The following is a 72,089-nucleotide window of genomic DNA, read 5'->3' as shown; positions in this document are numbered from 1 at the left end:
CTAATTACGTGGAAGGGATACTATGATAAGACACACAGCTGAACAAATACATTTAAAGTATTTAACTTGTACGCATCAACAGCCCTCAGTGGAGTTTTGTTTCCTAATGACCGTGTTTCATTACATCTGCTCGTGCCAAGTAGACTTGTCTTAATCTTGGCTAAAGCTAACATCTGCTTCAGAGCCGTGGATTTTCCACCCTATAAAGAACTGCGCCGATGAAAAGCATTTTGATTGGAAAGTCTTTGCTCTACAGCTCTAATCTACAGGACCTTGTGTTGTTTGGGTGGGTCATTGGGACCCCCTGAAAGTACAAAAACGTAGTGATGGGCGAAATGTTTCACCAGGCTTGAATTTGCGCCGAATTTCCGCATTTCGCCATTGGTGGATTGTTTCGCGAAACGGATGAAAAAATTTGCCGTGGAAAAATTTGTTGTGCGTCCCAAAATTGTCACCTGCAACAAAAGAATAGCCGCAGGCGACAAAAGAATAGCCACGTTCGACAAAAGAATAGCCACGTTCGACAAAAGAATAGCCGTGGGCGACAAAAGAATAGCTGCGGGCGACAAAAGAATAGCCGTGGGCGACAAAAGAATAGCCGCGGGTGACAAAAGAATAGCCGCGCAACGAAAGAATAGCCACGGGCGACAAAAGAATAACCGTGGGTGACAAAAGAATAGCCGCGGGCGACAAAAGAATAGCCGTGGGCGACAAAAGAATAGCCGCAGGCGACGAAAGAATAGCCGCGCGACAAAAGAATAGCCTCAGGCGACGAAAGAATAGACGGGGGCGACAAAAGAATAGCCGTGGATGACGATTTTTTTTGACGTGCAACATTTTCGTCGTTTCCCGAATTTTCCGCCATTTCGTGAATCTTTTGAAAGATTCGCAAATTTTTCGGCGAAGTGAAACGGGATAATGTTGCAATACAATACAACACAAGAGCAACTAAAACCAAACTGTTACTGGTTCTTTGGGTCGCAAAGTTCATTCCCAAAATACATTTGAGAAAAACTTGAATAAACTTTTGGATCATATATATATATATATATATAGAACATAAGTAGAAGTTGCTGATCTATTGGAATTAGGATTCGGGGGCAAATACAGGGCTAATGAGTGCAGATCAAGGCAAGAGGGTATCAGTCAGGACCTCATACAGTAAGTGGACACTAGGGACAGATATTAGTGAGAGTCTGGGGCTGGGGCACCTAGGCCACGTTCTAGTTTTGTAGAGGGGTTGGGGCATCTAGACCACATTCTAGTCTTAATGAGGCAGCCATATGAAATGGCTCTACAGTTACATAGTTACATAGTTACATAGTTACATAGTTACATAGTTACATAGGGTTGAAAAAAGACCAGTGTCCATCAAGTTCAACCCATCCAAGTAAACCCAGCACACCTAACCCACACCTACCAATCTATACACTCACATACATAAACTATAAATACAACCACTAGTACTAACTGTAGATATTAGTATCACAATAGCCTTGGATATTCTGATTGATCAAGAACTCATCCAGGCCCCTCTTATAGGCATTAACAGAATCTGCCATTACCCCATCACTAGGAAGGGCATTCCCCAACCTCACTGCCCTCACCGTGAAAAACCACCTACGCTGCTTCAAATGGAAGCTCCTTTCCTCTAATCTAAAGGGGGGGCCTCTGGTGCGCTGATTGTTTTTATGGGAAAAAAGAACATCCCCCAACTGCCTATAATCCCCTCTAATGTACTTGTACAGAGTAATCATGTCCCCTCGCAAGCGCCTCTTTTCCAGAGAAAACAACCCCAACCTTGACAGTCTCACCTCATAGCTTAAATCTTCCATCCCCTTTACCAGTTTAGTTGCAGTCTCTGCACTCTCTCCAGCTCATTAATATCCTTCTTAAGGACTGGAGCCCAAAACTGCACTGCATACTCAAGGTGAGGCCTTACCAGGGACCTATAAAGGGGCAAAAATTATGTTCTCATCCCTTGAGTCAATGCCCTTTTTTATACAAGACAGCACTTTATTTGCTTTAGTAGCCACAGAATGACACTGCCTGGAATTAGACAACTTGTTATCAACAAAAACCCCTAGATCCTTCTCCATTAAGGAAACCCCCAACACACTACCATTCAGTAGATAGTTTGCGTTTATATTATTTCTACCAAAGTGCATAACTTTGCACTTGTCAACATTGAACCTCATTTTCCAGTTTGCTGCCCAGTTATCTAATTTTGTCAAATCGCTCTGCAAAGCGGCACATCCTGCATGGAACTTATAGTTTTGCACAATTTTGTGTCATCAGCAAAAATAGAAACAGTACTGTCTATGCCCACCTCCAGGTCATTAATAAACAAGTTAAAAAGCAAAGGACCAAGGACTGACCCCTGCGGTACTCCACTAACCACACTGGTCCAATTAGAAAATGTTCCATTTACAACCACTCTTTGTACTCTATCCTTCAGCCAGTTCTCTATCCAATTACAAATATTATGTTCTAGGCCAATATTCCTTAATTTGATCATTAACCTTCTGTGAGGTACTGTATCAAACGCTTTAGCAAAGTCCAAGTAGATGACATCAACTGCCATTCCAGCATCGAGGTTCCTGCTCACCTCCTCATAAAAGGTGACTAAATTAGTCTGGCAAGATCTGTTACCCATAAAACCATGCTGGCACAAACTAATAGTATTGTGAACTGCAATGTATTCAAGTACCCTATCCCTTATTACCCCTTCCAAAAGTTTTCCTACTACTGATGTCAGACTAACAGGCCTATAGTTTTCAGGCTGAGAACGGGATCCCTTTTTAAATAACGGCACCACATTAGCAATCCGCCAGTCTCTCGGCACCATGCCAGACCTCAATGAATCCTGAAAAATTAAGTGAAGAGGTTTGGCAATCACAGCGCTCAGCTCATTTAATACCCTGGGATGAATCCCATCCGGCCCTGGACCTTTGTTTACCTTTACATGTTCAAGTCTCTTTTGAATTTCCTCCCGAGTGACCCATGCGCCAGTAGCTAAATTACTAGAACTGGGCATATTACAAGGGAAGCCTTCATTATCTGGCTCCTCAGATGTATAGACAGATGAAAAATAAGAGTTCAAAATTTCAGCTTTTTCCCCATTCTCATCAACCAACTTACCCCCCCCCGTGATAATAAAGTTCCCACCCCTTCTTGCTTCATTTTTTTACTATTCACATAATTAAAAAATAATTTAGGATTCTTTTTACTCCTAGCTGCAATATCCCTTTCCATCTCTATTTTAGCTTGCCTGATAGCTTTTTTGCTGCTTTATTTGCTTCCTTGTACCTGATGAAAGTTTCCGCTGTCCCAGCTAACTTGAATGCCCTAAAAGCACGTTTTTTCTTACCAACCTCGACCCTAACACTTTTATTCAGCCATAAAGGTTTTGCTTTGCGATGCCTCTCCTTGCTTACAAGGGGGATATACTGTTGTGTATACCTACAAAGCAATGTTTTAAAGATGTTCCAATTTCCTTCTGTGTCTAACCCCATGAAAAGCCTTTCCCAGTTGACACATTGCAGAGATGCCCTTATACTGGCAAAGTCTGCACGTCTAAAATTGAGTGTTTTAGTTACTCCCTTATAGAGCTGTCTCTGCAGCATTATCTCAAAGGAGACCATGTTGTGATCACTGTTCCCCAAATGCTCACCCACACAAATGTTAGAGATGAGTTCATTATTATTAGATATTACCAGGTCCAAAATAGCGTCATTCCTAGTGGGTTCTTGAACCGCCTGAAATAAAAAGTTGTCATTTAGCATATTTACAAACCTACTAGCTTTTTCTGACTTAGCCACCCCATTACTCCAGTCAATGTCCGGATAATTAAAGTCCCCCATAACAACAACTTGACCTAGTTTTGAAGCCTCCTCCATTTGCAACAATAGCTGGGCCTCATCCCCCTCATCTATACGGGGTGGTTTATAGCATACACCAATGATCATTTTCTTTGTGACCTTCAGCCCTACAGAAATTTCTACCCAAAGAGATTCGACGTTTTCATTGGTAATGTCTTTATTACATGGCTTTAAGTCTGACTTTACGTAAAGACAAACCCCTCCACCCTTTTTAATCTCTCTGTCCCTCCTAAAAAGTGTATAACCATTTAAATTCGCAGCCCAGTCGCATTTATCATCCCACCAGGTCTCAGTGGAACAGGCAACCTCAGATATAGCCAAAATCCTTCCCAATCCAGTATTCCAGTTCAGCTGCCTCCTTCAGGCAGGCTATCGCTCCTGTGCTCCTGTTGTAGCACTAATTACATGTAGACAAAATATAAAATAATGGAGGACACCTGACACTGCAGGGCTTTGCTGCAATTAGTGTTTATTAGTGTGTTCCACTACATGTTTTGGGCAAAGCCCTTTTTCAAATGAACAACATAACATCTGAACAAATAGCATTTAAATGGTTCCAAGACTCAAGTCCAACCTCCCCCTTAGCACCATTGGTACCAAGCAGTCCAAGGGAGGGGTTACTGCTCCAGGGCAGTTAGTAGCCTAATCCCCAAAAAAGTCCAAATTACTTTTTATACATGGCCCAGGAACTACCAAGCAGTTGGTCCTCCACCATAGTGTAGCTTTTAAAAGAAATACATATACCAGGCACAAGCACAATACAAATACTACCCATCAGATATTGTATATCCAAGGCAAATAAATCTTCTCTAGTGATGGGCAAAATGTTTCGGCAGGCGAATTTCCGCATTTCGCCATTGGCGGATTGTTTCGCGGAATTGATGAAAAATTTGCCACCAAAAAATTTGCAGCGTGTCCAAAAAGAATAGCCGCGGGCGACAAAAGAATAGCCACGGGTGACAAAATAATAGCTGGGTGACAAAAGAATAGCTGCGGCCGATAAAATAATTGCCGCGTTTCAAAAGAATAGCTGCGGGCGACAAAATAATTGCCGCGGGACAAAAGAATAGCTGCCGTTTCGCGAATTTTCCGCCGTTTCGTGAATCTTTTGACAGATTCGCGAATTTTTCGGCAAAGCAAGACGGGACAGATTCGCTCATCACTAATCTTCTGAAATATCAGAAGAAGCAGCTGGCCAACTGGTCTGTGTCTGATGTTAATTGAGTATCTGTGGGGTCATTTTATAATGACTGATCAAATTTGCACCTGGGCATTACCCATAGCAACCAATCTTATTAGCCTATTTTTATCGAATTGCAGACTGAGTAATAAAAGCAAATACGGTACCCTAATTGGTTGCCATGGGTTACCACTAAGGTGCAAATTTGCCCAGTCGTTATAAATGATCCCCTTTATCCCCTTAATTTTTGCATAACGGAGACTTGATTTAGTAGAAATTCGGCACAGGAATTGTTGGCTACATCTTTGATATGGGGGGGGGGAAATAAACAAACTTTAAATGTAATTGGTTCCCCGTCTATTTGAAGATTATTGCTAAAGGATTTCCAGGTTACCCATGCGAGGCCTAAATTACTACTGAGCAAGGTCCTTTCACTCCCTTAAGTGTTTATCCATTTCCACCCGACAACATCTATTCCCTTCCAAAATGGGCTTCACTGATTGGCTGCTTCTGACAATAGTCTATATTCTCCTATAGTCGGGTTTAGCACAAGGATATTTATTTAAATTTACCAGCCTTTCTATAGATCATCATGGACTGGTCTGTTGATTATTTTCAATGTATTTAATAATGCGTTTGAGCTATTTTCTGTTTTCTGTGGAATTTAATTATAGCAGTTTATTTGTGCAATTTGTCATGTTTAAACATCTGGGGTAATGCGCCCGTGTAGGAATTAAATAGCATTAAATACAAATGATGACAAACTGATTTTATTGGCCATAGTCATTGTATCCCATTGGGGATGGGCTTCTGGGTTCTTGTACAGAGACAAAGGGAGTATGTAACGTAGAAAATATCTATCTTGGCGTAGTGGATAGTGATGAGCAAATCTGCCCGAAAATGTGATTGAAAAATTTGCGAAACGCATTTGTCGTGCGCGTCTTTTTTTGTCGCCCACGTCGCCGGCATTTTTTTTGACGCGACCGCTGCCTTTTTTGACGCACGCCAAATTTTTCTGCGGCAAATTTTTACCGAAATTTTGCTAAACAATTCGCCAATGGCGAAATGCGGAAATTCACTGCGAATCCATGCCTGGCGAAAAAATTCGCTCATCACTAGTAGTGGAACCTAAAATACTAAGAGGCTGATTTATTCAAATTTACTTTTTTTTCCGTAATATTCAAGTTTTTTGATTTATCAAAGGAAAACATGAGAAGTCAAATGAGAAGATTTGGCAGCTACAAACCGGAGAGCTTCTCTAACAGTCAGTGGGTAGCGGTGAGCAAAATTATTTGCCAGGCGTGGATTCGCAGCGAGTTTCCACGTTTCGCCATTGGTGGATTTATCCGCACCACTGAAAAAATTGCCGTACGACCAAAAACTGGCACCCGAGTCACAACAAATTGTCACACACGTCAGAAAAATGACATGCGTCCAAAAAAATGGACAATGGCTTTGACACGCGCATCACATCACATTATAGAATTTCATTAATCATAGCAACCAAGCCCATGTGAGATTGGGAACCTTGAGAGGTGCTGGGAAGTCCCATAACTTCCTTCTGTTCCTATTGTAGGGGGACCAAGAGGGCAGAAGAGTTCCATTAGTCTCTCGAATCCACATGATAATATGGAGGGGAAGGCACCTGTGTACCCAGGCCAAAAAAGGGGAGTTGGCAGCCCATGGTGGTGGGACAGCGCTAGATATTTCCCCTATGTCTACTCCTGAGCCAAAAACATTTTCTCTTTTTGTCTTGTTATACTTATCATCATCAGGTTTAAAGGGGTTGTTTACCTTTGAGTTAGCATTTAGTATGATGTTGTGACATGCTGAATGCCTGTACACGCAGTTTTGGGGGAATTAGCAATAGTAGGCAGGCATGCAGAGGATCTGGAGCATAGAGACAGGGACACCAAGTCTTCAGGCAAAACTCAGGTTTATTAAGGGCCCATTCTTCCCAACAGAGACATAAAAACAGTTCAGTAAACAGTTCAGGGTTTTGAGATGTCCCTTCTTCAGGGTTCTCACCTTCCAGGGTTATTTCCACGCTCTGGAACACTCAGGCTTCACACTAAGCCTTGCCGAGCCCTCTCAGCACTCATCCATTCGGTCAGCACTCCCTCTGCTTCCTGGCAGTGGCAGGTGGCACCCCTAGCTCCTCTGGGAGTTCCTCACACAGGCAGCCCTCCTGCTCTGTGCCCTGCTCTGAGAGTGACCTTCACTCAATCAGCATTCAATTCCAACTCCCTAAATCACACAACCCCTTTTATTGGCTGCTCACCTGCAGCCTAATCAGGCAGCTCCCTACAGCTGGCCAAATCAAACCTTAAAGGAGATTTACTCTAAAACAGCATTACCTGCTGTAAAACCGGGTATTTTACCTTGGGCCATTTGCATCCCACCTTAAATACTGGTGGAAATACACCAAATAATGACCTTTCCCATTGCATCTCTCACAATGTAGAGAGTGATATTTTAAAGGAGAAGGAAAGACATTTTGGCATTTTACTGCCAATAGATTTGCCACATTAGTGCCACCTAGAACACTATATTTATTCAGCAGAAAGCTTTACCATACCTGAGTAAACAGCCCTAGAAGCTCCCTTTGTTTCTTTAAGATAGCAGCTGCCATTTTAGCTTGATTTTCATAGCTTCCTGCTGCAGCTCTAGCTGTTGTTAGCTCAGATCACACATTCTGATAGGAGGGGGAGTGAGTTCTTATGAATTATTATGGAAGGGGGGAGTGAAGGGAGAGAACTGAGCAGACTCAAGCCCCAAACCTGAAGGAGCCCTAAAGGAGAGGAAGTCTGATACCGAAGAACATGTTTACACAAAATGAGACAAGAAATCCTGTTTCTTTTGATAGAGGACTCAGTGCAGCGTTTCTGTGAGTGCTTATGGCTGTATTTACATAGACCTTTCTGATAAAGCTTACTTAGTTTTTACCTTTCCTTCTCATTTAAGACAATTTGCAACTGGTCTTCATTTTTATCATTTGTATTTTTAATTATTTCCCTTTTTGTTCAAATACTCTCCAGTCTGGAATTTCAGCAGTTATCTGGTTGCTTGGGTTCAAATTACCAGGGAGTGGTGTGAATGAGAGACTGGTATATGAAAAGGAAATAGGCAACAAAAAGTAACAATAACAACAAAATTATAGTCTTGCGGAGCAAAAGTTTCATGGCTGCCGGGGTCAGTGACCCCCTTTTGAAAGTTGAAAAGAGCCAAAAGGAAAACTTTTTTCAAAAATGTAACTTTGAAAAATAAATAATAAAGGCCAAATAAAAAGTTGCTTAGAACTGACCACTCTATAAGATTCTAAAAGGTAACTTATAGTGATGAGTGAATCTGTCCCATTTTGCTTCGCCATAGAATTTGCGAAACGGCTAAAAATTAGCAAAACGCATTTTTGACGCGACTGTGCCCAATTTTGATGTGACCGCGCCTTTTTTGCTGCACCCGCGCCCTTTTTTTGATGTGACTGCGCCCTTTTTGACGTGCAACAAAAAAAAATTCTGTGCGACGAAATTTTTGTGAAACAATTCGCCAATGGCGGAAATTCGCTGCGAATCCATGCCTGGCGAAAACATTCGCTCATCACTAGTAACTTAAAGGTGAACCACCCATTTAATAGGTTAAAAAAGTGACTTGGAAGCCAACCTATATTTTCTACAGAGAAATCTATGAGCAATTGTAAGGATGGCCTTTGCTATTCCATTAACAGCTGGGGTGTTTGCTACAGAAACCCTACTATAGTTTATATAAATACCCTGCTGTGTAGCCCCGGGGGCAGCCATTCCTGCACTGGTACAGCTGGGGTGTTTGCTACAGAAACCCTACTATAGTTTATATAAATACCCCGCTGTGTAGCCCTGGGGGCAGCCATTCCTGCACTGGTACAGCTGGGGTGTTTGCTACAGAAACCCTACTATAGTTTATATAAATACCCTGCTGTGTAGCCCCGGGGGCAGCCATTCCTGCACTGGTACAGCTGGGGTGTTTGCTACAGAAACCCTACTATAGTTTATATAAATACCCCGCTGTGTAGCCCTGGGGGCAGCCATTCCTGCACTGGTACAGCTGGGGTGTTTGCTACAGAAACCCTACTATAGTTTATATAAATACCCTGCTGTGTAGCCCCGGGGGCAGCCATTCCTGCACTGGTACAGCTGGGGTGTTTGCTACAGAAACCCTACTATAGTTTATATAAATACCCCGCTGTGTAGCCCCGGGGGCAGCCGTTCCTGCACTGGTACAGCTGGGGTGTTTGCTACAGAAACCCTACTATAGTTTATATAAATACCCCGCTGTGTAGCCCCGGGGGCAGCCATTCCTGCACTGGTACAGCTGGGGTGTTTGCTACAGAAACCCTACTATAGTTTATATAAATACCCCGCTGTGTAGCCCCGGGGGCAGCCATTCCTGCACTGGTACAGCTGGGGTGTTTGCTACAGAAACCCTACTATAGTTTATATAAATACCCCGCTGTGTAGCCCCGGGGGCAGCCATTCCTGCACTGGTACAGCTGGGGTGTTTGCTACAGAAACCCTACTATAGTTTATATAAATACCCTGCTGTGTAGCCCGGGGGCAGCCATTCCTGCACTGGTACAGCTGGGGTGTTTGCTACAGAAACCCTACTATAGTTTATATAAATACCCCGCTGTGTAGCCCCGGGGGCAGCCATTCCTGCACTGGTACAGCTGGGGTGTTTGCTACAGAAACCCTACTATAGTTTATATAAATACCCCGCTGTGTAGCCCCGGGGGCAGCCATTCCTGCTCTGGTACAGCTGGGGTGTTTGCTACAGAAACCCTACTATAGTTTATATAAATACCCCACTGTGTAGCCCCGGGGGCAGCCATTCCTGCACTGGTACAGCTGGGGTGTTTGCTACAGAAACCCTACTATAGTTTATATAAATACCCTGCTGTGTAGCCCCGGGGGCAGCCATTCCTGCACTGGTACAGCTGGGGTGTTTGCTACAGAAACCCTACTATAGTTTATATAAATACCCTGCTGTGTAGCCCCGGGGGCAGCCATTCCTGCACTGGTACAGCTGGGGTGTTTGCTACAGAAACCCTACTATAGTTTATATAAATACCCTGCTGTGTAGCCCCGGGGGCAGCCATTCCTGCACTGGTACAGCTGGGGTGTTTGCTACAGAAACCCTACTATAGTTTATATAAATACCCTGCTGTGTAGCCCCGGGGGCAGCCATTCCTGCACTGGTACAGCTGGGGTGTTTGCTACAGAAACCCTACTATAGTTTATATAAATACCCCGCTGTGTAGCCCCGGGGGCAGCCATTCCTGCACTGGTACAGCTGGGGTGTTTGCTACAGAAACCCTACTATAGTTTATATAAATACCCCGCTGTGTAGCCCCGGGGGCAGCCATTCCTGCACTGGTACAGCTGGGGTGTTTGCTACAGAAACCCTACTATAGTTTATATAAATAAACCGCTGTGTAGCCCCGGGGGCAGCCATTCCTGCACTGGTACAGCTGGGGTGTTTGCTACAGAAACCCTACTATAGTTTATATAAATACCCCGCTGTGTAGCCCCGGGGGCAGCCATTCCTGCACTGGTACAGCTGGGGTGTTTGCTACAGAAACCCTACTATAGTTTATATAAATACCCCGCTGTGTAGCCCCGGGGGCAGCCATTCCTGCACTGGTACAGCTGGGGTGTTTGCTACAGAAACCCTACTATAGTTTATATAAATACCCCGCTGTGTAGCCCCGGGGGCAGCCATTCCTGGACTGGTACAGCTGGGGTGTTTGCTACAGAAACCCTACTATAGTTTATATAAATACCCCGCTGTGTAGCCCCGGGGGCAGCCATTCCTGCACTGGTACAGCTGGGGTGTTTGCTACAGAAACCCTACTATAGTTTATATAAATACCCCGCTGTGTAGCCCCGGGGGCAGCCATTCCTGCACTGGTACAGCTGGGGTGTTTGCTACAGAAACCCTACTATAGTTTATATAAATACCCCGCTGTGTAGCCCCGGGGGCAGCCATTCCTGGACTGGTACAGCTGGGGTGTTTGCTACAGAAACCCTACTATAGTTTATATAAATACCCTGCTGTGTAGCCCCGGGGGCAGCCATTCCTGCACTGGTACAGCTGGGGTGTTTGCTACAGAAACCCTACTATAGTTTACATAAATACCCCGCTGTGTAGCCCCGGGGGCAGCCATTCCTGCACTGGTACAGCTGGGGTGTTTGCTACAGAAACCCTACTATAGTTTATATAAATACCCCGCTGTGTAGCCCCGGGGGCAGCCATTCCTGCACTGGTACAGCTGGGGTGTTTGCTACAGAAACCCTACTATAGTTTATATAAATACCCCGCTGTGTAGCCCCGGGGGCAGCCATTCCTGCACTGGTACAACTGGGGTGTTTGCTACAGAAACCCACTATAGTTTATATAAATACCCCGCTGTGTAGCCCCGGGGGCAGCCATTCCTGCACCGGTACAGCTGGGGTGTTTGCTACAGAAACCCTACTATAGTTTATATAAATACCCCGCTGTGTAGCCCCGGGGGCAGCCATTCCTGCACTGGTACAGCTGGGGTGTTTGCTACAGAAACCCTACTATAGTTTATATAAATACCCCGCTGTGTAGCCCCGGGGGCAGCCATTCCTGCACTGGTACAGCTGGGGTGTTTGCTACAGAAACCCTACTATAGCTTATATAAATACCCCGCTGTGTAGCCCCGGGGGCATCCATTCCTGCACTGGTACAGCTGGGGTGTTTGCTACAGAAACCCTACTATAGTTTATATAAATACCCCGCTGTGTAGCCATGGGGGCAGCCATTCAAGCTGGAAGGAAGGAGAAAAGGCACAGGTTACATAGCAGATAACAGATAAGACACCATTGTATTCTACAGGGTTTATCTGTTAGCTGCTATATAACCTGTGCCTTTTCTTATTTTGAATGGCTGCCTCCATGGCTACACACCAGGGTTTATATAAACTCTAGTAATGTTTCTGAAGCAAACACAAAACTTTTACCAGTGCAGGGCAGCAGTACATTATAGTTTAATTTCTTTGAAATATATACATTTTTTGGTGGTACTGTTCCTTTAATAGTGAATATCCATTTACTGTAACTACTCATTTGTATTGGGAATAAGTGGTTATTGAGATTAGCAGGCTTGGGTCTGTAGGAATATTAATGCCGAGCAAGTCAATGCAAATGTATAGGGTGAGTATTGGGGGGTTGCCCTGAGCAAGCAGCGGCCTTGTAGCCTCTATAAGTCTGTAATTACATTTACCTACAGAATTCAACGCATCATTCGCCTCCCAAAACACACGTCCAGCCGGGCCCCTAATGCATTCATTGTTATATTAGCTGCCTAGAAAAATGTAATATTGCAAAATAATGAGAAATCTGTACAGCCTCCAGCAATAGAGATAGCTTTCGTTACTAGGTATTCTGGCCTTTTAGGAACATGCCTTCGAGGACACTTTCCAATCAAGCAAATACAATGGCTTGTCTAGTCTTACAAAGAACTGCCAATTAATTTAAAGCTACAGCTAATTTTGTTGTCCAACCAAGTATGCTTTACTGTTGGGACTAAACAAACAAATCTTTCCCCTCGATATGCCTACCTTGGGCGGGCAACATAGGCAGAGGGTGACTTTTTTGTTTGGGGAGGCTAAAGATGGGCCATACACAGACTGACCTAAAGCTAATGTGACTTAGCGGATTCGCTGCTGGTGTAAAAAATGAACCTCCAAACTACCTCTTGTGGTTCCCACTGACTCCCAGGGATACTGTGCAAAAGTGCGGGTGGGAGTGATTTTTTTTACCCTAAAATGCTTAGGATGTAATACATGCACTTCTATGGGGGATTCTCCATCCATTTGTGTTTGTGATCAGTTAGCTTAAATGTGTTGTAGTTTGTTTTATAGAGAGAGGCAGTGGGTACTGACACCTCAGGCACATTATATACAGTCACATGTAGTACAATACAACAACAAATATATAAGAGCACAGTTGGCTTTTTTTCAGGGAGAAATGGTTAATTTAGGACTGCAGCAAGGGGGATAGGGATATTATAGATGCTAGATGACAAAAAGCTGTTTAATTTCAGCTAGTGATTCAGTCTATAGCACATATACAGTATAGTACCTGCGGGATGAAATTTGCAGCAAAAGTTCAGAGTTGGTGAGGTTCTTAGGTATAGTTTACAGCCTGTAGATCCTTCTTATCAGTCTTCATTTCTGCAGTGCCTTCAGTTTGTAATATCTCCCGATACCTGCCTACATCTGTGCCTTGATTGGTCAATTATACTGTCTGTCAAGAGAGCTGTGCTCTGATTGGAGAAGAAGATCCAATCAGACCACAGCTGATTACAACAGAACCAGAGCTTGCAGGAAGGAGAAATGCATGGTTTCCCTGATGTTCAAGGTTCCAGATCAGTGCAGAAACTGAGTTTTTTTTTGTATTTTTTATTTTAAGGTGCCAAGCAGGTTAGGGGAGGCTTAGCCTCGGCCTATGGCAGGTGATATCATGCTAATGGGATTGCAGTCAAGGGGATAGGAAAAGTCTTAAGGATCCAAATCGGCAGCTGAAATCTGTCCGTGTAAGGCTACCTTTACACACTGTCTTTACACTTACACACAAAGCCCCTGTCTGAAAAGCAGACTTCCGATTGGATTGGCCAGTGCTTCAGACTGCAGCACCCAGGCAGGGGAAATGATTAGTTTAACAGTTCTTACTGTTGGCTTAACTAAAAGCTAGCAATGGCAAATGTGTTGTAAGGACATTTTGGAAATCCAAAAGCAAGAAAATCATCCAGTGTCAATAAGTCATCGTAGGATTAAACTAATGTTCTTAAGTTTCCCCAGGGGAATCCCAGTAGATGAAGGCTTATAACGAAGAAGATCAGCCCATTAGAATGTACCAATGAGAGAGATGCTGGAGCCTTTTGCAGAGCAGACACTGATCAGTGTGTGTCCAACATATAACCCCTGTATTGGGAGAGTTTGCATCAGATTAGCTGCAAAAGAGGCTTAGCTCCATAAGAAGCTCAAACAACATTCCATGTGATAAGGGTGAATAGAATCCCCAAGCTGCCCAGTCACCAGTGGTACCAACATTGTATTTTATCATCAACAGACTGGGCAATATTTCCCATAACCGTGAAACATTACCAACGTGCCGAGTTTCTCTAAGGAAACATAACCTTATGGAACTTTACGCTGAAGGCTGACGTCAGTACTAGAGGGTTTGGGGGATAACATTTCAATCATTACATGTTTTCCTTATTTGAGGTTAAGGCCAAAGGTTTGGTGGAATAATATACATACATACATACATACATACATACATACATACATACATAACGAATGTTGTGGGGCTTGGGGACCACTGATCACATTATACAGTGGGCCTATTGAGGATAAGGCAGTAAAAGTTTCCCATTGTTAGAGACTACATGTTTCAGACCACATGGTTCTTTCCTCTGGTGCCATTGCAGGAAGGAAGGACCCATTTGGGCCAAAACATGGAGTGCTATCCATCTCTAACAAAGGAAAAGATCGCACTGATTGGCTCTCTAGTGGATCCTCTGATGTTTCAAGCGGAAGAGATGAACCTACAAAAAAAATCCCAAAACTTCAAGCGTATTAGAAAGACCTATCAAAACTATCAAGACCTATCATTGATAATCAAACAGGCTTGATAGATATCTTCCACATTTTCAGCAATTTTTTTTCCTTTTTGGGCACAAATACTGCACATTATGTTTTGAGGTTCAGTTACAGCCCAAAGCCTTTCTGCTGATTAGTAATTAATTCACTCATAACATGGCAGATGGAGCCAAGATGGGGAGCTCCTGTTCACAACTTTGAAGGCCTGGATCTTTTTTATTGTTAAAAATATGCTGAACCTCTAGGCTGGTGTAGAAAGAGTTCAGTATATAAAAAAGGCTTTTATATTCATATTTCTTTTTAGGTTTTAGTTCTCCTTTAAAGGACAATGAAAGGTTAATATAAATTAAAAGTAAGTCTAAAGGCATTCTTTGTAAGTACTTACTGCATATCTAAATTCCCAGATCCCTGCTTGCTTCTCTGAGATATGGTGCTGGCAGCCTACAGCAGTGTGAAGCCTACAGTGACATCACTGAAATCTCTCTCCCCTTCCTGTAGGTGCCAGCGGCAGCCTTCCTATTCTCTGAGCATGTGTGTAACTTGATCCTGTCTCCTGTTCTGAGCTACACATGCCCACCAGCCAATCAGAAGTGGATCTGGCAGAGGGGAGGGGGGGAGGGGGGGAGGGAATAAAACACATGTGCAGTATGAAGCAAGGAGGGAAAGGAAGGGAGAATACCTTTTTAGAGATGGCTGCCTGTTCTAGAAAATGTGAAGTAAGTGTGACTGAGTAAATATGTGATTAGGTGAACCAAAAGTGTGGCGTTTTTACTAAACAATAGGAGGACTATGGGGCAGTATGCTTTTTATATTTTGACTTGCATTCTCCTTTAATGATAAAGTAATGGAAACACTAAGAAATAATTGTATGGTAATCCTCTTACATGACTTTCTTCTGTAAAGGTGTTTTTCTGTTTGCTGATGTCTCTCTACTGTACTGTTTGGCCACGTCTGAATAGTCGTTCACAACCCTTGGGGGGTGATTTACTAAAATGCTAACATTTCCCATTTTTTTTATTTTTTAAAATTCGAATAAATTCGTTCCCAAAAAATGTCTTAAATTTACTAAAAAGTCTGCATGAGAAAAGTAAAAAAAAAAAAAGTCTAGAAAATCCCAATTTTTCCGCCAAAAAAACAGCATCAATATCCAGAACCTTTAAAGTCTCAAAGCAAAAGAAGGATCCTCAAGGGAAGGATCCATTGACTTCTACAGGATCTCGGCAAGTTTTACCTTGCGATTTGGGATTTTTAGCTAATTGGACGCAGAGTAAATCTAAAATTCTAAAAATTCGAATCGGGAAAAAAAAAATCTAACAGTTAGTAAATGGCCCCCTTGGTATCTTGACCCGTACCAGTAAGGGTACCAGTAAGGGGCTTGAAGAAATCACAGAAAAGACATTAATTTACAGACAATACGTTTAACTTATGAGTTCTGTGTTCAGTGGTTTAGCCATACACTAGGCCAAGGTGGCCAGACTCTATCTGGTCGCGATCGACCGGACCATCGTGGAATGCGGAAGTGCGGTGTGAATGTGTACGTACGCGACGCAGCGTCCATATGCATTCACGCAGCACTTCCCCATCCCCGGCTTGATCGCGGTCCACCAGAAATCCACGGGGGATCGACTGGTGGACCGCGATCGACGTATTGGCCACCCCTGCACTAGGCCTTCTGGGCAATAGTGATTGGCGAAAAAATTTGGCAGGCATGGATTAGCAATGAATGCCCACGTTTCGCCATTGACGGATTTTTCCGCGAAACAGGCGACAAAAAGAATTGTCTCTTATCAAAAGAATTGTCTCTCGCGTCAAAGGAATTGTCACACGCCAAATAAAATTGTCTCTCGCGTCAAAAGAATTTTCGTGCATAAATTTTTTTTGGTGCGCAACATTTTCACCAATTCGAAAAAGTTTTGCCATTTCGTGAATCTTTTGAAAGATTAACAAATTTTTCACCGAAGCGAAATGGGACAGATCCACTCATCACTACTGGCCAATATTCCATTTCATTTCTTGTAAGCTCCATAAGTTTAAATTAATTGTGCACAGAATGGAGTGAGGTGTAGCCCTGAGTCATTACTGATTGGGGCTCTATAACTCTATAGTTTATCTAGTATAAATAAATCTAAAGCAACTGGACTTAAGTAATCATTGAAGACATTTCACTACTCATCCGAGCAGCTTCTTCAGTCCAACTGACTGGTATGGGAAGTCCTCAGCATATATGCTCTTCCACTAATCCAATCACAATGGCACTTTGTAAGCTGCTCGGATGAGTTGTGAAATGTCTTCAATGATTACTTAACAAGTCCAGTTGCTTTAGATTTATTTATACTAGATATACCATGACCTGGATGAATGAAAATCTTCATAGACAACTCTGAACTTGTGTGTACAGAGCCAAGAGCACATCTCATAAAGAACATTGCTTATAAAGGGCCCCTTTATGGAGGAGAATAAAATCAAAAAGTGCTAGCACAAGAGGAAAGTGAGCAGAAATGTACTTTACTAATCCACATATCGAACAAACAGAGCAACAAAACAACAGCCAATCAATGACGCCGCTGAAGCAGAAATAACGACGACGACAACACTCCCGGCAAGGCTGACAAGGAATCCCAGGCCGCCACCCACAATGATCTGAGCCAATTGCACCATGCAGGTAAGGGCCGCGCAGTCGATTCCTTTCCCTCGATTGTCTGACGGTGTCGGTGTCTTCCCATTGGGCTGCGTTTCCTGCTATAAATAAAACAGGGGGAACATTATAGCATTAACATGATAGGGTTTCTACTTAAATAAGTTTTCTGCCTTGAGGGCAGATTTATTATGCTGTGTAAAAAACGGCGAGAAAATATGTCACACATCCCCAGGCTTAGCCATGTTAGAAACAGCATAAAATCGGTGCAATATTTGCACGTTTTTTTTCTTCTGCCGGAACTTGCGTAAAATAATAGCGTAAAATCTGGCGTTTGGACGGCAAACTTCTCCATTTATTTTACACAGCTTTTTACACCGTTTTTTTGGCGAATTTTATTTTACACAGCATAATAGGCCCCCTAGGCTGGGTGTCAGAGAATGGGACAGACAGCAAAAAGGATCAACTAAAAATGGTGAAAAACATATTTAAAATACAATTTTTCCATCAAAGTTGTAAAGGCAAAGGATTTACACAATGACCAATGTCATACCCTATATTTTAAAGCTTTCCAGCAATGGCCTCTTTCAATATCAGAGATTTATGTCTAAATTATATACACAGGCACTTGTGTAGTGAAAATAAGAAATGCCAACATATAATTTTGTCCCAGAAAAATAAACCTTCAAAATACAATGTGTACAAATAGATATTTCCTCGCTCACTGATTACCGTCATTTTTGTTAATGTTCTGGTCTTAAGCGAAAACTTATTTCCCCATCAATATAAAGTACCTAAATTGGCCCATTATTGTGTTTGAGAAAGAACCCACTATGGCTTAAATTATACAATAATTGCAGAAACCGGTCACTTTAGATACGACCATAGTACAGTGTTATCTGTAATTCTTCTGAGATTCAGAGATATATTCTCTCTATAGTCAGAACCTCAAGTGTGTTCAACAGTAAATAATACATGGATACATTTATTTCATGGACTTGTTGTTGCTTTTGCTGCAAACATTCAACAACAACAACATGGTTTCCATTTGTATACTAAAAGAAAGCCAAGATCCTGAGCTTCTGTTATCCAATAAGCTGTGGACAATCCCTCCCCCTCCATGTTTCAGTGAGTAAACCCCACAGCTCCTTGCCACATATACCCAATCACAACACAAATACCAACAAAACACATCAATGACTATGAAGAACATGCTTCACAACACACATGAACACGGCAGTAAACACCTCGAGTTACACATCAACTCAACCACATTCATGCCTTAGATCTGACACTCTAAACACTCTCAAGCTGTCGAGGCTCTGTAGCTTTGGGTTTCTTGGTACCCTGTTCTGAATCCACCAAAGCATATTACTTGCAGTGCATTTGTGTTCTTTAGGGTGGTGGAATTATAGCTTGAACACTCAGAGGGGAAGGTTAGGGCTTTGCATTACAGTATATAGAGCAGGGATCCCCAACCTTTTATACCTGTCAGCCACATTTAAATGGAAAAAGAGTTGGGGAGCAACATAAGCATGGAAAAAGTACCTGGGGGTGCAAATAATTGGCTATTTCATAGCCCCTATGTGGACTGGCAGCCTATAGAAAACTCTGTTTGGCTTTACACTGGCTTTTTATGCAACCAAAAACTTGCCTCCCAACCAGAAATTCAAAAATGAGCACCTAATTTGAGGCCACTGGGAGCAACATCCAAAGGGTTATGGAGCAACATGTTGCCCCCCATGTTGGTTAGGGATCACTGATATAGAGTGAGCAGAAGAGATTGTGCCAGAAGAAGAAAGAACAAAGAACAGTGCTGCTGACCTTGGAGACAGAACATAAATAAAATAGTGATGATGATGAACCAGTGAAGACATCAGGGGAGAAAGGTATGGCTGGAAAAGCAGTTACTGGAAGGCAGCCAGGGATGTTGGGAGAAAAGGGGAGGAATGGCAGACCACATATATAAAGCTCTGATGTGCATTCCACCCTAAAACCCCACCCTAACAGCCCTAAGACCTTTATAAGGGAGTAAATAATTATTTCTCCCATATCTTTTACCCCAAGCATACAGTCCTGCAGACACACTGTGCAATCTTCTCACCATAACTGGTCCATGTGTTTGACTATAAGTCAGCACTTATATATATATATTGTCTATATCGGAAAATATTGTCTGATTATGTAGTGCAAAATGCACAAAGTGCAAAATAACAGACAGAACCCCATACTTTTCACACTACCCTGCACTGGAGGGCAGAGATCTGTCCCCCCCATCACACTGCCTGCATAGGTGCCCTCCCCCCTGGTCCCTAACTTACATGTCATTAACACACAAGTTAGGGAGTGGTGGCAGATGGAAGCTGCAATGAGGCCCTCCACTAACTGCCTGCCCGGCGGCACAGAGACACAGCTGCTTGTTCCTGTTTCAGCACAATAATGCCCCCATGCACAAAGCAAGGTCTGTACAGAATGGGTTTGCTGAGATGGGAGGGGAAGAACTGCACAGAAGCAGTCCTGAACCCAACGTCGGTGCCAAACCTCTACACTTGAATGGGAGCAAATCTCAGCAACAATGTTGTTCATTTAGTGGGAAACTTCCCAGAAGAGTGAAGGGTAAAGGCTGTTACAGCAAAGGAGCAAAGAGATATTGGAGTCCATGCATACTTTTGGCCCTGTAGTGTATTTATATAACTGTACCTGCAAATAGTTCATTTCCAGTTATGTTCTTTGAGATAGAGGCTTTATTTCTCTGTCTATTCTGGTTTAATGCAGTTTCCCCCTATTTCCTATTCCCATATGTAACTTTTTAACTTATGCGCATTTTTGTTCCATATTTACACTGAAGAATCTCTATATATTGAGTTTTTAAAGTTTGCTATATCAATAAAGACACCCATACACAGAGCCCCGGCATTATTCACTTAAGCGAATGGTCATCTCAGATTGATTTATTGTTGTGCTGCTGAAACGGAAAGGCACACTTGGTTGCAATAAATTCATGGATAAAACTCAATATCAGCACTTCAGGAAGCCTAAAAGCATTTTCCTTTCAGCAGGTGTAGCCCTGAACACTTCAATAAATACAAATTTAAAGAGTATTTTATATAGAAAATGAATTTCAACTTTGTCAAAGTGAATACATTCTTACTGTACACAAGAATTAGGAGCTGTGGGATTGAATGTACTGGCACTAAAGGCAGGTCAGTAAATTGCATTCAGCCTGTAGGGATGAAAAAATCAAGTCAGCCTATGCCACCCAAGGTCGTCAAATGAGCTAATCTTTCCCTCAGTATGCCCACCTTGGGTGGGAAACAGTTTGGCACTAGGGCCACATGACTGCATTACAATGAAGGGATACCAGTAGGAGTACCAGGAGCAAGGACTGCATCTCTTAGCCAATGTGGTCCTCAATCCAATGGAAAAATCAAGCGTGTCCGATGTACACCTGTAGAATGTTGGGCCAGATATTGTTCGAGGAAGGCCTGTCAGAGGGCCCTATACATGGGCAGATAATCTGCTTGTTCAGTCTAAAGGACTTGAATCAGCAGCTGAAATCTGCCCCCATGTATGGCCACCTTGAGGGTTAATTTTATCTTTGTCACACACAAATTTACATTGGTTGCCTGGAAACCCAGCTACTGGCACTCAGTAATGCAAGCAGGGAACAAAGCATTAATATCTAGTAAGTCACTCAAGGAAACACAATGTTTCGGGGTCATATCTGGCATGCCACCCAAATATGTTGTGTTTCCTTGAGTGACTTAATAAACATGAGGGACTGGTCATCTGCTTGCACTGCTCCGAGTGCCATTTCCTATTACAAGTATCGGACCCCTTATCCAGAAACCCATTATCCAGAAAGTTCCGAATTACGGAAAGGCCATCTGCCATAGACTCCATTATAAGCAAATAATTCACATTTTTAAAAATGGTTTCCTATTTCTCTCTAATAATAAAACAGTATCTTGTACTTGCTCCCAACTAAGATATAATTATTGGGGGCAGAACAGTCCTATTGGGTTTATTTAATGGTTAAATGATTCCCTTTTCTCTGTAATAATAAAACAGTACCTGTACTTGATCCCAACTAAGATATAATTACCCCTTATTGGGGCAGAACAGCCCTATTGGGTTTATTTAATGGTAAAATGATTCCCTTTTCTCTGTAATAATAAAACAGTACCTGTACTTGATCCCAACTAAGATATAATTACCCCTTATTAGGGCAGAACAGCCCTATTGGGTTTATTTAATGGTAAAATGATTCCCTTTTCTCTGTAATAATAAAACAGTACCTGTACTTGATCCCAACTAAGATATAATTACCCCTTATTGGGGGCAGAACAGCCCTATTGGGTTTATTTAATGGTTAAATGATTCCCTTTTCTCTGTAATAATAAAACAGTACCTGTACTTGATCCCAACTAAGATATAATTACCCCTTATTGTGGCAGAACAGCCCTATTGGGTTTATTTAATGGTTAAATGATTCCCTTTTCTCTGTAATAATAAAACAGTACCTGTACTTGATCCCAACTAAGATATAATTACCCCTTATTGGGGGCAGAACAGCCCTATTGGGTTTATTTCATGGTTAAATGATTCCCTTTTTTCTGTAATAATAAAACAGTACCTGTACTTGATCCCAACTAAGATATAATTACCCCTTATTGGGGGCAGAACAGCCCTATTGGGTTTATTTAATGGTTAAATGATTCATGTTTCTCTGTAATAATAAAACAGTACCTGTACTTGATCCCAACTAAGATATAATTACCCCTTATTGGGGGCAGAACAATCCTATTGGGTTTAATTACTGTTTAAATAATTTTATTAGCAAACTTAAGATAGGGGATCCAAATTACGGAAAGACCCCTTATCCAGAAAACCCCAGTTCCCAGGTATTCAGGATCATGGGTCCCATACCTGTACTGTGTTTCCTATCAGAAGTGATGGGCAGAAATAAAAAGTTATATTTGGGGCATAATCTGTACCCACCAACGTGAAACTCACCTCTTCTTCTCGGTGATACTCGGAAATCAGATTGAAGGGCACAGTGTACAAGGTACTTGACATTACCCCAAAAAGGGAGCAGAGGACTAGGGTGGAGTAAACATTGGGAAACAGCCCAATAAACCCAGTGCCCAATCCAAACAGAAGGTAGCCAAGGAAATATAGGCCTTTCAATCCGATATATGGAAGAAGTGCTTTCTGAATGTCTGTCAGAAGGGAAGAAAAGATTTCCACAACTTAGATTTGGTACTAAACTATCATCCATGTATATAATGTAATATTACTTTTTAAGAAATACATTTCAGCAATTTTTCAAATTTCTTTGGATAAAAAAACCTTGGAATTTGAAGCCAGTGAAGGATTTGGATCCATGAGCAATTTCTACTAGTGATGAGCGAATCTGTCCCGTTTCGCTTCGCTGGAAAATTTGTGAATCTTTCAAAAGATTTGCAAAACGGTGAAAAATTCACAAAACGGCGAAAATGTTGCGTGGCAAAAAAATTGTCGCCTGCGTATTCTTGCGATTATTCTTGGACGCGCAACTATTCTTGGACGCACAACTATTCTTGCGACTATTCTGGGACGCGCGACTATTTTTGCGACTATTCTTGGACGTGCGACTATTCTTGCGACTATTCTTGAACGCGCGACTATTGCGACTATTCTTGAACGCGCAACTATTCTTGAACACGCAACTATTCTTGTGACTATTCTTGAACGTGCAACTATTCTTGCGACTATTCTTGGACGCGCGACTATTTTTGCGACTATTCTTGGACGCGGGACTATTCTTGAACGCGCGACTATTCTTGAACGTGCGACTATTCTTGAACGCACGACTATTCTTGAACGCACGACTATTCTTGAACGCGCAACTATTCTTGAACGCGCAACTATTCTTGCGACTATTCTTGGACGTGCGACAATTCTTTTGACGCCCGCAACGATTCTTGCGACTATTCTTGCAACAATTTTTGAACGTGCGACTATTCTTGCGACAATTTTTTGACTCACGGCGAATTTTTCCGTGGCAAATTTTTTCATCCATTTTTCGAAACAATCCATGCCCGGCGAAACATTTCGTCCATCACTAATTTACACCACTGGGCTTATCAATTTTCGAGTTTGGGAATTAGGGAGTTTTTTTCTAATTCAAATAAACTCACATTTTCAAAAAATTTGAATGCTTTGTTATTTATTAATAAGGAAAACTAATTTGAATAAAAACAACTAAAATACCTTAAAAACTCTAGAATTGAAAATATGGCTTGACTTGCCTTGGACAAATCCTACTGACTTCTTTTAGCTGGTGAATTTTTGAATTACAATTTTTCCAATTTTCACACTTATACCACTGCCAAAAATGTGAGTTTGGAACCATAGATTGAATTTTGGGAGTTTTAACACAAAAAAATTTGAACCCAAACATTGATACATTACCATTTTCAAATCAAACCTCATCAAAGCCAAGGTGGGAGATTTACTTACTAAGGCAGATTTTCCTATTATGGCTATTTTTGCCTTTTTAATAGATTACATTCGAGTTGTACCCGACACAACATGCTGCGTAATTATATATCTTTCAGGAGATTCAGGATACAGTGGGACTAATGTATGAAAGGTACTTACATGAATACAACGCTGAGGAGATTGCATTGATACACATACCCCAGCAGCCTACTTCCACTCCTCTTTCATAGGTTAGATATGCTGTGGAGTTATGTTCTGCATAGGGGTTTCCATGGTATACGATCTGGAGATAATAAAGGACAAAAAAAGCTCAGGAAAACTGGTTATAATTGTCGGTGAGTAATGTCTCATTTCCCTTATGAGACAAAAAGCATATCTGTAGACCAGTGATCCCCAACCAGTGGCTCGAGGGCAACATGTTTCTCCTCAACCCCTTGGATGTTGCTCTCAGTGCCCCCAAACCAGGGAGTTATTTTTGAATTTTTAATCTAGAACCAAAAGGCTCTTCGTGTCGACACAAATAAATTGCTGATTGTCTTATCCATTAAGAATCATTTAATATCCATTGTCATTAATGCCAAATGGTTCCTTAGGCTACTGGCAACTGTACCTCATGCTTTCCATGCTGCTTACAAATGTATATGAAACATTTATATAGGAAACAAGAGGAATACACTTAGGAGAAGTGATCTAGGGGTTTTTGTAGATAACAAGCTATCTAATTCCAGGCAGTGTCATTCTGTGGCTACTAAAGCAAATAAAGTGCTGTCTTGTATAAAAAGGGCAGTGACTCAAAGGATGAGAACATAATTTTGCCCCTTTATAGGTCCCTGGTAAGGCCTCACCTTGAGTATGCGGTGCAGTTTTGGGCTCCAGTCCTTAAGAAGGATATTAATGAGCTGGAGAGAGTGCAGAGACTGCAACTAAACTGGTAAAGGGGATGGAAGGGTTAAACTATGAGGTTAGACTGTCAGGGTTAAGGTTGTTTTCTCTGGAAAAGAGGCGCTTGCGAGGGGACATGATTACTCTGTACAAGTACATTAGAGGGGATTATAGGCAGATAGGGGGGGGGTTCTTTTTTCCCATAAAATCAATCAACGCATCCCCGGCTTCATCTCGGTCCACCAGAAATCCATGCGGGATCGACTGGTGGACCGCGATCAATGAATTAGTCATCCCTGTTATAGAGGAAATGCTAATCAGGGAAAGAATTGCTTATTTCAAAATATATTGTTGGGAATGCCAAAGTTAGTTTGTTGGGCCTCCAAATAATAGATCCCATACCTATATATGTTATTGGCTATATTTACATATATAACTGACTGTGTATCCGTTTACATATCAGTGATCCATTCAAGCTTAGCCACGGACATGATATTTCCCATTTTAAAGCTTGTATATTTAGGACGGGTGCATGATAAAATAGGGCAATGAACACAAAGGAACGCACCATTCATTACTGCCGCACATGATGTAAAGGAATAAGCATTGGGCTTGATGAATGTGTCTCATTCTCCATAGTTGTTGTTGCATGACTTCTGTATCTGTGACTATAAAAAAGATCAGCTGATGTAATATTGACTTACTGTATAGGGCTGGCTAGGGCCTTATGTATGGGGCTGTTATGAAAGTCTCAGGATAAGTGTCTTCTCTAACCTTTCTACCTTTAAAAAAGTTCCTTCAGAAGTGTCTGTTGGGTCCCCTGGTGGTAACTCCATGATGTATGTTCTTATTGGGAGTCCAGGAGGCCCAGTAAGGGTCCCTAGTAGCCCCGGGAACAGGCAGTACCACTGACAGCAGTAGGGCCGACAAGGCAAGTTCTACTGACAAAGACATTATATGGAATATATGGCACAGTTATACTGAGGAGCATTTACCTGGCCCATAAAGTCCGTAAAGAACAACATATTCGAAAGGAAAGCGGTCCATCCAATTAAGTGGCTCAGGCACAGGTAGCGATAATGAGCAGGCATGGTAAAAAGAGCACTGATCAGTGATTTAACCGTCATCCGTTTTTGCACCTGAAACAGAAGCGTCAAAAAGGTACCGTTAAATATGTATATGAAACCATAGCCATTAAAATCATGTATTGTTTTGAACGGTGGTCCCAATTCAGCCGAGAACTAAAAAAATAATTAAATACTGATCTGCTTCATTCATTTTCCGGTCACTACTGGTTTCCCAGGCCCTACTGGAGTTCTGCAGCCCAATGTTCCTGTAGGGACCCATAGGGTTAAGCTCCCTATGGTGTTATCCCTTATTCTTTATCTAATCTGTATTGTTATAGGGCAGAGCCCTCTGATCTCAGGTTACTGTTATTAGGCTGCCCTCTATAGGTTTAGCCCAGGTTGACCACTCCCCTTGGCAGACTATATAGTGTCTTGCACAAGGAAGTGGCTTCCTCTTTTGGCTGCATGCTGTGTTCTGGACAGATCCCAACTGAGCCTGGACCAGAACATAGGCCCAGAAGCCATTTGTACCCTAGGGGACCACCTACCCTAGTGCTAAGTCGGGGACAGGGCCCCGTGAACGAGGTTAAGCCAGCACAGACAGATTTGTTATAGCACCCTCTAGGAGAGGTGATTGTAGTCAGGTTATTTAGTAAGGGCAGTCTATAGCCCCAACCAGGAGTTGTAACAAAGGGTTTAGTCCACCCCGGCTCTGTAGTCGTTCTTTAGGGACCGGTTTTATTAGACGCCAGGTACCAGTGTTAGGAGCTCTCCCCTGGACCACAGTCGGCCGGAACACTCCCTTCTGAAAGGTCTATATCTCAGGTGTCAACTAATCCTCTGTGCATCCTCCAAGTGGGTTATTCTGTGCCTAAAGTGTCACATCTGCTGTACTATCTGTGACATCATACACTGCTGTGTCTGTGAGTATACCCTGCTGCACTATAAAGTTGTGCCTTTGTCCAATAAATTGTACCATAGTTATTAAGCAAGAATCCTCTGGCGTCCATTATTCTCTATTTGCACTACACACCTCAGCTAGTTGTAGTTCAACTACACCCTCAGCTCCATCTAATTCTCCCATATAGCGGAGGCTCACCCCTTTGTATTAAGTGTCGCAATGTAACCCATGCTCCCATTATCACTACTAGCCTGGGTTTGGTAAATTGGGTCAGAAAAGCGTTACATTCCATTATAACTTGCCCAGGATGTTACACTTGTTGTAAGTAGAGTGCTATTCCAACAGTAGGGTTGCCACCTACCCGGTTTTAACCCAAAACTCCCTGCCTGTTTTCTTTTAGATTGACATAACGATGGGCCAATCGCCCCTGATGGCATCAGCCCCACCCCCTGACATCACCTGTCCCACCCCCGCCCAGGTTTCTGAGAATCGGAAGGTGGTAACCCTAGCCAACAGGCAGCACCGGGGATGGTTCCTGGGGACAAGAATGGCCTACACCCCTTGTCACCCAGTCATAAAAAGCTGTATAATAAAAGTCCTTTCAAAATTAAACATGAAACCCCTAATTGTTTTTTTAATTAAATCATCCATACCCGTTATAAATGTATTTAAAAATCTGAGCTGTCAATCATATATTGCCTGCCCCGCCTCTATGCCGCAGGCCCTAAATTGAATTTGCTGTGGGACCCAGTAACATCTGGTTTTGTCATTTTTCCTTAAAGGAGAAGGAAAGGCTAATATAGAGTTAATCTCAAGCTGCAGGCATACCTGCAGTTCTCTCAATAGTGCCCTAATGTCTCCCCATATTTCTCCCATTCAGATGATCAGAAGCCAAACAGGAAGAAAAAACGCTGAGCTGTGTAAAGAAAGTTCCCATAATGCCTCACTCCTGCACTGACACTGAGACCAAGTGAACATGCTCAGTTAGTAAGACTATGGGGCAGATTTATTAAGATTTGAGCGCTCCGAGCGTATTTTCGGGCAATTTTTAAATGCTTGTGCGATTTTTAACGACTCCCGCGCGCCTTTTTCATATGCTTGTGTGACTTTTTCGTACGATTGCACGCAAAAAATCGGAAAGGTTTTCCCACTGTTTACAATTGTTCGGTATGAAAATTTTGGGACTTTCGGTCGCCAATACGATATTATCGTGACTAATACAATTTTCTCGTAAGCATTTTCGCAATATTTGCGATCTTCAGAATTTATCGTATCCAATCCAAATTTTTCCCATTCGGGATTCGAACCCGTGTTTTAATGAATCGGCCCCTATGAGGAAGCTTCCTGCTGATTGGCTCAGATCCACATTCCTAAGGGGGGGAGTGAGTTCTTAGCATTCTTGAGGGAGGGGGGAGCAGGAGAGGGGAGAGAGCAGAAAGCTGCGTGTCTGTGGCACAGGAATTACAGATACAAGAAATCTTTTGACAGAGTGCAGCATTACTGTGAGTGCTTATGGCTGTATTTACATAGACCTTTCTGATAAAGCTTATTTAGTTTTTACCTTTCTTTCTCCTTTAAGATACAAAGGAGGTTTATATCTTCCTATGGCTATTATGTCAGAATACAGGCCACACTGTAACCCATATTGTAGCAGAAATGAAACACCCAGAGGTCTACATTGAAGTAATCAAAGCCGACCTGTTCATATACAGTATGTATTGTTATAAATCCACCAAGTCAGTTACAGTTGGTTGTGCTTGTGGATAATGGCGAGGCGGAGGGAGGCAGTTATTGATTTCCCAGTTGTAACCATCTCCTGCTGGGATTCTACAATGTCCCCGTGCCCCACACAAGCCCACAATGCACTTTTCTATAAATGCAGCCATTCATTCAAACAATCAAGGTGTACAAAGAACAGCAATAGAAAGTCGCTTTTCATTTCCTCAACACATTGAGTAAATAAGAAGTTCTGCGCAACATATTGTCAATAAAACATGAAATTGGAGACAAGTCATTATATAGGAAAAGGGGTAAATGTGCCACGAGTCAGGTGATAATTTTTATTGTAAAACCCAAGACTCTATGGGGGTTATGTAATAAAAGACACTAAGTTTGCCCAGGAGCAGTAACCCATAGCAACCAATCAGCACGTAACATTTACAAGCCACCTGTTTAAAAGCAAACACCTTGTTGATTACTATGGGTTATTGCTTCAGGGCAACTTAGTGCCTTTTATTACATATGGGGGTATAGGTCACAGTAGTAAACAAACTATAGGTATCGGACCCCTTATCTGGAAACCCATTATCCAGAAAGTTCTGAATTACGGAAAGTCCATCTCCCATAGACTCCATTTTAATCAAATAATTCACATTTTTAAACATGATTCCCTTTTCTCTGTAATAATAAAACAATACCTGTACTTGATCCCAACTAAGATATAATTACCCCTTATTGGGGGCAGAACAGCCCTATTGGGTTTATTTAATGGTTAAATGATCCCCTTTTCTCTGTAATAATAAAACAGTACCTGTACTTGATCCCAACTAAGATATAATTACCCCTTATTGGGGGCAGAACAGCCCTATTGGGTTTATTTAATGGTTAAATGATTCCCTTTTCTCTGTAATAATAAAACAGTACCTGTAATTGATCCCAACTAAGATATAATTACCCCTTATTGGGGGTAGAACAGCCCTATTGGGTTTATTTCATGGTTAAATGATTCCCTTTTCTCTGTAATAATAAAACAGTACCTGTACTTGATCCCAACTAAGATATAATTACCCCTCATTGGGGGCAGAACAGTCCTATTGGGTTTATTTAATGGTTAAATGATTCCCTTTTCTCTGTAATAATAAAACAGTACCTGTACTTGATCCCAACTAAGATATAATTACCCCTTATTGGGGGCAGAACAATCCTATTGGGTTTAATTAATGTTTTATTGATTTTTTTGTAGACTTAAGGTATGGAGATCCAAATTACGGAAAGACCCCTTATCCGGAATACCCTTGGTCCCGAGCATTCTGGATAATGGATCCTATACCTGTACTTGATCCCAACTAAGCTGCATGAATCCATATTGATGGCAAAACAATCCTATTGGGTTTATTTCATGTTTAAATGTTGTTTTACAGACTTAAGGTATGGTGATCCATATTACAGAAAGATCCCTTATCCAGAAAACCCCAGGTCCTGAGCATTCTGGATAACAGGTCCCATACCTGTACATCCCATTGCTGTAGCTATAATAAGTGTTTGTATTTAGCTTATCATTTTTGTGCTTTAGCAATTCTGACTGAATCCTGACTATTATATTTTTCTGCCATTTTGCAGCAAACAGAGAACAATTACTCTCCTTATTGAGCCTAAATAATGTGTTTTACGGTTATTGCCGAGCAACTTGCAGCAATTCTCTTGAGTAGAAAGTGCAGGCATTTTATACAGGATGGAGCCTCTCAGCTGGGCAATGTTATTTTTGGTTCTATAAACACATCCATGATTGGAGGGAAAGATATATAAGTGCACAAAATGCTTGCAGGGGCCATTAGAGTAAAAGCAACATTTTACTCCATTACCAACACTGGGAGTGGGGCTGGCGTACACCCTGCTATTATACACACACATCTAGGGATCGTGCCATGGAAATGTAGAGCAATTTGCCTCTATATTCTTCCTTATCAAACAACATACTGTATATAGTGAATTTAAATCACATTTATTTCAGTCCCTGGGAAGTTTAATGGTGCACCCTAAGTGCATTATCGCGACACCAGAGAAGCCCCATATTACTGTATCTTAGAAACCAAAGTGAGTTGGTACTACTTATGGGTAAGTCCCTGGATTATAAGATTGAATTTCTGGCCTGATATCTCTTGTGTTATCCAGGTTTTAGAAGGGGCTGTTCGGTTAAATAGCCCCTGCCTGGTTTCTGCAAGGTAAACATCCCCCCAAAGTAACTGGTTCATCCACAAATGTCACTTGTCTACCACCACCACTGTTTAAAATAACCCATAGCAAAGCTGATTACTAGGTCTGGGCATACTCTGCCTTTTTATTACATTATACAGGGATCTCCAACCTTTCTTACTCGTGAGCCACAGTCAAATGTAAAAAGACTTGGGGAGCAACACAAGCGCCATAAAAGTTCAAGGAGGAGCCAAATAAGGGCTAAGATTGGCTATTAGGGGCCTCTATGCACACTATCAGCTTACAGGGGGCTTTATTTGGTAGGAAATCTTGTTTTTATTCAACCAAAACTTGCCCCCAAGTCAGGAATTCAAAAATAACTCCCTGGTTTGGGGGCACTGAGAGCAACATCCAAGGGGTTGGGGAGCAACATGTTGCCCCCAGGCCACTGGTTGGTGATCACTGCATTATACCATAGGGTTAATTGACAACCACAGGTGCAATTTCAAGCACAATATTGTTTTTACCCAAAATGCATCATTCCTCCCTCATGATTTCACCGTAATATTAGTTTGCCAATGCACTTTGATGTGAATTGGATACAAAACACACTGAAAATCTGATGTGTGCACCCTAATGCTTTGGTGAAATGGCCCCGTGGCCATTATATAGCTGCACTGTACATTCCATTTGGCTGGTATAACATTTAAAGGGGTTCGTAGCCACAGTTGCTCTATACATTGCTGAGTAAAGCAGTTATAGAGTTATACACTGTGCCGCCTCCATAATTGCACCTATTATTATACATTTCCCGTGCATTTTCTAAACATACAGCTGTTAGAATGTTCCTAATTTTGTTTTGCTTCCCCTAATAATGAGTTTACTATAACATATATTAGTTCCCTGTCTATCCAATAATACTTGCCGCTAGGAGCCATGAAACCTCCATGGAAATGTTCCTGATGAGTAAAGTGCCTTTGCATTATTAGGTTTAGGCACAATAAATAACATTCAGTTCAGCATTACACGACAATAGAACAACTTCATCTGAACGGAACCCACAGTTTAGCAGAACAGAAATCCAATGAATGTGAAACATAAAAACCGTGAATTATAAAGATCCCTTTCACCTGATGTGCAATTATGGCAGCTGCCAAATATATGTATATATTGTATCCCCTACTGTGAACAGTGCTTGCAGCCAGAACATTCCATTGTTTCCCATTTTTAGCAGCTCGTTCAGAAATGTGAAGAACATTCAAGTAGTTTCTTCTCGTTTCTTTGAGGGGGTGGGGGTAAAATGTCATTTCTATTCAAATAAAGTATAAGGCAGGAAAACCTTTACCTAGGGCTACATTATGATTAAGTCTCCTATTTTGCAGCCTTCGGCTACTTCTATAAATTCACAGACAAATGAGGCCACCAGTTAAGTAACTTGAATGCTCACAGTGCCTGCTCAGGGGAACCCCTACCCTTCATGGGCCACTTGTACCTGTCTGATGCCGCTAGTTTGTGGGGGGTAGCAAAATTAAGGGTAGGAGAGAGGCTGGGTTGGAGGACTACTAAACTCTAGCCAGGAGCCCCCAACCTTTTATTCGTGTGAGCCACATTCAAATGGAAAAAGTTTTAGGGAGCAACACAAGCATCCCAATAGATCAGGGGGTTGTCAAATAAGCTATGATTGGCTATTTGGTAGCCCTTATGTGGAAGGGCAGCCTACAGGAGGCTCTGTTTGGCAGTACACTAGGTTTTTATGCAACCAAAACTTGCCTCCAAGCCAGGAATTCAATAATAAGCAGCTGCTTTGAGGCCACTGGGCGCCTACAAGAGGCCCTGTTTGGCATTATACTTGGTTTTTATGCTACCAAAAATTACCAGAAAGTCAAAAATGATCACTTGCTATAAGGCCACTGTGAGCAACATCCAAGGGGTTTGGGAGCAACATGTTGCCCCAGAGCCACTGGTTGGGGATCATTGCTCTAGGCCAGGGATTCCCAACCTTTTTTTTTTACTCGTGAGCCACAGTCAACTGTAAAAAGACTTGGAGAGCAACACAAGCCCCATAAAAGTTCATGGAGGTGCCAAATAAGGGCTAAGATTGGCTATTAGGGCCTCTATGCACACTATCAGCTTACAGGGGCTTTATTTGGTAGGAAATCTTGTTTTTATTCAACCAAAACTTGCCACCAAGTCAGGAATTCAAAAATAACTACCTGGTTTGGGGGCACTGAGAGCAACATCCAAGGGGTTGGGGAGCAACATGTTGCCCCCGAGCCACTGGTTGGGGATCACTGCTCTAGGCCCTGTCCCCCTACCACCCACTGGGTAGCCACACTCTTCTTACCATGCCATACAACAGAAGGCATATTTATTGTAGCAGTGATGTTGGCTTACACACTATAATGAATATGCCCCTAGGGGTCACTTACAAACACAAGTGCAGTGTGCAAAGTTCAGCCACAAATCTTCATGTTTTACCCATAATGCAGCTTTTGAACCATAATTGAAGTTTAAACGTGACCACCCTCTGAACTGTTTTCAGCTCAGTTGCAGAAAATTCACCAAAACATATACAATTGCCGTCATGTTTTGATGCAGATCATGAGTTAGTTGTATTTTCAGAATGGGGGGGGGGGTGTTGCATTACTTCCTGAGCGTCCATTTAATACATTTAATATGGTGTTTGCATCCAACTGGGCACAAGTCTAGTTTGACACAACTGTTGTGGGGACCCTGGAGCTAGTGTCAGGGCCAGAGTGATGGTAGCTCCAGGGCTTCCCTCTCCATCAGGGAGAAAGTGAAGCAAGGTGCTTGTGTCCATACAGGCCCCTGTAATTACATGGCAGCCAATGTGCCCACCTTCTGATGAAGGATTCACAACTTCAACTATTAATGTTGGGGAACCCTTGAGCTCCAGTATTCCCACCTGTGGGCCTATGGGTTGTGCCAATAGCGCACCAGACTTGCTGCCAGTAAATAGGATGCAAACGCCATTGACACAAACCACACTCTGAAAACCCTAGGCGCATCTTGCAGTGCTATCTGCTGTCATACTACTGGTTTATGTTACACTTTATGATTTATAGAAACCATCACTTCCCTGCAGAACTAGAGCTATCTTTCAGAATGACAGTTTTTCCTATCTCAGTCCATAGCAGAGCATATTTTTCTACTCATAACCTTTCAAACATCATCGCTGGTTCCGTTTCCGATTTATTCTTCTATGACAGTGCTGTCCAACTTCTGCGGTGCCGAGGGCCGGAATTTCTCTAGCATACATGGTGGAGGGCCGCTAATGGAAGCCAGTTTTGGCCACTCCCCTTTTTTAACCACACCCATTTTATCACAATGGTGGTAGTGCAGCAAAAACCCAAATGCTTGGTCCTCACTGCGGGGATATCAACAGTTATTCATATATGAAAGAATTATATTATGTAATATTAAGACACACCCTTAAATCCATATGCCTCCTTCTCCCCTGTGGATAGCACAGCAACCCCCAGCAACATAACTACACACCTTAGGGACCATTTAATGGCTATTTCCAACTACTAACAAACTCCCAGAACAAACCCCTGCCAGGTTCACCTCTCACAGTCAGCTTAGGGCAGGTAGAGTATGGCACACACAGGCAGCATAGGGCAGGCAGAGTATGGCACACACAGGCAGCACTCTGCCTCCCTTATGCTGCCTATGTGTGCCATACTCTACCTGCCCTATGCTGACTGTGTGTTCCATACCTTCCCTGCCCTATACTGCCTATGTGCCATACTTTGCCTCCCCTATGGTGCCTGTGTGTGCCATACTCTATCTGCCCTATGCTGCCCGTGTGTGCCATACTCTGCCTGCCATATGCTGCCTGTGTGTTCCATACTTTCCCTGCCTTATCCTGCCTATGTGCCATACTTTGCCTCCCCTATGCTTTCTATGTGTGCCATATACACAGGCAGCATAGTCCAGGCACTACATACAATGTCTGAGGTGTGAACAGTTGAACAATGTGGGTGATTACAGTTTGAGCCTCAGGTGTGAACACTGCAGGGGGTGAACAATGCAGAAACTAAAAGGTGTGAAAAACACAGGGGATTACATGTTTAAACAATACAGAGGGATTACAGGCTGAATCTGAGGTGAGAACCATGCAGGGGGCCAGTTAATCCCAGTACTGATACCATTTAAAGCTTACACAAAGGTAAGCCATCAAAGCAGCTAGACAGGTGGGGGGCCACACCCGCGGGCCGCCAGTTGGACAGCACTGTTCTATGATATATAGCTATTTTTAAAGCAGAATGAGAAAGAATGCAATCTGATTATAGCCTTTCGGCTGTTCTACATTATATTCATGTATGTATGGAACTATGGAAATCCAGACATAACCCACAGCACTCGAACATTATTTATTTCCCATTCTTGGCTTATACTGTAGCTATAGGGTCATGGTGGGTGCAGGAGTATATTTTATATTCTATAGCAAATAATGATCCATCCTTATATGTGATTCACCATCTGACATACTTTGCCCCCGTATAGTAATTGGTTGGAGAATCGCTCCATGGACAATACACTATGGGGCCGATTCATTAAAACACGATTTTGAATCCCGAATGGGAAAAATTCGTATTGGATATGAAAATTTCTGAAGATCGCGACTTTTTCGTCGCCGTCACGACTTTTTCGTATTGAACAATTGTAAACGGCGGAAAAACCTTTCCGACTTTGATCTTTCTGTGCATGATTTTGGAAGCCTCCCATTGGACTCAATGGCACTCTGCAGCTCCAACCCGGCCCAAGGAAAGCCTCCCATAGGGCTCAATGGCACTCTGCAGCTCCAACCCGGCCCAAGGAAAGTCTCCCATAGGGCTCAATGGCACTCTGCAGCTCCAACCCGGCCCAAGGAAAGTCTCCCATAGGGCTCAATGGCACTCTGCAGCTCTAACCCGGCCCAAGGAAAGCCTCCCATAGGGCTCAATGGCACTCTGCAGATCCAACCCGGCCCAAGGAAAGTCACAATACCGAAGCTTGAATGAATCCAAAACTTTCATACTCAATGAAATTGTCGCAAAAATAACAATCATTAAGAAAAAAACGCATTCGGAACGTTCGTGGATTGATAAATCTCCCCCTCTGTCAAGGCATTTGTTTCTCTTGTGTTAGTGATGAAATTCAAACCAGAACAAGTGTCAACAAGTGAATTTGCCCCTTTGTAACCAAAGCCACTGCGCTGGCAAGAACAACGGATCTACTTCATGCTGGGTAAGGATTTACAGAATCCCGTTTGCTACCAAAGAATCTTACTCGGTTACAAGTGGACCTTACCCCCGCCCCTATAACAATAAAGGATCATATCCATTGTGGTGCCCCAAGTCCAAGGATTTAATTCTTTGATAACTTTTCCAGGACTTGTCAGTTGAATAAGGACACCATCTTCCTGTACTGGTTATCTGTACTGGAGTCTGACTCCTCAATCTCCACTTTGTTGTTCTCTAATTCAGAAGAGGTTGATGCTTCATTTACTGCATTATCACCTCCATATCTGTAACCTTCAGTGGCTGCTTCATGGAGCCCTTCTTATTACTGCATGCTGCTTTATGTTCAACCCTCTGGCCACCTGTCCATAGAGATATATATCTGTCTTTAATGCCTCCAAAAAAAGCTAACATCACACAGTGATTAAAGTTCTCTTCTCTGCATGCAACTGCTTGTATGGGAATTGTGCTGCCTATAACAAGCAGATGGTGCCATCAAGAGAGAATGGCTTGGGAACCCTCAGTTTGTCATTCCCAAGTGATACTAGAATTACGGCATCTCTTATATGAAGCGTGTTTCTCGTGCAGATTAATAGATTTTGGGAAGGCCAATTAGCTGTTGCAGTACTTGCTGAGGGGGGCACTGGTTATTACTGCAGTAGTTATTTGTGCAGTGTGGTACAGATTAGAGGAGAATACAAAAAATGAGACAAACAGAACCAGCTACAAAGGCACATAAGTTCAGAGGACTACCTATGAGTCTGCCCTGGAGTAGTGGTAGGGGGACTCGGCTTAGGGTGAGATATGGGTAGAATTACTTGCTTTCCTAGATACACATAGGATTTAAAAGTCATTTATGGTGCAGATCTTCTTGGAAGCACAGCTGAATACACCTTGTTATGGAATAAGGGTGCCCCTAACAAATATCTAAAACCTTAGGTTGGACTTCCAACTTAAAAAGTCCAAAAACCACCAGTAGTAGCAGTACCAGTAGTAGCATGCTTTATAGGAATGATTTCCATATGAGGTGGGCACAGTGTTGGATTGCGATGGCAGGAGCCCACCAGCAAACCCTGAACCATGAGCCCACTCTGAAACTTTTATTCCTCCTCTCCTTCCTCAAACTCTTTATTATCCTAGTCTCTTTTCTCTACATACTATACTCTATTCTTCCATCTACCAAGCTTCCATGTTCCCATACAGAAATAGGGAATGACCATGAAATAGTTAAAACAAGAGGGCCCACTGACACCTGAGCCCACTGGGAGTTTTCCTGGTATCCTGGTGGGCCAGTCTGACACTGGGTGGCCATTAGACATATTGGAACTGCTTTTTTCACCAGAATTGTTTTTCCTTTATATTGATTCCCCCAAGAAATGTTATTTTCTGCCTATTGCCTCTTCCTATTCTTTTTTGAGGGTCCAACCCCACTCATTTGAATTGCATGATGTGCTTGTCTTAAACATCCATATCGGTGATCTATTCTGAAAATAAAAATTTAATATAAGCTTCATTTCACTAAAATATGAAACTTTCTGAATGTAATAAATTAAAAAATTGTATCATTTAGGAAATAAAGAAGTTACTCTTGCCTACCCCCCTCTGAGAAATCTGTCTCTCTTTATTTTCATTTCATGCAGGAGATGGAGTCAGATTTTGACAGTAAGTAGTGTTGAGCTAAATTTTTCGGCAGGCAGGGATTCGCTGGGAATTTCTGCATTTCGCCACTGGCAGATTTTTGGGTCTCGCGGATTTTTCCGTGTTTTGCAAAAAATCAGTTTCACTGCAACTTTAAGTCTTTTTCAGTTCAAGCCCCCCTCTTAAAGTTGCAACTTTTGCTCACTGCCCTCTGGAGGGTCCAACCTTTGCACAAGGCCCCGTTAGCTCATTAAATGGTTACAGATATAGGCAAATAGAAGTGATTGAAAGTGACTGAGCCAGAGCTCCAAGAACGTTTCAGATAGCAAGTACATATTTACCCAAATCTCATGTTTAACCCCCAGATCTCATTGACAAGGCTTTCAGGTGTGTCAAAGAGAGAAACTTGCCATTCTTCAGGCTGAGCCCCTCTTCTGTCAATGTTTCAAAATCACAGATGGGGGACCACTATCCTTGAGACTGGGGAGGGACTCTGAGTTTGTAAAGGTTAGCCAATATTTGGTCGGTGTAAGCTACAATTTGTTGATCTTGGATTATACACTATATAATCTCAGTTTATACACCCTATGTGCAGTAACCCTTACAATAAAAAGTAAAGAGGAGGAATTACAGACATATTAGTTGTGTGTTGTGCACTTTATCATGTACATTTTTATTGTTAAAGTTTAACACCTCTTTTTTCTTCAGGGTATATATTTGTACTTCCATTTTGACATTTTTCATTATAATATAATAACCAACAATTGCTTTTTTTACCACTTTCAGCAAAGCCGGACACAATACCCTGCAATCAAGAACTGAAACAGCAAGAGTTTCCTTATTGTTCCCAAAGCATAAAGCATCGGTTCAATGCCGACATGCCTTTCTTGTGCTGTGAGATAGCGGCTCTCTGTATCAGCTGAACAATACGTTCATTCCAGAAATTCCTTTTTATTGTTATTGAATAGCGCCTTGGGCTGCCTTTGCGCTTATAATTCACATACACATAAAGGGGGATCTAGGTGTATACCCCCATTGCATATAGAAGTAGTCAACATGAAAAGGGGTCAATAGCCTGTAGTTCACAATTTTTAAATATATATTATGTATATTCAAATTTTCACATAGAAAAGAACAAGGGCATCTCCTTTTGAGGGAGGAACAGAACCTTCATTTGAAGCAGTGTCGGGGGTTCCTTACAGTGAGGGCAGTGAGGGGGTTGGGGAATGCCCTGCTGGGGGATGTTGGGTAGGGGGTTCCTTACGGTGAGGGCAGTGAGGGGGTTGGGGAATGCCCTGCTGGGGGATGTTGGGTAGGGGGTTCCTCACGGTGAGGGGGTTGGGGAATGCCCTGCCGGGGGATGTTGGGTAGGGGGTTCCTCACGGTGAGGGCAGTGAGGTTGGGGAATGCCCTGCCGGGGGATGTTGGGTAAGGGGTTCCTCACGGTGAGGGCAGTGAGGTTGGGGAATGCCCTGCCGGGGGATGTTGGGTAGGGGGTTCCTCACGGTGAGGGCAGTGAGGTTGGGGAATGCCCTGCCGGGGGATGTTGGGTAAGGGGTTCCTCACGGTGAGGGCAGTGAGGTTGGGGAATGCCCTGCCGGGGGATGTTGGGTAGGGGGTTCCTCACGGTGAGGGCAGTGAGGTTGGGGAATGCCCTTCTGGGGGATGTTGGGTAGGGGGTTCCTCACGGTGAGGGCAGTGAGGGGGTTGGGGAATGCCCTGCTGGGGGATGTTGGGTAGGGGGTTCCTCACGGTGAGGGCAGTGAGGGGGTTGGGGAATGCCCCGCTGGGGGATGTTGGGTAGGTGGCTCCTCACGGTGAGGGCAGTGAGGGGGTTGGGGAATGCCCTGCTGGGGGATGTTGGGTAGGGGGTCTCACGGTGAGGGCAGTGAGGTTGGGGAATGCCCTTCCTAGTGATGGGGTAATGGCAGATTCTGTTAATGCCTATAAGAGGGGCCTGGATGAGTTCTTGATCAGAATATCCAAAGTTATTGTGATCCCAAGATCATTAGTATAGTTTAGGTGTGTGTATATATAGGTGTGTATATGTGTGTGTGTGTCTATACACTGGGGATCATTTGGAAGGGGTTGAACTTGATGGACTATTGTCTTGTTTTCAACCCATATTAGGTAGTCTTGCAAGATTAGTAATGCTTTTTCTGTCCATAAAGCAGTCATGTACAAGACTGCCTATTAGAATACTGTTCACTGTTCGATACCTAAGACTTATTTACCCATACAGACTTCGACCTTAAAGCTTCTTTTTAATTTATTCATTGAATTACATGCAAGTTGAAATCCATAAAATTAGCGAATTGTTTGCCAAGCCTCCAGCAAGATTCCTCTTTAGAAAAGGTTGTGTTACATGATGTTAGCACTTCATACACTGGGCCAGTTTAATAAAAGCTTCCAGGCATTATATCACATTTATAATAACTATGTTTACATGTTGGTGATATCTATTAATGCAGATGTCCACTTGATGAACCCCGGAAGGCATTACAACCTACTGTACTTATTAAGCACTGTCTTATTTATGGAGGCAGAAGACAAATTACTGCACATACTCAAGTAAAAGCCTAGTTTTTCAGTACCCAAAATGTGCTGAAAGTCGCCCTCGGCTTATACTCGAGTCGGGTGCCATGGGTCCCTCCAGACTAGCACCCTCTGTCCTTTGTGTGTAAATTAGGCCACCCGCAACCAGACCCTCCAGTGGCCTGCTCCCAAATTCATCTTCATCTACCATCCTCACCTGTCCCATTCTGCACTAGACATTGCACTTTATATTCTATATAAACTATATATAGTTTTGAAAGATTTTAACTTGTTTTTTAGCTTGGTTGCTGATTGAGCTAAGGGGGTAGAACTCTTAAGGTATCATTGTTGATACCATATTGTTTTTGTTGACTCTCTTCTCCACTTACAGAGCTAGTTTACTGTTTTTCTTTGAAATAAATATTTAAAATCTTATACCCCACTGATGCCTCAATAAATGTCATTTTATTGGTATTTATTTTGATTATTGAAACTTAGAAGTAGCTGCTGCATTTCCCTCCCTAGGCTTATACTCGAGTCAACAGTTTTTCCAATTTTCTTAGGTAAAATTTGGTACCTCGGCTTATATTTGGATCGGCTTATACTCGAGTATATACGGTAGTACACTACCATCAACCATCACTAGAAGAGCAGAGGGCTACCTAGACTTCTGAAAGAATGGCTGTACAAGTGAAATAGTATAGTGGTGAGAGATAGGGAAATTATTTATGTTCCTCTTACAGTATGTATATATATATGTATAAACCTATTAAGTGTCTTTTTCAGTGTAAATAATCCCAATTTAGCCAGACTATTTATAAGTAAGATCCTCTATTGCCTTTATTAGCATTATTTGTCTGTTCTAGAAACCAGGCAATTTTTGAAAGAAGATCAAATGCGTATGTACTTGCCTGGTATTTCATATTTAAGTGTTTTCTAAAGGCTTTACAGCAAGTCATGATGTGTTTTTGTAGGGGGTTAACAGCCCATATGGCTTTAAATACCTACAGTCTTAGTTACTAGACAGAAGGGCCTGTATCAACGTTAGTTCATTTGCATTTGTATACATTGTCCGAGGAGTATGGTGATGGGGGGGCTTTGTCCTTCCTCTTTGGCTTCCAGCCGCAGAACAGGGTGGATGTCTGCTGGGAGCCTGGTACTTGAAAACAGGGACCCCATGAATGAGGTTTAGTCAAGAAAGTATAGTTTCTGTAATAGCACTTTCTAGGAAAGTGAGGCAGACAGAATTAGTTAGCAAGAGCAGCCTGTGCTCCAACAAGGATTGATAGCTGGAGGTTGTTCGCCTCTTGGGCAAGACTGGCCTGTAGCGTAGGTACCATAATACTGATTAGGGATATAGGTTATGTGTATTCCCTGATCCAATGTGAGGGATCCAGGTCATTTTACAGAGGTCCTGAGGAAATGAAACACTGATTAATTAAACCTTAAGCTGGCCACACACCAGCTGTTCAGGGCTGAACGGTCAGATATGGAGGTAGAAACAATAGGATTTCCACCTCCTTCTGCTGATGCAGCCCTGAACATAGATTTTGCTTGGGCACCTGCAATGGCGCCCAATCAAAGTCTTCTAACCCGCCCGATCAGCGAGTCGACCGACATCAGCAGCCTCCTGCGATATCGGTCGCCTCGTCGACTTGCCATACACGCATCGAATAACATATGAAACGAGGTTTCGTATGATATTTTCGGTCCGTGTATGGCCAGCTTTAGTCTTAAACTAGTCTTAATGCTATTGCCCAATAAGAGGTAATTGCTGATTGGCTGCTGTAGATTACAATGCTCCAGTAATGAACTTCTGCTTTGTGAATTCCTATTAAAGTGCTACTGATCTGAGCCAGGGGTCCCCCCTTACTGGGTTCCATTCCCCTCTCCCCAACTGCAGCAACACAACCCAAACACCAGAGTTAGTGGCTCAAGAAAAGCTGATCACTGATGTCCACTGTTAGCCTCTAGCCAGTGATCAAATACATGAGCAATAACTATACATTGAGGGATAGATTTTATATAGATCCATAAGGATTCTCCGCACTGACCTACTTTGCGATATACCAAAACTCTCCTGCTAGTCAGCCATACAAATCCACACACTCCAACTCAAATTGCATGCAGGGAAAGATAACTGAATCAATTATTTTTACACGCTGGAATATTACTGCTTGGTAAAAATGGCCGAGTGATAATATATCAGGCCCTTATTTTGGCAGTACAGTCAATATCTGATGATTTGAAGGGCTTGCCCCTCTGTTCCTCCCTAGTGCCCAATCATTGAGTTCTCTTAATTGCCTTATAGAAGATTGCAGTGAACCATAAGAAAAAAATAGACTACTACCTGCTCTTCTCGGTCATTTGGGTTATTTTCTTCCACCTGAGATAATGATCTTGAGGTCTTCCTGTTTTTTAAAATTCCATTTTGAGCTTTATCGATTGACCCATAAGCACCGAGATGGTCATGTTTCAGCAGCATCTGTGTTTCTTGTTTCTCATCTTCGAGGGGGATTTCAGGAATACTGCACAAATGCACCGCAAGGAAAATGAGGAAGACTGAAGAGGCAAAGAAGAACATGACCTGGAATTCAGATCCCATTATCCTTCCAAGGAAAGTTGAACCCCAGTCCATAGCACCAGTCAGATACCCCAGAGCTCCTCCGAGACCTGCAGGGCACAAAAGTTATGGGTTAGAATTTAGAAGACCTTCTTTAAAGGAAGACAAGTAAAAAACCAAAACATTTCATGATATCGGAATGGTGAGTCACTTTTGCCTATTGCTTGTCGTATAATAAAGTGTGTTACCAGTATTTTTGCATATGTGCATATATAAGTGAGCAAGTATGGCAAAGTGTGCAATGGTGAGCTTTTTGTTAGACCATATCCTATTGGCATTTGTTCCCAAAAACCTATGGAAAGATGCAGAGATATTAATGCCACATCAGTCTTTTATCAACCAAGCTGCCCTGACTTTGGGTCATATGATATCTCAGAGTTCAGGTCATCTTGAGCCACCTAAGAATTAAGACTTCTTCATCATTAGCCTAATAATAGATATTCACAGGTGTCTGTTAAGATAATGGTTGGACTACTTATCTCTTATAGCTACCCGACCATTAACAGTTGAGGTGAGCATACACTGGCCAATACTCTTCAGTATCTGGCCAGTCACCAAAGGGATTATACACAGTATTATTTACTATATAACTTTCTGTTCATTTGGGCCAAGAGAAAGAACCTGAACAGCATATAACTTGCCTTCATAGCTTTATCTGCCAAAGCACCATGTATTGGGTGGCATAGCAGCTGCAATGTTTAAAGATGTCAGTTCAATGAACCAACCAATATCTATGATATAACAATATTGGTTGAAATTGTCCACCCAGGTTTAGAATATAAATTAACTGTGGCTTTCTGGGATATGTTAATGTATCTGGGATAATTCTAGCTATATCTGTAGATAACCACTAATTGGATAAATAGTAAAAATGATTCTGCACAGAGGCTAACAGCAAAAGGTGACCTTCCAAAAGTAAGAAACGAAGAAGTACATATGAAGTACGTAGGTTCACTGCCCTTCTTTATTTTGAGAACTCCATCAAAGGAACATGCAGTCTCTGCTTCATGGAATGTACTTGAATGGAATCTAAACACAATCTTCATGTCTTGATCTCAGCTGCTTCACTTGAGGAAAAAATATTTGATATCTTGCAGTTTGTTGTCTCTGTTTAACTGCCTGTAGCTACATTTACGAGGACCCATCTTTTCTTCTTCTTCTATGCTTACCAGATGAGACTTGAAGAGTTTTTTTTTCACTTTTGCCAGTAAATTGTTGCTCAATATTTATTGCCCTGCATCACATTTTTACTATTTAACTCAATAGGAACCATTTACTAATTCCAAGAACAAAAGTGCAAAATTGTGCAGCATAAATCGTGCTAGCTGATATGACTGACTGAAATATATAATTAAAAGAGTCATAAAATATGGCAACAAAATATAAATACTGTATATAAGCTATATAATAACCATAATATTTTCTAAGAGGACTCCTGGTGTCAATAAGGTTTACATTTTCTGAACAACCTTAAGCCCTTTGGTGCTTTTTGATTTATATTAGCAATAGTATTCAATGCAATGAACAGAATAGGACAAGGGGAGAGTAAGGGAAGCTGCAGGGAGGAGAGGGAGATAGTCGGGGAAGCTGAGGAAAGAAGGAAAGAGTGCATGATGGTGCTACAAGGAGAGGACAAGGGCAGGGATTTTGGAGAAGTCACACAGAGGAGGGCAGACTGGACAGAGATGAGGGGAGGAAGGAGGTAAGGGCATAGGGGTGAGAAAAAACGATTGGCACAACCCTGCATTTTGAATAAAAAGGGTAAAATCTACACATCAAATATCAAAGCTAATTTATTTCTCTGTCCTGGCACGGCCATGCCCCTTTAAGATTATAAAAGACATAAACCAAGCAGAAAATAAAAAATGAGTGTACTTACCTTATTATAAGTGCTTTCTCTTTAGTACGGCTCAATAAAATGTGCAGCATGCTGGGTAGCAATGTCATTTCAGGCTGTTTAGCCCTTCACCAGGTCCATGTCTATGACATTTTAAGCGGAACCCTAATGAAAAGTCGGATGGCCTGTAACATCACCATACCCAGCATGTTGCACCTTTAGAAGTAATAAAGAGAAGTCACTGATGGCTAAGTACACTCATTTTAGTTTCTGCCCGGTTCATGAATTTTTGAGGGCAAGCTCTACCTCTTTACTTAACATCTATCAGTGCCATTTCACTTGGATGCAGTGGAATAAATTGGGGGGTTTAGAGCATAGGATCAAAAACTCATTGTGTTACTACAAAGTGAATAATCTTGTCAGGGCTGACATAGGTCTTGCTGTTTCATTGAAGCCTTTCCTTTGTGGATAAGGGTGCCTTTTATCTTGGTGATACAAACACAGCAAGGGAATTCTTTTAACAATTAATAGTTCTGCTATCCGTGTGATCAAAGGCTGCAACCTTCTGACCATGATCATATGATCCCTGAAGCCCTTTAACTTAAATACCTGTCATACCAAACCCAGCAGTGGATCTTATACATATCCTTCTGCTAGATTAGTTGATTAGGAGAAGCTGGGAGTAGAGGCTGAAAAGCTTATTTAGTATATATATAAAGCTGGCACGTTCAGATTTTAATCTTCTTCCGATGAATGTTTGTATATTGGTTGTACATTTAAATGCAATGATCTAAACTTAACATTCAGCCTGAAATTGTAGGATAAAGCCCTAAAAATACAAATGGGAGGACGTTTTGAACATGAAATAGTTGGCAGACACCAATCATATGAAAGTGACTTCCATTGTAGGTCCCCCAAGGATATTGCCAGATACACAATACATGGGCAGATTTTATCGTTATGCGACCGAAATTTTCTTGTCCTATGGACTAAACGATCGATCCCCATGGTAAGAAAGTTATCGGGGCGATAATTCTTAGCCCACACACGGTTCCTGTGCAGCAACAGCACCAAAATTACATGTGCTTAGCTATGTGTGGGCCATGTATATATCCATGTTGTACAGAACTTGTACCCAGAGCAGGCGTTAAGCACAATGCTGCCTTGCACAAAAGTAGGCATAGCTCACATACAGCTAAGAACGCTTAGGTGCAGTTGCTCTGTGTATTGTTTTTCAACCTACGGTGGGCGATATCGGGAGAATCCAGGATAATTATAACAACGGGCATAGGAAAAGTCGGTCCGGGGACCGTATCAACGAGCCGATGCGGTCCCCGATCCGACTAGATTTTCTAACCTGCCCGATCGAGATCTGCCCGATTTCAGGCCAGATATCGGTCGGACAGGCCCGTCGGTAGCGCCCATACATGGGCCGATTAGCTGCCGAATCGGTCTAAGGGACTGATATCGGCAGCTAGAATCAGCCCGTGTATGGGGACCTTAAGACAAGGTGTGAGGGGTTCTTTGATGTTTTTCCTTTGAATGGCTTTAGATTTTAACAGCTATTTTCAAGGTCCTCTGTCGTACACGATCAGAACAATGTTTCCCTTGTTCTTACTTTTATCCATAATATCCATTTCAGTGGGTCATTGTGAAGACGCACAAGAATTACCTTTGTGTCATTTGTACTGCAGGTCTACTGTATGGGGCGTATTTATTGTTTGTAAGCCAACACCTCCAGTGATGTTCCCAATAGCAAGCAATCAGTTAGGGAAAAGAAGCTCTGATCTGATTGGTTGCTATGGGCAAGATCATCGTTGATGTTGGCTCACACAATATAATAAATAAGCCCCTATATATATTGCTACCTGAGGAGGTCACACATGTGTCCTTCACTGCCTACATATTATACAACATCTTTAGCACTTATGGTTTGGTAATTTATAATCGACTGAATGAAAAAATGATGGACTCAATCCTCAATCCATCACCATTTCAAGAAGAAAAAAACATGAGCAACCAATAGCTGTAATCTGCAACTCATTCAAGTGCAACATATCCAGATGTTACAAAGTCTGTCCAATTTGTACTAACACTTGCATTACTATGCTTCTTGTAGGTTGCTAAACCAGGCTTAGTCAACCAGCATGCCACCATATGGGCCACCGGTTGCCTGTGCCTACTGAATCTCCTTTCATTTATATGCTTTATCCTCTCTGTAGAACATTCCCAAACATGCAGGCACTTCATACATATTTGATAATAATAAATGAGATGCATTTTTTTTCATTCATAACAAATCAAAACGTTCTTCTGCCCATGGACACTATAGACCACATAATCTGAATATGAATCAAGCAGTGCCTGAGCCATGCCTAATTGGTAACCTTGCCTGAAGTCACTGAAACATTACAATAAAATTATAAATGACAAGCTTAATGTATGCTCGATTTGTTAGGCCTATGAATTACGATGAGTGCAGTATAAGAAGATGAGATTAAGAAAACAGTGTATTACACAAAATAGATACATTTTAAAGTGTTCAGCAGAAAAGCAGAATAAATCAGCCTTGAGAACAAAATATATACACATATAGATTATATATAAACTCTTGATTTAATCCCTGATGAAATTGGTCAGATTAGTCCAGGAGGTAAAGTAGATAACGACTAAATACAGATTTAGATTTTGTTAGAAGAAAATATTGACAAGAATAATGAGAATATCAAGATATAGTACATTTTTGCTAACAATATTGGAAGTGCTGGGATACTGGCATTACCTTAATTTTCTGTTTTCCCTGTTTGTTTCCCTAATGGAAATGGTAAACATTGGATCTAAATTTATGTTCCATTTGCTTTATTTCTTTAAAGATTCTATATATGCACTTTTGCCCGGATCTGTGGGTTCTAGCAAATGCCAGAGGGGCTGCTGTAAGATGCCATAGACCAGTGATCCCCAACCAGTGGCTCGGGGCCAACATGTTGCTCCCCAACCCCTTGGGTGTTGCTCCCAGTGGCCTTATAGCAAGTGATCATTTTTGACTTTCTGGTAATTTTTGGTAGCATAAAAACCAAGTATAATGCCAAACAGGGCCTCTTGTAGGCTTCCAGTCCACATGGGGGCTATTAAGTAGCCAATTATAACTCTCACTGGCACCTCTGGGAACCTTTTTCATACTTGCGTTGCTCTCCAACACTTTTTCCATTTAAATGTAGCTCACAAGTATAAAAGGTTGGGGATCCCTGCCATAGACAGTCACTATTTATTGGGCTGGTGGGGGGCTGTTTGGGCCTCTGTGTAGTTGGAATGCCAGGGTCTATTTTGAATCCCTGATCCCAGTCGAGACCTGTATGCATTACTGGCTCATTCTGCAGTTTTCAGGGTGAGTAAGGGTATTACTGGGCACTTTGAGGACTATGTTTTTAAGAAGCAACAAAAAAAGTGGCACCAATCCTCTGCAAGTGAGTGTCAGATGGTAATGGCACTTGGGCTTGCAGAGGAGTTTCATGCAATTACAGTGCAGTTGAATGGAGTGTCAATTTGGGTGCTTTGGATCTACCAATATTTTTTTATATTTGTACTCAATTTAGAGACAAGGGGTCTCTGACCAAAGCTTGGAACTCAAAGTAAGGGAATACTGAAAGTTACTCCATTTAAGCCTTTCTTGAAGGTGCAACCTAGTGAAAGTCATCAGAACCGTTACATAGGCACAGCTAACTAGGGACACTTATGGGCACAAGTCATTTTGTGAATCACAGCAGTGTTTGCTCAGTTTTGCTCCATTTCAGATTATATGAGCCTTCATATCATTCTGCAGTGGAAAGGTAAGAAATTGCCCTGAGACAGGGACCTTTAATAATCCACACTCAAAAATATCCAAAATGCAGCCCTTTAGGGTTCAGCAACATCTAAGCCTGTGCATTCCACTTGCCTGTGCTGCATACACTAAAATATTACGATACATATTAATTTAATTTTGTATCTAATATTTATTAGACAGCAGTTTTGTGCTTATGCTAAACATGTGTATTGCCCATGATACAAGTGCAGAATCACTGTTTCCCAATGGGAAGTTGTCTGAGACACTGACACCTTTTCTAGAAAACTTCTATATTCAGAAATGCAGAGAAGCAAAAAATGTCCAAAGTCTATTGAATAAAAGAACAGACATGCACACAGGCCAAAAAGTAGACTTTTTTTTTACAAAAAGTAAAAGTGGACCATTTTACAAACCTCCCTAATTGGGGTAAGTCAACCAGGGAAGGGGGTAGAACTAGGGAATAATCATAATATAACAGAATGGCTTATATAATTCAACTTCCATTTAAGCTCCCTGCCATAGGCAGCCAAGGCTAGAATAATCAGTATGTATAAAAGGGATGCACTGTGCAACGTTAATCCTGCAGCACCATTATTTAGGCCTCATTTAATAAAAAAAAAAAATACAGGAAAACTAGGTAAAGTAGCGAGAGGCCCACTAGATCAATTAAGAGGTACATGTAGTAATTTACAAGCTGATTATTTGTGTTAAACTCCTGGTCTATAATCAGCCAGCGAGTATGTGCGCCTCTGGAAATATCCGAAAAGCATCAAATATTCCGGCAATCTCTTTATAAGAGCAGATTAGATGCAGCCGATATAATGAAGTCAGCTAAACGCTCGTACAGGAAATTATTGCTTGTATGTACGGAGTTCCAATAAACATAATATAGCTGTCTATATGAATACACTCTGTGCCGGAGGGCAGGGAAAGCCAATATTAGCTGCATCTAAGGAACGTGCCAAACATATGAGTACAACTACAGCCAAATTAGATCAGTATTACATATAGAAATGCCACTTTTTTGACACTATGTCATAAGTAATTCAGACATTTTACTGAAGGAATGCCATTTTCCTTTACAGGTCTGGTGTCATTTATGTATATGTAATATACTGTTGTTTTCATGGGCTTTTTTTTTATTAAATTCCAGATTGCTGATAGGGCTCCACTTTTCCAAACCAACTGCTGATTTATTGCGAGTAGCGGCCGCACTTGTGCCATGTAGCACATATGTTCATAAATCAGTTTAAAAAGTAAACATATATGGGGCACTGCATCAAAAGATTCATCAAAGCCCAAGAAGACCCCACTTTCTACAACCCCACTGTCCAAGTTCCTATTTACACCATCATAAAATACTGACATTACCTGTTCTCATCAAACCATGCTAATTACTACTTATAATACCATCTTCCAACATATCATCTTAAAAGGGGTCTCTTAACAAGCCTTTCAAATACCTTTCCCTGGACAACTGTTATAATCACTGTGCCATAATTACCAGGTCATAATCCATTTGTATTAGAAAAAAGGCGGCCATACACTGTAAGATCCACTTGTTTGGCGAAGTCGGCAAGCGAGCAGATCTTCTCCTGATATGCCCACCTACAGGTCAGCAATTTCAGGCTAATTCAATTGAATTAAATGGTGCCCATTGGATCAGGTACCGCATTAATAAGCCAATGCGGTTGAAATAAATCAAACCTGCCCGATCAAGATCTGGCCAGAAATCAGTTGGCTAGCCCCGACTGTGGTGCCCATACACAGACAGATAAGTTGCCGAGTCGGTCTAAAGGACCAATAAAGGGAGCTGAAATCGACCTGTTTATGGGCACCTTTACAAGCACTATTATCCATTGTTGCAATACCAGATGAATGGGAATCTGAGAAAAGCTCCTATTACTTGATCTGTTCCATCAAGCCCTGGGGCCTTGTTCTTGTTGACTTTGTTGAATATTTAAGTGCCACATTCTGTATCTGATGATTTTTTTTTTTTAGCACAGCCAGCTATACTACTACAGACTACTACAGAGTGTTATGGGTGAATCTGTACAGCAAGGGTTAACCTGTACCCCTTTACTGATCAGCCTGTATTCCTGAATATTTGTAGATTGTAAGCTTTTTTGGGCAGGGCTCTCTTTACCTCTTGTATCGGTTACCGATTGCTTTATATGTTACTCTGTATGTCCAATGTATGAAACCCACTTATTGTACAGCGCTGCGGGATATGTTGGCGCTTTATAAATAAATGTTAATAATAATAATACATCTCCACAGCGGTTCTTATCAGCTACTGTGTTATTGTTTTGCTGTTGTAGAGCCCAGCTGCAAGCACAAACCCCTGAAACTCCCCTTTAGTTCCCAAGGCTTGCTGTACTCCGACAGCTACTCCCTATACTGCCTTCTGCAGAGCATAGGTATAATATGTGTTTGTCTTGCTCAGAATCTTACGGAAGCCATGATAAAATAAACTTCTTCTGCCCCAAATGACTGCCGGTATCTCTTTCCATAACACCAGTAATGCTGGCTCCTCTATTGTATATACTGAGGAAAACAAATGCTTAAGCACATTCATTTTATCAGTCCCCTGAGGTAAAATAAAATGCATTTCAAGTTTAAATCTCCACGTACTAAACTGATCTTGCTATTGATCTTGCCTTTTCTTTTACAAATGTCGCCTTCCTTCCTTACTATTCCTGCTATGCCAGGCTACTGTCTACTCACAGTTTCCACTGCTCAGAGAATCATTTTTGTCCCAAATATGCTCTACCTATTACAGCCTGCTTCTACTCCATACTGTCTGGTCTTCTTCTCCTTTTTTCAGCCCATGGCTGTTCCCTATTATAAAGACCCTGAATCTGGATGTAGTTGCCCTTTTATACCCTGTTGCTTTAGTGCCCCAAGTGACTGGAGTTAAGACACCTAACTTATTTTTCAACTACATCTACTGGTTAGATCAGGGGTGGGCAAACTACAGCTCGCGGGCCACGTCCCGCCCGTTGGTCTTTTTAATCCGGCCCACCAAGGATTGGTGTGTCTTGCTTTTCTTAACAGAGACCGCAGTCTTCTGTGTTTCAGAAAATCCCGACTCCGCAAGTCTCATCAGACTTGGCGTCAAGACTGCGTGTAAGCGCAGCGATGCAAAACCTAGGGGACTGACGAGCGAAGACAGAGCTGGCCCAGCCCGCCTGTCAAATTTTAAAAGTCAATGTGGCCACTGAGCCTAAAAGTTTGCCCACCCCTGGGTTAGATGAACCTATGACATCCTATCGAGAATGGTTTCTGCTGCAATCTATTGGTGAAGAAAAATATGCAATAATAACACAAACATTCATTCATCATTTGCACCCCCTTACATGCTGGCAGCTACAATTCAGCTAAGTGGTGCAGTTTGCATATTCCTGTCATATACATTTAGTTTTTTCCTTCTGTACTTTATCTATATCCTCCCCATTGCTCCCCTTAACTGCAGAAAGACCAAAACAGACTGTATTTCTGCCCCAGGCAACAGCTGGAGGGCTGCCCATTGCTGCACAATGCACACACTATGTACAGGAGCATGTCATTTACAGGGTAAAGATTGCTAACAGCACAACATATTTTATATCTGCTTATTACCAGCCAAAACACAAGCCCAGTGCTAACAATAATGCTCTCAGCCTCTTGCCTTGCTGTATCCCTTCTCCCAAACTACGGCCATTACACTTTCTTAGGAATTGGCTGTGTCCACTTTATGACACTCGCTAGCTAGGGGCTAGAACAGACTGGAAGTAAATTGCAGCTTTGGGAAAAAGAAAATATCCTATTTAATATGAAACACATCAAAGCTTTCTGTGTGTTCAATCAAGTGTAGCCCTTTAACCAGTCTTCAAAGCATGTGGTTATTCCTTGTGCTAAATATCCCTGGCCTTCCTGCAGTCATGAGTGGCACGGCTATGCGGAGCGGGGGCTTGTGATTCAGGCACATGATGAGGGCTGAAGATGAAATGATTAGGAGCCCAGCACTGAAGTGTGTGTGTGGGGGGAATTGGAAGGCAGGAGGGGAGCACTTACCAGTGAAGAGTGCGTGATAATGAAGCCCCCTTTCCTTATCATGGTGCGAACACACATCAAACAAATAAGCCTTGATCGGCCCATCGATAAAGTCTGCCGCAAAATCAAAGGCGACCACTCCGAGCATAGTAATCACAATAGCCCAGGTCGTTTTTTCTGGGCTGGTCCCGAGAACGGCTGCAATAGAACAGGCATAGAAAATGTTAATAACCCTGCAGTTAACACTTTATGTGCTGAGAGGCATTTATAAATACATGTATGAGATCTGAAAAAAGAAGAGAAAGCTCCGAATTACACAAAGGCCATCTCCAATATACTCCATTATAAGCAAATAATTGTCATTTTTGTGTCCCTTTTCTCTGTAATAATAAAACAGTACCTGTACTTGATCCCAACTAAGATATAATTACCCCTTATTGGGGGCAGAACAGCCCTATTGGGTTTATTTCATGGTTAAATGATTCCCTTTTCTCTGTAATAATAAAACAGTACCTGTACTTGATCCCAACTAAGATATAATTACCCCTTATTGGGGGCAGAACAGCCCTATTGGGTTTATTTAATGGTTAAATGATTCCCTTTTCTCTGTAATAATAAAACAGTACCTGTACTTGATCCCAACTAAGGTATAATTACCCCTTATTGGGGCAGAACAGCCCTATTGGGTTTATTTCATGGTTAAATGATTCCCTTTTCTCTGTAATAATAAAACAGTACCTGTACTTGATCCCAACTAAGATATAATTACCCCTTATTGGGGGCAGAACAGCCCTATTGGGTTTATTTAATGGTTAAATGATTCCCTTTTCTCTGTAATAATAAAACAGTACCTGTACTTGATCCCAACTAAGATATAATGAATCCTTATTGGAGGCAAAACAATTTTTATTTAATGATTACATGATTTTATAGTAGTCTTAAGGTATAGAGATCCAAATTACAGAATGATCTCTTAAACGGAAGACTCTAATAGGTCCTATACCTGAAATACACTTTTCAATCTAAGATTGAATACCTATGGGATCTGTTATCCAAAATGCTTGGGACCCACAGGTTTCCAGATGAAGGGTTTTTCTTTAATTTGGAGCACTGTGGCTAAAAGCTACTAAAAACATCTAAACATAAAAAAGGACTCTAATTATAGGTTTACTGAAAGTAATGTCCCCCTGGGACTCCAAAACCTGATTCTGCATCACACGAGTGTCACATGATTTAGAAAATTCTCAATGGGCTTGTGATTTGCCTGACCGGCTCCTGACTTGCCCGGGGGCACCCAATGGCTATAAAAGGAATAACCAAGTATTGTTAAGTTCCCGTGTATTTGCTTAAAGGGGAAGTAGTCATGTATACGACTGCCCACTTTATCTTACTGTTGCTTCTTACGCTCAGTATTTAAATGAAAAAAATAAAATAATAGATTTGGATGGTTGTTTGAAAGTCTGTAGAGAGCAAAAAAGAAGCGGAAAAATGTGGAAAAATACAAATACCGTTATGGGACCTATTATCCAGAAAGCCCGGGACCTGAGGTTCTACGGAAAAAGGATCTTTCCGTAATTTGGATCGCCATACCTTAAGTCTGCTAAAAATCATTTAAATATTGAATAAACCCAATAGGATTGTTCTGCCCCCAATAAGGGGTAATTATATCTTAGTTGGGATCAAGTACAGGTACTGTTTTATTATTACAGAGAAAAGGGAATAATTTAAACATGAAATAAACCCAATAGGATTGTTCTGCCCCCAATAAGGGGTAATTATATCTTAGTTGGGATCAAGTACAGGTACTGTTTTATTATTACAGAGAAAAGGGAATCATTTAACCATGAAATAAACCCAATAGGGCTGTTCTGCCCCCAATAAGGGGTAATTATATCTTAGTTGGGATCAAGTACAGGTACTGTTTTATTATTACAGAGAAAAGGGAATCATTTAACCATTAAATAAACCCAATAGGATTGTTCTGCCCCCAATAAGGGGTAATTAAATCTTAGTTGGGATCAAGTACAGGTACTGTTTTATTATTACAGAGAAAAGGGAATCATTTAACCATTAAATAAACCCAATAGGATTGTTCTGCCCCCAATAAGGGGTAATTATATCTTAGTTGGGATCAAGTACAGGTATTGTTTTATTATTACAGAGAAAAGGGAATCATTTAACCATTAAATAAACCCAATAGGGCTGTTCTGCCCCAATAAGGGGTAATTATATCTTAGTTGGGATCAAGTACAGGTACTGTTTTATTACTACAGAGAAAAGGGAATCATTTAACCATTAAATAAACCCAATAGGATTGTTCTGCCCCCAATAAGGGGTAATTATATCTTAGTTGGGATCAAGTACAGGTACTGTTTTATTATTACAGAGAAAAGGGAATCATTTAACCATGAAATAAACCCAATAGGGCTGTTCTGCCCCCAATAAGGGGTAATTATATCTTAGTTGGGACCAAGTACAGGTACTGTTTTATTATTACAGAGAAAAGGGAATCATTTAACCATGAAATAAACCCAATAGGGCTGTTCTGCCCCCAATAAGGGGTAATTATATCTTAGTTGGGATCAAGTACAGGTACTGTTTTATTATTACAGAGAAAAGGGAATCATTTAACCATGAAATAAACCCAATAGGGCTGTTCTGCCCCCAATAAGGGGTAATTATATCTTAGTTGGGATCAAGTACAGGTACTGTTTTATTATTACAGAGAAAAGGGAATCATTTAACCATGAAATAAACCCAATAGGGCTGTTCTGCCCCCAATAAGGGGTAATTATATCTTAGTTGGGATCAAGTACAGGTACTGTTTTATTATTACAGAGAAAAAGGAAATCATATTTAAAAAATAGAATTATTTGCTTATAATTGAGTCCATGGGAGATGGGCTTTCCATAATTCTGAACTTTCTGGATAACGGGTTTCTGGATAAGGGATCCCATACCTGTACTGTACAACTAAATGGTAAACTAAAGGCTCACAGACCCTAGCATCAAGGAATTAAGCAGAAAAAAAGACAAATAAGGGCTCATTTACAAACATAGGTGCTAAATTGCACATGTATGCTTGCCAGTAAAAACCAATAAGCAATTAGATTTGAAGAGCCTACTACACGTTAGAAAATGAAAGCACAGGCATGCTGTGGGCAGCAACACTTGAGTAGCACCTATGTTCATAAATCACATACTTATATTTCTACAGAATTTTAGTCATTTATAGTCAATCATCTGTGAAGCATCCCCTGTTTGCAACAAACGAAGTACAGAGAGGGCTCAGCGTGCCTTTAATGAGCAGTGACTGGGCCTGTGGTTACAATGGAACTGCACAGTCTCAGTTCTGGCAAGAAGTCCAGTGACATTGAGCTCCTAAAAGTGTCGGGGTTCTGGGTCAGGTGCTTTAAAGGGGAACTGCCACTGAGCTATAAACATACACCCAAATTGTACTGCTTAAAGGGGTGGTTTACCATTAAGTTGACCTTTACTATGTCAACTAAAGGTAAACCTGCCTATTCCTAGCAACTTTGAAATCGATCTCCATTATTTCTTGTGTATAGTTATTTTCTTTCTACATATTTGCTGCTTTCAAATGGGGGATTACTGACTCCCGCAGCCAAGAAATCTATTGCTCTGTCAGCTTACAGTTTTATTATTATCGCTAATATTTTTATTACTTGATTCTATTTAGTCTCTTCCCCTATTCACATTCCAGTCTCTCATTCAAACCGCTGCCTGGTTGCTAAGATAAACAAGACCCTAGTAACCAGATAGCTGCTGAAATTGAACAAAAAAGTTAAATAACTGGAAAAAAAATGAAAACCAATGACAGATTGTCTCAGAATATCTAGGACTATGTATGTATGCTAAAAGTTACTTTTTAAAGGTAAACAACCCCTTTAATAATTTCTTTTCACTCATTTCTCTTGCTATTTTTTTTTTTAGATATATATGGTTTTGTTGTGCTTGCTCAGCCAACTATAGACCAGGTAATATATGACATTAAAAAAGGTGTATTTGTTAAATAGGCTTATAAAGGAGCAGTAAGTCCATGCTGTAATCACAGGCCCTTTCACAACCACACCCCAGAATGGCCCTGCTTCCTACACACCTGAACTAAAATGTCAGAGCAGTACAGTCACCATGTTTGGCCACTTCATTTTTTGTCTTTGCCACTATTGGCTGCCCCGGACCACGTGCACTAGAAGCAAGGAAATGATTGGCTTGCGGTTTGCATTCTGTGCCAGGGTCAGCAAGTGAAGAAAAACAGACTTTACTAGGGCATCTGTTTGGTACATTTGAAGAAGGGAAGGGTTGTGCAAGGGCCCTATTAAAGTAATGGTTTACTTCTCCTTCATGTCAGTGTTCCCAAAGTGACAGCATTGCTTGTGCATGTATGCATGGAGGAGGCCTAAACTGGAAGAATTGGGCAAATACATTATGTCTCACAGGTGGGGTGAGCTCTTTTTCATATGGATCAGCCCATTAGATACAGCCCAGGGAAATAAAGTAGGTTTCATTGTTTTATATGAGGCAAACCACATGGACTACAAATTGTAGACCAGACCCTCGGGAATTCAAACGTTCATCTAATAAATACTAGCTGATTCTATTTATCTACAGGGAATCATTGCAGCCAATTAGCTGGATTTGTTTACATGATTGGCTAAACTGACAGTTCAGGCAGCTCAGCTGGCACTGCTGATTCGGAAATTGTGGATAATGCTGGGTTGTGGGTTGGTGCCTATGAAATGTTGGTATACAGGATAAAATGCATTTTTTAATGCCCTGCAAGGTGCTAATGTGGGGCCCTTTTTGAGTGTTCCATTAGACCTAATGCAGGAGTTAACTGACCCCACTGTTCTCTATGAAGATTGTACCCACAGGCGCGCAGTGAGGTGCTAAACAAAGAGCAGTTTTTGTAATTATCTTTCTGTTTAGATCTTACTCCATTCATATTCCTGTCTCTGATTTCATTCAAACCAGTGCCTGGTTGCTAAGGTAAACAAGACCCTAGCAACCAGATAGCTGCTGAAATTCCAAACTAGAGAGTAGCATTCAAACCACTGCCTGGTTGCTAAGGTAAACAAGATCCTAGCAACCTCTCTCCTCTAGTTGCTATGAAGCTTGTGCCGAATGTGCACTTTATGCTGATTGGCCTACTGCATTCAGAGTAATGAAAGCCAAGTCCTGGTTGGTTTGTATTGTTTACTCCTACGAAATGCAAGGTGTTTTTTTTAAGTTCAGCATTCATTTCTCTATGTTGACATATTTTAAGGGCTCGCACTGCATCCCAGTCTTCGCATTTCTGCACACGTTATCCAGAAAGTTCCAAAATACGGAAAGGCCATCACCCATAGACTCCATAATAAGCAAATAATTCTAATTTTTATAAATGATTCCCTTTTTTCTGTAATAACAGTACCTTGTACTTGATCCCAACTGAGATAGAATTACCCCTTATTGGGGCAGAACAGCCCTATTGGGTTTATTTCATGTTTTAATGATTCCCTTTTCTCTGTAATAATAAAACAGTACCTGTACTTGATCCCAACTAAGATATAATGACCCCTTATTGGGGGCAGAACAATCCTATTGGGTTTATTTAATGGTTAAATGATTCCCTTTTCTCTGTAATAATAAAACAGTACCTGTACTTGATCCCAACTAAGATATAATGACCCCTTATTTGGGGCAGAACAGCCCTATTGGGTTTATTTAATGGTTAAATGATTCCCTTTTCTCTGTAATAATAAAACAGTACCTGTACTTGATCCCAACTAAGATATAATTACCCCTTATTGGGGGCAGAACAGCCCTATTGGGTTTATTTCATGGTTAAATGATTCCCTTTTCTCTGTAATAATAAAACAGTACCTGTACTTGATCCCAACTAAGATATAATTACCCCTTATTGGGGGCAGAACAGTTCTATTGAGTTTATTTAATCTTTAAATGACTTTTTAGTAGATTTAAGGTATGAAGATCCAAATTATGGAAAGATCCCTTATCTGAAAAACCCCAGGTCCCAAGCATTCTGGATAACAGGTCTCATTCCTGTATATGAAATCAGCCTGATGATTACGGTTGCCTTTAAAACCACTCATGCATAATGTCTGAAATGACTAATTAGCAATTAAACTGCACAAAACCCAAGCAGCGTGCAGTTTAATTAGCTGCTAATTAGCCTTCATTTGTGTCCAGTTTTAACGCTGTAAGTCGGTGTGAATGGCCCACAGTCACATGCTCATTATAAGAGTTCAGTAAAAAAAAAAAAAAAAAGGGGGAGTTAATATAGACTTTGCACCTATTATTACCTTATGGGAAGGTGGGATATTATCTGGCTTTGAATTAGAATAGGAAACAAGAAGCTGCAGTTGGTGTGTTTGGGGGGTGGAATTAGTATGTTTGCTCTGGAGTAGATAACAATAGCAACCAATCAAAACTTGGCGATCCATGGAGTAGACACAAAATGATTAGTTGTTAAGTGATTGTTTTAGAAGTAAAACTGATACCCTCCCTACCCTTAGATATTCCATACCCGTTACTGCAGTATCTCCATTGAGGTAGAGTGTCATCCCCAGCACCATAATGATCCCCAAACATAAGATATAAGGCCTCCTTCTCCCCCATCGAGACCGACAGTAATCACTGGCAGATCCCACGACCGGCTGGAGAATGAATCCCAAGATGGGGCTGATGAGCCAGACAAGACTGTACAAACTCCTGGGCAATCCCACGCTGAGCAGAACAGGGGTTACGAAGGCTGCCTCCACAGCGTAGCAAAATTCCCTTCCAAACATAGCCATGCTGTGCATAATCAGCCGGCCCGTAGATCTCCTGGGAGGCTCCACTGCCTGGAAAACTTCCCCATTCATCTGTTCCAAACTAGCACTGAACTCCATGTCTTTGGTGCTGGGGTACAAACCGGTGCTGGAAAGCTGCTTCTGTGGAGCAGGATACTCCACTTCTTTGGATAGAGTCATTTTGGCTGGAGGAGCTCCCTGCAGTTCCTGCTTGATCTTCTGCCACTTGAAGAAGGAGCTGTAAGACTTGCACAGAGGGTTTTGTACGGAGCCAGACACCAATCCTTTCATTAGAGACAGATCACAAGTTAGAGTTTGGGGGGGGGGAGATACAAATCATGTGAGAGCCCCCGATTTAACTTTCAGAAACCACTTAGCTCCTTTTACAAAGTTTTTCATTCCTTAGATTCCACAAATCCCTGATACCCAAATGAAAACACAATCAGCGTAATACATTTAAAGGCATCATGTGACCGATTGCTTTCAAGTTTGTATATTAAAAAGCCATTAAAAAGACCAATTGTAGATTTGAGAAAAAAGTAAATATGTTGTTTGGCTTTTCTGATTAACTCCCATTAACTTACTAGTTAAGTTATTGTTTTGAAAAACTAAAAAATCATCATGACACTGTGTTCTTTAACGTAGCCACTGGGGGGCACTGTTTCATTTCATTCTATCAGTGGGATTCCACTTATACTCATTTGAGCTACATGGCAGAAATTCATACCAGCACATACAAGTCTATAGAGTTATCTGATGCATTCTGATCCTTTCTTCAGTATCCAAGCAGCATTCTCATCTTCATTCATTAGAAAATGAATATATTTCAGCCCCACTTCTACTATAAGCACCATGGGAAATATGTCCATTTAAAATGAAAGTATTTTTCTACTTTTTTGAAAAAAGCTTTTTTTTCCCCCTCCTTCTGACTTTCAAGAGGAGCATCGCAAGACCTCCAAAATATGTACAAATAGCAGTCTCCTTGATCATGCACATGAAGCTTAACATGTAACCATGTTGCACGCTCACAGATTTGCAACTCGTTGTGATGAGTACAAAAATACATGTGTGACTTCAATCAGGTGTTCGTAACTATTACAGGCTGTGGGATAGTAGGTATAGTAGGGAGAAATGGTGCCTATAGTAGCAGTGGGGGGATAATAGCCTCTGGGAAGGGACTGGGGCTGTGGAATAGCAGGTATAGTAGGGAGAGATGGTGCCTATAGTAGCAGTGGGATAATAGCCTCTGGGGAGGGACTGGGGCTGTGGAATAGCAGGTATAGTAGGGAGAGATGGTGCCTATAGTAGCAGTGGGGGATAATAGCCTCTGGGAAGGGACTGGGGCTGTGGAATAGCAGGTATAGTAGGGAGAGATGGTGCCTATAGTTGCAGTGGGGGGATAATAGCCTCTGGGAAGGGACTGGGGCTGTGGGATAGCAGGTATAGTAGGGAGAGATGGTGCCTATAGTAGCAGTGGGGGGATAATAGCCTCTGGAAAGGGACTGGGGTTGTGGGATAGCAGGTATAGTAGGGAGAGATGGTGCCTATAGTAGCAGTGGGGGGATAATAGCCTCTGGGAAGGGACTGGGGCTGTGGGATAGCAGGTATAGTAGGGAGAGATGGTGCCTATAGTAGCAGTGGGGGGATAATAGCCTCTGGGAAGGGTCTGGGGCTGTGGGATAGCAGGTATAGTAGGGAGAGATGGTGCCTATAGTAGCAGTGGGGGATAATGGCCTCTGGGAAGGGACTGGGGCTGTGGGATAGCAGGTATAGTAGGGAGAGATGGTGCCTATAGTAGCAGTGGGGGGATAATAGCCTCTGGGAAGGGAATGGGGCTGTGGGATAGCAGGTATAGTAGGGAGAGATGGTGCCTATAGAAGCAGTGGGGGGATAATAGCCCCTGGGAAGGGACTGGGGCTGTGGGATAGCAGGTATAGTAGGGAGAGATGGTGCCTATAGTAGCAGTGGGGGGATAATAGCCCCTGGGAAGGGACTGGGGCTGTGGGATAGCAGGTATAGTAGGGAGAGATGGTGCCTATAGTAGCAGTGGTGGGATTATAGCCTCTGGGAAGGGACTGGGGCTGTGGGATAGCAGGTATAGTAGGGAGAGATGGTGCCTATAGTAGCAGTGGGGGGATAATAGCCTCTGGGAAGGGACTGTGGCTGTGGGATAGCAGGTATAGTAGAGAGAGATGGTGCCTATAGTAGCAGTGGGGGGATAATAGCCTCTGGAAAGGGACTGGGGCTGTGGGATAGCAGGTATAGTTGGGAGAGATGGTGCCTATAGTAGCAGTGGGGGTATTAATAGCCTCTGGGAAGGGACTGGGGCTGTGGGATAGCAGGTATAGTAGGGAGAGATGGTGCCTATAGTAGCAGTGGGGGATAATGGCCTCTGGGAAGGGACTGGGGCTGTGGGATAGCAGGTATAGTAGGGAGAGATAGTGCCTATAGTAGCAGTGGGATAATAGCCTCTGGGAAGGGACTGTGGCTGTGGGATAGCAGGTATAGTAGGGAGAGATGGTGCCTATAGTAGCAGTGGGATAATAGCCTCTGGGAAGGGACTGGGGCTGTGGGATAGCAGGTATAGTAGGGAGAGATGGTGCCTATAGTAGCAGTGGGGGATAATAGCCCCTGGGAAGGGACTGGGGCTGTGGGATAGCAGGTATAGTAGGGAGAGATGGTGCCTATAGTAGCAGTGGTGGGATTATAGCCTCTGGGAAGGGACTGGGGCTGTGGGATAGCAGGTATAGTAGGGAGAGATGGTGCCTATAGTAGCAGTGGGGGGATAATAGCCTCTGGGAAGGGACTGTGGCTGTGGGATAGCAGGTATAGTAGAGAGAGATGGTGCCTATAGTAGCAGTGGGGGGATAATAGCCCCTGGGAAGGGACTGGGGCTGTGGGATAGCAGGTATAGTTGGGAGAGATGGTGCCTATAGTAGCAGTGGGGGTATTAATAGCCTCTGGGAAGGGACTGGGGCTGTGGGATAGCAGGTATAGTAGGGAGAGATGGTGCCTATAGTAGCAGTGGGGGATAATGGCCTCTGGGAAGGGACTGGGGCTGTGGGATAGCAGGTATAGTAGGGAGAGATAGTGCCTATAGTAGCAGTGGGATAATAGCCTCTGGGAAGGGACTGTGGCTGTGGGATAGCAGGTATAGTAGGGAGAGATGGTGCCTATAGTAGCAGTGGGATAATAGCCTCTGGGAAGGGACTGTGGCTGTGGGATAGCAGGTATAGTAGGGAGAGATGGTGCCTATAGTAGCAGTGGGATAATAGCCTCTGGGAAGGGACTGGGGCTGTGGGATAGCAGGTATAGTAGGGAGAGATGGTGCCTATAGTAGCAGTGGGGGGATAATAGCCTCTGGGAAGGGACTGTGGCTGTGGGATAGCAGGTATAGTAGGGAGAGATGGTGCCTATAGTAGCAGTGGGGGGATAATAGCCTCTGGGAAGGGACTGGGGCTGTGGGATAGCAGGTATAGTAGGGAGAGATGGTGCCTATAGTAGCAGTTGGGCTGAATAGCTGTCCATATAAAAATGATATATTTTTTTAAATAGTATTTTTCTACTTTTTTTGAAGCTTTTGTCCCCTCCTTCTGACTTCAAGAGGAGCATCACAAGACCTCCAAAATATGTACCAATGATCATGCACATGAGGCTTACCCTAAAGACAGAATGGGGGGTGCTGGCCAGTCTGACTCCAGGAAGGAACTCCATACGTAACCATGTTGCACGCTCACAGATTTGCAACTCATTGTGACGAGTACAAAAACCCTGTGTGTGAGTGGAACTTGATGCCTTATACAAATGTTCTATCAGGCGTTGATAATGTTACTGAATGGGCCCTTTGATCCCAGTGCTGGCAGACATAATCTTTTACGCTAATCCATAATTTTCCTGCTGATAATTACGCACTCTGTTATGGATGAGCTGATAATTACACAATCTGTTATGGATGAGCTGATAATTACACAATCCGTTATGGATGCACACTGCTGCCACACTGAAACGCAACCCAACCCCAAAGGGCAGAATATAAGCTGTGGGGCCCCAGCATCAGAGGGGCCACTGGGCTATAAAACAGACGACCCATTAACAATTACTTTTTATGTTTGCTTTTGAAATGATTAAATAAAAAAAGGAACAAACAACATAGTTATAACTAAACAGTGTTACAAATATTCTTAGTTATCTTTTACATCCAGCATCCTTACTTATTTAACCATTTATTTGTGATTTCTTGAATCTAACTTTTTTTTTTCTTAGGGCAAATACACTCCATTCAAAACTCAGATGTTCAGACCTCCAATACCACCTCAATGCTATCTAGTATGGACAGGGTCGGACTGGGGGGTGCAGGGCCCACTCGTGCTCCTGCCCCAGGGGCCCTGCAGGTGCCCCCGCCGGCCACGTCCCCTAACCCCCCGTAGTGTCCCTCACGCGGCATCCTCCCCTGAGCACGTAAATTTAATGCGTCAGGGGAGGAACTGTCTGGCAGAGGGAGTGCCGGCAAGGTTCGGGTCTGGGCCGCCAGGGCCCACCGGGATTTTTCCTAGTGTCCCAGTGGCCCAGTCTGACCCTGAGTACACAGTGCAGAGACCTGCATCTCTCTGCATTATTCAGCATTGTATTGTGGTGGACAGGGCAGCCCCTAGGTGCCACACCTTCTGCTCTGTATTGATGGATTTTTATCTGCAGAAAGCCGAAAACCATGGGGCGCAAGTGCTCGGTAAGTGAGCACTAAAGCTGCCCATACACACTATCATAGTAAGTTAGGTTGAAAAAAGACACACGTCCTTCCAGTTTAAACTTTTATGTCTATATAAAACCTGATCCAGAGGAAGGCAAAACCCCCCTGCTGAAGCCTCTCCAATTTGCTTTAAAAAGAAATTAAAAAAGAGCTATCTCCCATAACCCTGTATTCCCTCACTTGCTAAAAAGCCATCCAGACCCTTCTTAAAGCTATATAATGTATCAGCCAGTACGACTGAGGGGAGGGAATTCCACAACTGCACAGCTCTCACTGTATTTAGATGGAACCTCCTGTCTTTTAATCAGAATGGTTGCCCTCGTGTCTGCTAGAAGGACCTAGTAGTAAATAAAGCATTCAGTTTTCTGCCTCATGGTGTCCTTCTTTTACGTCATTATTACATCTGACAGTGGGTAGTGTAGTCCAACAGCACCCTTCATACACACTCTTCCACATAGCGAAGGCCCGTCCTTTGAAAGAGAGTCCAATGTACCCCATGCTATAACCCAGGGGTCCCCAACCTTTCTTATTTCTGAGCCACAATCAAATTTACAAAGACTTGGAGAGCAACACAAGCACCATTAAAGTTCATGGAGGAGCCAAATAAGGGCTGTGATTGGCTATTAGGGGCCTCTATGCACACTATCAGCTTACAGGGGCTTTATTTGGTAGTAAATCTTGTTTTTATTCAACCAAAACTTGCCCCCAAGTCAGGAATTCAAAAATAACTCCCTGGTTTGGGGGCACTGAGAGCAACATCCAAGGGGTTGGTGAGCAACATGTTGCCCCTGAGCCACTGGTTGGGGATCCCTGCTCTAACCTATAACTAGCTTGAGTTATATTTGGGGTTACACTACCCTTTGCTGAAGCCAAGAAGGAGTACAGCTATATCCACCCAGAAGCCGGTCGGGGGGTATAGACCATCAAATTGGTTTAAAAGTCCCAATAATAAGAAGCTGCTTTGAATTCTGGTTTGCTAAGTCTGAAAGAAAAGAAAACATGCAGTTAGCATAACAGGAAAGCTGATGACGTTGCGGCAGGCAAGGGCAACTCCTGGACTTACACACAGCTAGGGAGTGGGTACAAATGGTACAACTGAAGGTGATCCATCCATTCTGGACCCTGAAAACCAATATTAAAAATATATAGGTGTTATTAAGAGATGTTACAATGTCACAAGGGGCCCCAGAGGAGAACTTGGGTTTCTAATGGCAGCCCTGGGTACCCATCTGCCAGCTTAAGGCTCTCAGTTGCAATGTAATAACAGTGGCAGAAGAGCTGCCCATCACTGCATTATGGAATCACTGCTGCTCGATTGCATCTCCATGCCACGTGAGCTGCATGAGAAATCCCCAAAGCCATTAATGAGATGGCGATCATTTTTTCTAAATGCATAATTAAAGTGTGGCCCAAATGTGCCTGCAGCGCAATCGCTAATACCCTTTGTGTTCTGTGCATAATCCTCCCGCACTGACAGAAGCTCAAACCTCACCTTTAATTAATACACTTGATACCTTCCCACTGACTGTGTGTGTTTCGTAATCATCTGTATCAGTAATTAAAGCCTCTGGAAGCAAAGCCAGGTATGTTGATGGAATACAATACAAAAATGATTCATTGCTTGTAATTAAACAACAAACACGCATTGGAAGAAATTGATTTTTTTGTTTTGTTCAGTAAAATATTTTAAAGGGACATTTACTCACCAAGCATAAGAATTCATTTACAATGACCTGTGCAAAGTGAAATAAATAACCACCGCAATTAGCTTTTTTTTTTTTTTTAGGGAATCATTTAACCCAATAGGGCTGTTCTGCCCCCAATAAGGGGTAATTATATCTTAGTTGGGATCAAGTACAGGTACTGTTTTATTATTACAGAGAAAAGGGAATCATTTAACCATTAAATAAACCCAATAGGGCTGTTCTGCCCCCAATAAGGGGTAATTATATCTTAGTTGGGATCAAGTACAGGTACTGTTTTATTATTACAGAGAAAAGGGAATCATTTAACCATTAAATAAACCCAATAGGGCTGTTCTGCCCCCAATAAGGGGTAATTATATCTTAGTTGGGATCAAGTACAGGTACTGTTTTATTATTACAGAGAAAAGGGAATCATTTAACCATTAAATAAACCCAATAGGGCTGTTCTGCCCCCAATAAGGGGTAATTATATCTTAGTTGGGATCAAGTACAGGTACTGTTTTATTATTACAGAGAAAAGGGAATCATTTAACCATTAAATAAACCCAATAGGGCTGTTCTGCCCCCAATAAGGGGTAATTATATCTTAGTTGGGATCAAGTACAGGTACTGTTTTATTATTACAGAGAAAAGGGAATCATTTAACCATTAAATAAACCCAATAGGACTGTTCTGCCCCCAATAAGGGGTAATTATATCTTAGTTGGGATCAAGTACAGGTACTGTTTTATTATTACAGAGAAAAGGGAATCATTTAACCATTAAATAAACCCAATAGGGCTGTTCTGCCCCCAATAAGGGGTAATTATATCTTAGTTGGGATCAAGTACAGGTACTGTTTTATTATTACAGAGAAAAGGGAATCATTTAACCATTAAATAAACCCAATAGGGATGTTCTGCCCCCAATAAGGGGTAATTATATCTTAGTTGGGATCAAGTACAGGTACTGTTTTATTATTACAGAGAAAAGGGAATCATTTAACCATTAAATAAACCCAATAGGGCTGTTCTGCCCCCAATAAGGGGTAATTATATCTTAGTTGGGATCAAGTACAGGTACTGTTTTATTATTACAGAGAAAAGGGAATCATTTTTAAAAATCAATATTATTAGGTTATAATGGAGTCTATGGGAGATGACCTTTCTGTCATTCAGAACTTTCTGGATAACGGGTTTCCAGTGGATCCTATACCAGTAGTATTAAAACAGTACCTTGTACTTGATCCTAACTAGGATATAATCAATCCTTATTGGAGCCAAAACAATCCTATTGGGTTTAATTAATGTTTTTTAGTAGCCTTAAGGTAAGGAGATCCAAATTACAGAAAGACCCCTTATACGGAAAACCTCACATCCCACGTCTGGATAACAGGTCCCATACCTGTTATCTATTTAAGTTAGAAGCAACATCCATGGCTCTCTGCAAATCAGAGATAATAGCTGGGCGAGCCGTTATAAATTATATATTTGACTTCTAGCAAGGGCAGAACTAGGGGTTTTTGTACCTAGGTCAGAATAAGAACACAGTTAATTACTGGAAGAAATCACAACTTGGTAAGAGATTTTTGGTGTATGGATTAAATCAATGCCACCGGCTTTAGGTATATAATACGTACTGCTGCCATTCTACTGATATGATATCACAGCTGAAATCATATTAGGCTCAATATGACAGACAGAATTTACAGAATGTACCCCCTGCTGTAAGATATAAGGATAGTTGAAGTCACTGTGCAGTTCTATGATTACATAAAGGCACAAGGATAAAGGCCATGAAACCCCAAGGCGACTTCTAATATATTGAAATTTGACACCAGGGGGGCTTTATTTTCTATAATACACACGTTTCTGCAAGTCATGTGACTAATGACATCAGTAAGCCCCATTTATGGGTATATATTTGGCAACGTTGGTTTTTGTCTATTGCAGATAGATAGAGCCAGTCTGCAGTCTAATTGGCTAATCCCTCATGTCCTATGGCCAGCAGTATCTCAGCATAATGACATGGGTGGAATGCTTCCTGCAGCCATAGGCAGCCCTGATAAGAAAGCAATATTGGCATTTAAATTACACTTTTCTGGCTCTAGGGTAAAATTCCATAGTAGAGGATGAAAAAATGTTGCTAATGGGTAAGTAACAGGTCAGGACTGCTCTATATTCACTATGCTCCTATGTTATATGTTGAGAATAAATCCAGAATGCAAGCAGCAATACTGAGGGACAGTGGGATATTTATTATTCTTTGCTTATAGGGACATGAAAAATGCCCACAGCAGTTACAAAGGAGAGGAGACTGTTAGGAAAGAAGACTGAATACAATAAAGGGGAGCTGACTGGGCTTAGGCTCCCTGATCCCTAGCATGGTGCCCAACAGCAGGGTCAGCTGGAAACAGCTAGATGCCTAATTAGAAGTTGCCTCCACCAACACCAAGCTTGTTGGGATTAGGATACAGTTACCATGGACATCGGAAATCAAAACACAAAAGCAGCTAATCAGCTAGGCCCTTTGATGAACTCAGTGGGTACAATAAGATAGGAGTGAATCAATAAGGTTTGATCTCTCTGGCTGTAAAGTAATTACAATATAATGCACTGTTGCCCTGCACTAGTATAACTGGTGTGTTTGCCTCAGAAAGACTATTATAGTTTATATAAGCAAAGCTGCTGTGTAGCCATGGGGGCAGCCATTCGAATGAGAAAAGGCACAGGTTACTTAGCAGATAACAGATAAAATGCCATTGTATTCTACAGAGTTGATTTGTTATCTGCTATGTAACCTGTGACTTTTCTCCTTTTTTCCAGCTTGAATGGCTGCCCCCGTGGCTACACAGCAGCTTATTTATATAGACTATAGGAGCATTCTGTAGGAAATACACCAGTTTTACCAGTGCAGGGCAAGAGTACAGTACATTACATTTTAATTACTTTAAAACACTTTCATATTTTCGTGTTACTGTTCCTTTAAACAGTAAGAGGCAGGCATGTTGAACGACATTACATAGAGACGGAATGATTGGCTGCATTGATTTTGGCCAAGCACGTACCATCCTCTGTACATACAATAAAAATGACCCCTATACCCCAAAGGTTCCTGTGCTATAAAGGTTAAGGTATAAGGGCCAATAAAACTGCAAATGCTCCAAGTCGGCAACGTTTTGGTCCACGTACAGGGCCCCCAGACGGGCCCGCCCAACTGATATCCGCCCAATAATCGTGCAGATGTCAATCGGGCAGGTTTGAAAATCCCATTGGGGCAAGATACACATGAGCTCATTAATACTATTCTCACCCTGACGGGCTGCATCTTGTTATCTCCCCCTCAAGGTTGGCATATCAAGGAAAGGTCTGCTTGTTTGGAATATGGCTAACTTAAGCTGGCTATACACGCACCGATAATATTGTACGAATCCTCGTTTCGTACGATATTCGGTGCGTGTATGGCAAGTCGGCGAGTCGACCGATATCGCAGGAGGCTGCTGATATCGGTCGACTTGCCGATCGGCCAGTTAAAAGATTTTGATTGGGCGCCATAGAAGGCGCCTGACCAAAATCTGCTTTCAGCGCTGAATCGGCAGAAGGAGGTAGAAATTCTATTGTTTCTACCTCTTTATCTGCCGTTTCAGCCCTGAACGATTTGTGGCTGATTGTATGATCTTTCGTGCGACCGATGGCCCCTCTATCCATATGTAATAAGCATTCTTCTTGGGCACATTCCGTCACCTTTGGAAGTCATGCAATACAATATTACCAAACAGTTAATATAGAGTTACCCTAAATACTAACTTTGATGGCAGCAATCCAATGTTTCTCCTGGGAAACAACCCACAAAGATACCCAGAACACATGGATTTATTCATTCTGATTGCAGAAAAACATGCCTGATCAATAGACCATTTAATAATAGAACAATGGTAATTACAAATCTCTTCGGTTAGCTAACAAAGGGTGTCACTTTCAGTTCTACTCTTTTGCAGTTTGATTGAACAGACAATTAAGAAAAAATGTATCTACAATATTAAGTAGGTATTGTTGAATCACTTGCATCCATTTCAAGGAAAAATGTGCATAAACACAGTCTGAATTGCCAAAAAAAAAAAATATAAATGTATTTTAGACCTGATTCATCATATTGAATGGAAGCCATGACAGCTTGCTTGATCAGTTCCCTATTCTTCCCTTTAAGCTGGCCATACACGTGGCAATCTGACGATGTTTCGTGCGACCATCGGTCGGCGAGTCGTCCGATATCAGCAGCTTCCTGCGATATCGGTCGACTCGCCAGCATGCCATACACGCACCGAATATCGTACGAAACGAGGTTTCGTACGATAGTATCGGTGCGTGTATGGCCAGCTTTAGGCTCACATAGTGTATAAATTGGGGCAGATCAGGGATTTAAATGGCTGAGCCAGAGGCGGTAACAGGGACGGAACTACCGGGGCTGCTTAACTTGCACCCCTGCCCTGGCACTATTAGTTATATACTGGGCAGTACAAGAAGGACTCTTATAATCCATCACTTCACAATGGAAGAAGGTGTGGGTGGGGCTGCATTACACTGTGAGCCTAAGGGGGCTTTGAAAAAGGTTTATCAGAGCAACATGGTTTCCTTTCAGTTGGAGGAATCAGGTACTTCTTTGTAAAAGAAAAAGGCATTTATATTTATTTCTGTGGGTAGTGGTAGCTCCAGGCTTCCCTGTGTAAATGGGCAATATTCACAAGACGAGGAAGGGCAGACCGGACAGTGCAGAGCACAACTATGTGCAAAGGCAGCTAACTCAGGCAAACTTGCACAACTGCAACTTTACTTAGTGGTCATAAATGACCCCTTATGTGTATCACAACCCTTGCTGGGGCATTTACTAAACCACAACTTTTTGGGTCGGGCTTTTTGTTGCCAAAAATCTGAAAGAGTAGTGGAAAAAGTTGCAACTTTGCAGAGTTTTTGGATTGTTTGACAGTTGAAAAAGTTGCGGTTTTCCAAGTTTTTTTTTTTTGTTTCTGCTCTTTCAGGTCAGATCTTTTGATAAAAGACTGCCATTCATGAAAACACAATTTTTTTTCTTGGTTTCAAACAAATATGAATCTGAAAAAAATTCCTCCCCTCCTCCCATAGGGGCAGATTTACTAATGCACGAACGGACCGAAAGCGTCCGAACGTGTTTTTCGTAATGATCGGTATTTTTGCGACTTTTTTGTCAGCGTTGCGTCTTTTTCGCATGTCCCGCGATGTTTTCGCCTCCGTTACGACTTTATGGTATATTTTCCGTGACTTTTTCGTCGCCGTCGCGGAAAAATCAGATTGGTTTTTCCGCCGTTTACAATTGCTCAATACGAAAAAATCGCAACGGCGATGAAAAAGTCGCGCAAAATACGATAAAGTCACGACGGCGACGAAAAAATTGCACAAAATACGGAAAAAACGTGACAGCGACGAAAAAGTCGCAAAATTTTCGTTTACAATACAATTTTTTCCCATTCGGGATTCGGATTCGTGGATTAGTAAATGTGCCCCATAGTGTCAGGATGGAATTTATTCCCCAAATACAGATATTGATCACCTCCTTCCTGTGAATCAGCTAAATGTTAGGATGAATTTATATGAGCAAACATTGATGGACCTCAACTGAGTGACAGCTTCTTCTTCTGCCAATCTGGGGTGGCTTCATACTAGGGAAAATGTCACCACGTCATATCTAACTATACAACATGGTTTGGTGGTCTCTTACAAAGGTTTTTTCTTGTACAAATGAATACTTTTCAGAAAATAAGTATTGATTCAACAGAAGAACCCAGAGCTGTTTAGTTTAAAAGGCATCTATACCTGGATCTGCAAATAACTTACACAACGATGTATAGATAATGGCTAAAAGCTTTACGCAAGCAACAGAAGGAGAGCAACCTCAACGCGCTAATGGCTGGACCTGCCCAGAAGAAAGCCACGCAGGTTAGAGTTTAAATTGTAATGTGCATAATGTGATGTCCCACTGATCACCTAGTGATAATGTACAGCTATTTTCACTTACCTACCAACACATTTCAGAACATGTATCCCTACTGCGTCATACAAGATGGTTATTATACCAGTGACTAATGGCGTTTTCCTAATGGCAGAAAAGCACAAAAAATCATCACAAAATATTTTTGTTCAGTCATTTATAGAATATACACATAAAGCAATTCAAATTATTATTATTTATTTATAAAGCACCAACATATTCCGCAGCGCTGTACTAGTGCTGGGCGGTATACCGGTAAAAACCGATCACCGTTTTTTTTTTTTTTAAACCGATATGAATTTTCTACATACCCCCATACCGGTGTGCGTGAATACTTCCGGGTGTGCGCGTGACGTCAGCGCGCACGCGACGTCAGCGCGCACACTCTACAAAAGCGCCATCGCTAGGACGCATTCAGAGTCGGATACCAATGTGAGCTGTCGGGGGGTGCCTGGCAAGTAATTATATTTTATGTGA

General features: G+C 42.0%; 1 protein-coding gene across 1 annotated transcript; it reads right to left on the bottom strand.

Annotated features, from left to right (window-relative positions):
• Positions 1–17,214: 17,214 nt before the first annotated feature.
• Positions 17,215–59,376, bottom strand: slc45a2 (solute carrier family 45 member 2). The gene is made up of 7 exons (NM_001011335.1): positions 58,895–59,376; positions 52,367–52,543; positions 42,378–42,700; positions 25,724–25,867; positions 24,006–24,129; positions 22,377–22,582; positions 17,215–17,464 (listed from the first exon to the last, which is right to left on the bottom strand). The coding sequence occupies exons 1-7, from the start codon at positions 59,337–59,339 to the stop codon at positions 17,234–17,236; spliced, it is 1,650 nt and encodes a 549-aa protein (NP_001011335.1). The 5' UTR covers positions 59,340–59,376; the 3' UTR covers positions 17,215–17,233.
• Between the last annotated feature and the right edge of the window lie 12,713 nt (positions 59,377–72,089).

The sequence above is a fragment of the Xenopus tropicalis genome, chromosome 1 (assembly GCF_000004195.4).
Source record: "Xenopus tropicalis strain Nigerian chromosome 1, UCB_Xtro_10.0, whole genome shotgun sequence".
NCBI lineage: Eukaryota > Metazoa > Chordata > Amphibia > Anura > Pipidae > Xenopus > Xenopus tropicalis.
Note: the sequence above shows the minus strand (reverse complement) of the source record. Positions and strands in the feature narration are given on the sequence as shown.

Bases quoted from the DNA above. Each gene is read 5' to 3' on its own strand.
- slc45a2 (NM_001011335.1), bottom strand. From the start codon at position 59,339: ATGACTCTATCCAAAGAAGTGGAGTATCCTGCTCCACAGAAGCAGCTT. The intron at 42,701-52,366 runs GTAAGTGCTCCC...TGTGCCCTGCAG, and splicing joins TTATCACGCACTCTTCACTG to GTCTCGGAGGAGCTCTGGGG. The intron at 24,130-25,723 runs GTAAATGCTCCT...TATTATCTCCAG, and splicing joins TTACGGACTTTATGGGCCAG to ATCGTATACCATGGAAACCC.